Source organism: Papio anubis, chromosome 7 (assembly GCF_008728515.1).
Source record: "Papio anubis isolate 15944 chromosome 7, Panubis1.0, whole genome shotgun sequence".
Lineage (NCBI taxonomy): Eukaryota > Metazoa > Chordata > Mammalia > Primates > Cercopithecidae > Papio > Papio anubis.
The window spans coordinates 127,139,499-127,211,587 of record NC_044982.1 but is presented as its reverse complement, the minus strand read 5'-3'; the positions used below and the strand labels follow the sequence as shown (position 1 = coordinate 127,211,587).

Genomic DNA, 72,089 nt, shown 5'->3' with positions numbered 1-72,089 from the left:
CTTGACCAAGCAAAACAAAAAAGAAGAAGTAATCTCAAAGATAGGTAATTGGAAATTATACGACAGAAAAACAAAAAGAAATAATGAAAAGGGATAAAGGAAACCTAAGGGATTTATGTGACACCATCAAGTGGACCAATGTGTGCAATATGGGAGTCTCAGAGGGAGAAGAGAGAGAAAAAAGTGTAGAGAACTTCTTTAAAGAAATAATGGCCAAGAACTGTCTAAATCTGGGGAAAGAAATGGGCATCCAGTTTCAAGAACCCCAACAGATATTGACCTAGGATGAAACCAAAGACATTCACTCAAAACACATTAGTCAAACTGTCAAAAGTCAAAGATAAAGACTGAATTTTGAAAGCAGCAAGAAAAAAGTGAGTACTCATATACAAATATACCACGAAATTATCGGAAGTTTTCTCAGCAAAACTTTACAGAATGGTAGGGAGTGGAATGATATATTCAAAGTTCCAAAAGAATAAACTGCTAAACAAAAGTATTCTATCTGGCAAAGCTATCCTTCAAAAATAAGGGAGAAATAAAGATATTCCCAGTACATAAAATCTGAAGGCATCTGTCATCACTAGACCTGCCTTACAAGAAATGTTAGAGAGTCCTACAAATGAAAACATATAGATGCTAAACAGTAACACATAAGCCTACGAAAATATGTTTGCAGACCTAATAGGCATATACAGAACACTTAATAAACATTCTTAAGTGCACACGGAATATTCTCCAGGAGAGATCACATGTTAGGTCATAAAACAAGTCTTAATGAATTTAAGAAGACTGAAATTATACCAAGTATATTTTCTGATCACAATGGAATTAAACTAGAAATTAATGGCAGGAGGAAAACTAGAAAATTTGGAGATATGTGGAAATTAAATAACATATTCTTGAACAATTAGTAAGCCAAAGAAGAAATCAAAAGGGAAATTAGAAAATATTTTGAGACAAATGAAAATGAAAACAAAACATACCAAAACATATACAATACAGCAAAAGTAGTGTTAAGAGGAAAGTTTACAGCAATAAACACTTTCTTCATCTGTTTGGGCTGCTGCAATAAAATGCCATTAACTGGGTGGCTTATAAATAACAGAAACTTACTACCTACAGTTTTGAAGGTTGGACTGTCCAAGATCAAGTCATAGGCAGATTCTGGTGACAGTCGGCTGCCTCCCGGTTCATAGACAGCTGTCTTTTTGCTGCAACCCCACATAGTGGAAGGATCTCTGGGTCCTTCCAATCTCTAGGTCCTTTTCTATAAGGGCACTAATCCCATCCATATGAGTTCCACCTTCATAACCTAATTATCTCCCAAAGTTCCCACCTTCAAATACAATCACATTGGGGATTAGGCGTCAATGTGTGAATTTGAAGGAGCCATAAATATTGTCTACAATGAACACCTACATTTAAAAGGAAGGAAGGTCTTCAATAAACAAACTAACTGCACACCTCAAGGACACAGAAAAAAAGAACAAACTAATCCCTAAATTAAGATAAGGAAAGAAATAATTAAGATTATAGCAGAAATAAATAAAATATAGAATAGAAAAAGCAACAAAATGAAGACTTGTTTTTTAAGAGATCAACAAAATAAAAATCTTTAGCTATATTAACTAAGAAGAAAATAAATAACACTCCAAATCAGAAATGAAAGAGGAGACATTACAACTGACACCACAGAAATTAAAAGAATTATAAGAAATTACTATCAACAATTATACACGAAAAAAATGGGATAACCTGGAAGAAATGGATCAATTCCTAGAAACATACAACCCACCCAGACTGAATTGTGAAGAAATATAAAATCTGAGCAGACCAATAATGAGTAAGGAGATTGAATCAGTAATTGAAAACATCCAGTGAAAAGGCCAGGACCTGATAGCTTCACTGATGAATTCTATCAAACATTTAAAGTAGAGTTAATGCCAGTCCTTCTCAAACTCTTCCAAAAATGTGGAGAGAAAATAACATTTCCAAATTTATTTTATGAAGCCAGTATTAACTTCATATTAAAAGATAGAAAAAGACTCTATAAGAAAAGAAAATTGCAGGCTAATATCCCTGATAAATGTATTTGCAAAAATCCTCTACAAAATACTAGCAAACCAAATTTAACAACACATTAAAAGAATCATATAGCACAATGAAGTGGGATTTATTTCTGGGATGCCAAGATGGTTTAACATATATATAGAAATCAATTCATATTATACACCACATTAACAGAAGAAAGAATAAAAATTACATCATATCAACAGAGGAGAAAAAGCATTTGACAACTTTTCATGACACAAAAACAGTCACCAAACTAGGAATAGAAGGAAATTACCTCAATGTAATAAAGGTTGTATATGAAATGTTCACAGCTAACATCACATTCAGTGGTAAAAACCTGAAAGCCTCTGCTCTAAGATCAGGAAGAAGGTAAGGATGCCTACTTTTGCCACTTCAATTCAGCATAGTACTGGAGGTTCCTATCCAGAGCAATTAGGTAGGAAAAAAAAAAAAAAAAAAGGCACGCAAATCAGAAAGGAAGAAGTAAAATAATCTGCTTTAGAAGATGACATGATCTCATATATAGAAAACCCTAAAGATTCCACACACAAAAATCTGATAGGACTAATCAATAAATTCAATAAACATAGCCAAGTCAGGATACAAAACACACAAAAATCAGTTACATTTCTATACACTAACCAGGAGCAATCCACAACGGAGATTAAGAAAACAAGCCCATTTATAAAGGAACCAAAAAGAATAAAACACTTAGGAAATAAACTCAACCAATAAGATGAAATTGTTATACACTGAAAATTATAAAACTTTGCTAAAAGAAATATTAAAAGGCACAAATAAATGGAAAGACATCTTGTGCTCGTATATTAGAAAACTTAGTAGTGTTAAAATGGTCATACTACCCAAAGCAATCTACAGATTGAATGCAATTTCTATCAAAATCTAATAGCATTTTTAACTGAAACACAAAAATAAAAAATCTAAAATTTATATTGATGTCCACAAAGGACCTGGAATAGCCAAAACAATCTTCAAAAAGAACAGCAAAGCTGGAGGTCTCATAACTGCTGCTTTCAAAACATATTATGAAGCTAGAGTAATCAAAACAGTATGGTACTGGCATAAAGACAGACATATAGTCCAATGGAACAGAATAGAGAACCCAGAAGTAAAACCACATATATACAATCAACTGATCTTCACAACAGTGCCAAGAACATACAATGCAGAAAAAACAGTCTGTTCAACAAATGGTGTAGCTAAAACTGGATATCCATATACAAAAGAATAAAATTGGGCCCTTACTTTATACCATTCTCAAAAATCAGACCAAAATTGATGAAGAACTTGAACATAAGACCTGAAACAATGACTCTACTAGAAGAAAACATTTCTTGGATATGACACCAAAAGTACAGGCAACAAAAGCAAAAATAGACCAATGGTACTACAGCAAATTAAAAAGCTTCTTGCTGCACAACAAAGGGAACAATCAATAGAACAATGAGACAATCTATAGAATGGAAGAAAATATTTTAAAACCATATGTCTGATAAGGGGTTAATATTCAAAATATATAAGAAACTCCTGCAACCCAAAAGAAAAGCAAACAAAGACACAGAAAGCTTGATTGAACAATAGGCAAAGGACTTGAATGGACATTTCTCCAAAGAAGACATACAAATGGGCAACAGGTATGTGGAAAGCTGTTCAGTACCATTAATTATCAGGGAAATGCAAATGAAAAGCACAATGAGGTCTCACCTCACACCTGTTATGATGGCCACAATCAAAAAACAAAAAACAAAACAGAAAATAAGTGTTGGCAAGGATGTAGAGAAATTGGAATACTTACGTATTTTTGGTGGGAATATAAAATGGTGCAGCTGCTATGGAAAACAGCTGAAGTGTCCTAAAAAAAATAAAAATAGAACTACCATATGCAATCAGGATCTCAAAGAGATATTTGTACTCCCAAGTTCATTGCAGCATTATTCATAATAGCCAAGAGGTGGGAACAACCAAATGCCCACCAAAGAATGAACAGATAAAGAAAATGTGATTGATATATATATCTCACAGAATATTATTCAGCCATAAAAAAGGAGATTTTGTCATATGCTACAACGTGGATGAACCTTGAGGACATTATGCTAAGTGAAATAAACCAATCACAGAAGGACAAATACTGTCTGATTTCATTTACAGATATCAAACTCACAGCAACAGAAAGTAGAATGGTGGCTGCCTGGGGATGGGGGAGGAAGAAATGGGGAGTTGCTGTTCAATGGGTATAGAGTTTCAGTTAGGCATGAAGCAAAAGTTCCAGGTATCTGCTCTGCAACATTACAACATTGTCCTTATAGTTAACTATAATATACTCTATATTTAAAATTGTATGACAATAGATTTTGTGTTTTCTTATTACCACACAAACCCCCTACAAAACTGGGTTCAACTTGCTTACACTAATTGTCTAGTATAGGATGCTGTTTATTTTGCATTGCATACGGAGGGCAGGGACCACTGTATTTTCAGTGCTTGGGGCTTCCATGTGGTAAAGCATTGCCTCTGGCCTGCTTCCCCCAGTCTTCAGGCCCACTGGTCCCTCAGGGCCTTGTTTCAGAATGGTGAAGCTGATAAATAAATGATGCCAAAGCATTTGTGACTTCCAGGGCTTTCTGATGGGAGCCCTACCCAAAAAACACTCGTGAATCTTAACAGGTGACTTCAAAGGCATAGATAGGTAAAATCAAGGGAGAATTCCAGGCACCTTTATAGGTCAGAAAAGTAGATAATTGTAGGGGCAAGTCTTTCCACTTGCCCCAAATCTTATTGCATTAGTGGCTGTGGTTAATCCCGGAGTCTGTCCTTACAGACTATTTTCATTTAACTCTCCAATAATAAGTTTGCCACTAAAGCTGGTGGGTAAGGGTTGGGGAAACACATCATCCGAGTCCTTTACTTCCACTTGATCTTCAGTTATCCACAGAAAGTAACCCTAGGCACCTTTCCTACTGTGCTGTTAGTTTATTTTCTTTCTATAGTCAGTACCCAAATATATAATTTTTCCTCTTCTTAGTTTGTAAACGGCTCAGTCACTAGGAAAAAAAAAAGCACAGTGATTACTAATGGGAGATGCCACTAAGGTTCCAGCTGTGAACAGGAGAAATCCAAGATGACCCATCATCTAAATGTCAATGCAAACACCATGCCATTCAGAATGAAACAAGGAAGCCTGCGTGCAGACAGCCAGAATACATTACCAATTGCATATTTAGCTCCAGAACTCGTGAATCTTTGCAAAGAAATTTAGGGCCTTCTCGCTTGATTAAATAGCCGGTGATGGAGGATTCAGTTGTTCCCCACAATAGTTGCATGCAAATAATAGATTCCCATGGGCTGCAGCATACAGAGCCCTTAGGGGCTGTACATTTTTAAGTAATTCTGCCATTGTTTTTGCATAGTAATTGGAAATGTACATTCTATCGGAATGTGATTCTTATTAGACGAGAAGGTAGCTGCTCTCTGCTACAGGATTCTATTCATTTAGGGTCACCAGGACTTAAAAACAGATGAAGAGTCTGCATTTATGCGCTAAATGAGGATCTGCCTTAAACACCAGCAAGTTTCTAGCCTGTATGAAAAGCTAACTCGCACTCTCTACTTTCATCTGCCTCTTTTCCCAGTTTCCTATTATTTATTTAGCCTGATTCTGCTTTGTGAATAAGTGACTCCCTAATGACTGAGTAGTAACTAGAGTTAAATTAGTCATGTAAGAGTGGCAAATTAGTAAATGGCACCCCAGCTACCAGAGAGGAGCCATATCACTCTATGTGTTTAAAGGACTATTACCATTTAGGAGTCAGGAGCTGTCCTGTGCATACAATGAGTCCTCAGTGGTCCCACTCACAGTATGACATAGGATTTGGCCAGGATGGCAAGCTAGGGGACGGGGGAGGCAGTCATTTATCTATATCCTCCCACTCATTTCCCCTGTACTTCTCAGATGTTTAGGTGAAAGGTGGCCTAGGTCAGGGTCACCGAATAAAGCTGATGGTCTCATAGGAAAGATCAAGTCTGTGATGCCGTTAAACTCTGCTAACACAAATGAGGACACTCAGCCAGTCATTTAGAGGAGGAAGGGGAATAGAAGTTCTTCGCATTCTTGTTACGCAAAGGATGGGGCTTGGGCCAGCAGCACCTGCATCACCAAGGAGCTTATTTCTTAGACCTAAGAGCTATGGTCTTTAGCCCCTCCTCAGACTTCCTGAATTGGAATCTGCATTTTCACAGACCCCAGGTGGTTTTCACACACATTGATGTTTGGGAAGCACTGTCTTAAATCTCTAAATATCAGCACCCAAAACACAGAGACCCTGTGAGTTTCAGTCAATCCTATATTGGCAGTGTCTGAATCAGTGCCTGGTGCATAGTAGACACTCAAATATGTGTGGAGTGAATTGAATGGGAATGAAGAAAGAAAAGGAAAAAAAATCTTCATGGCAACATAAAATAACTTCTGTAGCAACAATAAAAAAAGGAGGGAGGAGAAATCAAGTTCTAAAGTAAAAATGAAAATCAAAGAAAGCAGCCAGAAATCATCCAGGGAGATGCACCTGGCTGGTGGAGATGGGCTGTGGCCCCACCTGCTGGCCAGAGTCGCTGGAGTGCCATCCTTGTCCACGACCTTCATTCATGAGTCTCCGCCTCTCCCACACTTTGCCTTAGGAGGCTGGCCCCTATCTTGCACACTCAGGCCTATTAGCCATGGTTCTCTCTCCCATACAGCCCAATCAGGTTACTTCAGAGCCAAAGCGTAAATGGACCAATGTAAACTCTTTGCAATGTGTTCAAAGTTCTGAGCTCCTGGTTTAAATGGAAAGAAGGTCAATGATGATTTATAAACACCAGTCTCCTGGGGGCTTCATGTGCCCAGAGCTTGAGCTTTCCACTTAGGACCCAACATGTTTAGAGAGAGAAAATAAGTCACTGTATTTGGATAGGCAAAAAACAAAACAAACAAACCAACAAAAAACAACCACAACCCCTGCTTTGCTGCTCAATTCCTTTTCATCTGGTCTTAAGAGAGTATAGCCACCTCTTAAAAAGGCAGCAAATTTAGTGTATATGAGACTGGGGGATATGGGGGAGAAGGGTATGTCTGTTCAGAAAAGTATGGATTTTCCTTCACATAAGAAAATGAAATAGAATAATTCAGCACCCAAATCCTGTTAGTCCAAAGATCGATTGTTTTCTAGATTTCTTAATGAGATTGGACTGAGAATTACAAGCTGAGTAGATGTACTGTAGTGAGGTGCTTTTGATATGATAATTGATAATATTTATTAGAATCACATGGGCACTCTGCTGAACTCTTTATATGCAGTATCTCCTGCAGTCCTCACAACAACCCAATAAGATAAGAATTATTACTATCACCTTTTCACATGTGAGAGCTGCAGCACAGAGAGGTTAAGCAACTTACCAAGAGTAAATACGTAGGTAGTAGAAAATATAGGACTCAAACCCAGGTCTGTGTGGTTGCAAGCCAGTGCATTTAACTGTTCCGCTATCCTGCATCTCTCTTATATTTCCTTAATAAAGTGAAATTGAATGAAATGTGGAAATCAAAGCCAGAGAGAGAGCACAAGATGGCAAATTACCCCATATGGGTAGGACTTATACACTGTATAAAGAGAAAAGGCTTTTGAGGAGGATGATGATTTTAGATAACTATTCGCAAGGTTGAATTCACCTCTTCTGACTACTCAGAGACAATGTTTTAGACTTCAAGAGTTATTTAGCAAATGGATCTTAGTGACCCAGGGAAAGAAAAAGCTGTTCTTAAGAAGGAAAAAATGTATTATTTTCCAGTGGTGGATTAGGAGCTACCATTGATTTGAGAAGAGGAATGGTCCCTAAAACCCAGCAAGACAAGACAATAAGAGACAGTCACAACTCTGTCTATACCTGGTTTTACTAGGCTCATTGAGCCAGGGCCAGTCGTTAGTATAACTCCATGTAAACTGTAATCACCACTTCTCTGATGTGATCAAGCTCACGGTGGAAGGGATCCTGCTGTCTAATGTGACTAGCCTCTCCGACTTCATTTTCATAGCTGAACTGAGGTAGATCTCTTCCTGCAATGCAGTTTAATAATTGTTTTCACCAATCCTAGAAACTAAAAGTAGCATATGAAAATTTGCAATGCATATAATTATATTATGATTGGAGACTCCAAAATAAGTCATGGCATTTATTTATTCATGCACCACATACTCTGTGGTCCCCTGGGAAAAGAAATGTTTAAATTAAGATGTATTATAAGACAGATTCCAGTGTCTTATGCACTGAATTACAACTCACTAGCGTGTAGCTTTTACACTATAATTGCTCTCTCACTCTGACCTTGACTCTGAACATTTTTACAAAATATTTGTCCCCTAAGCCTCACCCCAATTTCAAGAAGCCCATATCATCATCATCACCATCATCATCATCATCATCACATATAATTTAATTTCACTTTTAATTCATCTCTGGCCAAGAAGATCTAGTAACTTGACAGGGGAGAAACATCAAAAGGAAACTCACAATACATGCAAATATAAATTAAAATCCACCTTGCTTTGTTATAATTTTCATTCTAAAAACATGTACATAATTCATGATGGAGGATGGGGGGACTAGTAGATGCAGGGCTGGAGACAACTTTTTAATAGTGAACAGTGCCATGAAAACAGTTTTTTTTTCTAATGAGCCAAGAGAATGAGGGAGAAACTCAAAGAGGCCACGTCAGTTTGATCTTTCACTTCTACATCTTTGGAAAAAAAAAGAAAATAAAAGAGAAGTTTCCTCTTTGAACTTTCTGAAATGACCCTACATTTAATGAACTATAGTGTCAAACATTTGAAACGTTTAAGAAATCTTGCTCTTTTGTTTAACACACAAGGTGGTGTTAGAAAAAAAATACTCAGCAGATAGTCACATTCCTAACCTTACCTTTCTATGAGGAAAAAGAAAAAGGCATTGAACTCTATGGGGGCGCCCGGACTGCTGTTTAACTGCACTTCCACCTTGCCCAAGGACGAGATTCGCCTTCAGGAGGTGAGCCCTTGATCCAGCCAAAGGGGAATGGCCACTGCGAGAGTGGGTCCCTTCTTTTACCTGGACACAAGTGCAAACTTAATGAATCCTCTCCCCTACCACACGCCCCAGACGGTGAGGGGAAAGCGGAGTGCACCTGCTGCATCTCCCTTCATATCACGTTGCTGATATGAAAAATAGTTTGCTATTTTGGAACCCCCTGGCAGCCAGAGTGAATCGCCGAGGGCCCCAAGCTCGTTTATCTTGTGTCAGAAGCAAAGCCAAATGAACGCCACCTCGCCCAGCACCTGAAGAATGGGAAGAAGCTCAGAGAGAGTAAAAATAACCAAGGGCTCAGGAAACAGTGCCGAGACAAGCGGCCTGTACAGGTTAAGTAGGGCTTCTCACAACCCACTCTGACTTTTAGAACTCTACACTTTGGGACAGGAAGGGGAGTGCTTTTTCAACTAAGCAGACTTTGTGGGTCTAAGGTCTAGGATGCAGGGGGCCGTTCCTGCCCAGTTTCCTGCAGTTTTGGTGAGCTGTGGCTGTGATGGGGAATAACTGAAACCCCCGGTGGCATCTGGTGTCAGCTGGACTGCGACTGGAGATGGGAAATAGATAGGTGCCATTCCTCAAGAACTGGGCAAATCAATCATCCATCCAATATCACACTCCCTCCCCTTCCACAAACCAGAGAATGGCTGAGGCTGAGATCATGTGATTGAGAATGATCCAAAAGGTTTATTTCTTTTTAAAGTGGAGAGACAGAGAGAGATCAGAGATGCTGGGGAAGGCTTATGGCAGAGGCAGAGTTGGTACCAGATTTTCAAGAATGGATAGAATTGAGATGGGTGAAGAGGAATGATGAAGGTGTATCAGTGGGGGGAAAGTAAAGACAAATAGATAGTGGTGAGAATGAGCTTGCTCCTTGCAGAGTTGAGCAATTCTAAGGAAGGTTCGAGGGGGCATGTTCAATGTGCAAATTCTTGGGCCTTGTGCTAGACCTACTGAATCAGAATCTCTGTAGCCCAGGGGTCTATGTTTTACAAATTCTCCAGATATTTCTTTGCACATGATAAATTTGAGATGAGGGCTGAGGACAGAATGTCAAGACCTGCCCAAATGGAGGAGAAGGTGGCCTGGGGAGACCCATGTTCTGCAGATATGAGGCGCAAGCTTGTTGAGTGACACAGATTGGCGTGAGTCCTTACCTTCCTTCCTGCTTGGTTCTGTCGTGTCCTGATTGTCATCCTGAGGAATAACTTAGGCTTTATGAAGTGATGAGGAAAGTCACTTCACAAACATTAAAAGCACAACTCAACAAAGAGGCAGGTCTTTTTGGTTTTCTTCAGTCCCAAATCCTGGGGCATTGCTAGGTGTGTGGCAGGCATGAGAAAATATTTGAGATTTTGTATAAAGACTACTGGCCTAAGATTTTCATCGGTCAGCAAATTCACTTAGAAGTTGAAAAAATATGTAATTTTCTAAAATGTATCTCTTTTCAAAACAAAAGCAAATCCTAAAAAATAAAACCTCATGAGATTATGATCATACAATTCCTTTCCAATAATTGAGTCATAGAGATTCCAAAAATATGATAAGTCCTGGCACATAAAGAATGTGCAGGTCCACAGAACAGTGTAGAAGCTGAAATTGACCTTACCTAAGCCTCTAGTCAGCCTGGTTGGGTTCATGAGGAACCTTCTACCCCTACCCCATATCATCTCAAACATTGAAAGCTCTCATGTTGAGAGGCTTGGAAGCCGCCAAACTTTTTTTTAGAAGAATCCTATGGCTCCACAGGAAGAAATTCTCCCTCAGAGAAAATACTACAGTAATGTGTCTAGAATAATAATAATAGACAAATCACTCGATTGCTGCTTTAGTTCCTGACATGTTGAAATTGAAAAAATAATAGTAACTCCTTTTACGATCGTCAGGTTACTTAAGTGACTTAATAAACGTAAAGTGGTGGCTGGGCGCAGTGGCTCACGCCTGTAATCCCAGCACTTTGGGAGGCCAAGACAGGTGGATCACGAGGTCAGGAGTTTAAGACAAGCCTAGCCAAGAGGGTGAAACCCCATCTCTACTAAAAATACAAAAATTAGCCAGGCATGGTGGTGGGTGTCTGTAGTCCTAGCTACTCAGGAGGCTGAGGCAGAGAATTGCTTGAACCTGGGAGGCAGAGGTTGCAGTGAGCTGAGATTGCACTACTGCACTCCAGTCTGGATGACAGAGTGAGAGACCATCACACACACACAAAAAAGCAAACTGGTTAAAACAGTGACTGGCATATTTAAGTGGTTTATTTTACTTGATTCTCACATAAGCCCTAGAAAATCTGCATGACTGTCATTCCAGTTTTACAGATGGGGAAAATGAGGGTTGGCAGGATTAAGTAACTTGCTAGTGGTCATAGAGCCATTGTTCATATGCAGGGATCATGCTTTTAACCACTTGGCTATATTGCCCAATCAACACCAACATGACTATGCCCTGAAAATAGAAACCCAGACACATGTAAGTGGGAAATAATCCACACAATTATATAATAATATATACTATGAACAACTGTAGACAGCACTTTTCCCAGGGCGATCTAGGCACCTTTCTACAAAAGTAAGAAGGAGAGCTTAATGCTGATGATGGTTGTCATCTTCCATAACTCCCTAAAAAAAATCAAAGTCCGCTTGGAGACCTCCCTCTGTTATTCAGCTACTCTACCAATTCCTTATGTAACCTAATCAGATCACTCGAATCCTGGCACCCCAGCCAGCTGACTCTCAGCTGAGCCAATATCAAAAAAAAATTGTGTTTTAATGATGCCACCCTCTCATGGGACTTGTCCTGGAATTTGAGCCTGGAGGGAAGTCTCTTCCTCTAGGCATTGAATTCAACTGTCTTTGGTGGCACAGCTACCATAGTGAAGGTGTGATATTCTGCACTGCAGTGGACACTTAATGCCTTCTCTCAAAGCATCCCCCATGTGAACTGCCATTGTCACTCATGGGTCTTTCTATTAAAATTCTACCTATCTTTCAAGGACTGAGACAATGCCTACTTCTCCTCTTCTTTCTAGAATGGTATGTGGTATGTATATGTATACCACATACTGCCATTTTTCTGAATATAAACCACTTTAGAGTAGGGTCAGCACTGATAGGAGAGGTGAAATGGATTTGCTGTTGTTGATTTGGGGCTGAAAATCTTATTTTACAATTATTTACTTATGTATTTATTTCTTTTTGAAACAGAGTCTCATTCTGTCACCCAGGCTGGAGTGTGCTGGTGCCATCTCAGCTCACTGCAAACTCTGCCTCCCAGGCTCAAGAGCTCCTCCGACCTCAGCCTCCTGAGTAGCTGAGACCACAGATGCGTGCCATCATGCTTGGTTAATTTTTGTATTTTTGGTATAGATGGGGCTTCACCATGCTTCACCTATCACCTGGGCTGGTCTCAAACTCCTAAGCTCAAGCAATCCTCCCACTTTGGCCTCCCAGAGTGCTGGGATTATAGGTGTGAGCCACCGCACCTGGCCTACTTATTTATTATCAACTTATTTATATATTACCAACTTCTTTGTACTCCCCATAGCACAGCACAGAACACAGGAGCTGCTATTAATAATTAGTTCAAAGCAATTTAATTCATGAGCCATGTCCTCAGGGAGCTTCTATTCTATTCAGGAGGCCAGTCATAGATTCTGGAAAAGTTAAAGATTGAACTTAAACATGAATACAAGAACTGGCACAGAGCATTACAGCATTGCCCCTACAATAGTCAATCAGGTGTGCAGAATAAGAGAAAGGAGTCCTTTCGACAATTTAGAAGGGTACAGGGGAGAAGTGGACCTAACCTTCACCCCTAGCAGTGAGTCAATTTGCACAGAGAGGATGTAACAGCTTACCTGGAATTGATGGTAAGAAGATCAGACCAGATAAATTGCTAAGATCTTTCCCATCTGAGAGCCTATCATTCTGTGGACCAGACCTAAACTAAAGGATTCAGTACCAAATTGTGTCTCTGAGGTGGATTTTTTCACAAAGTTTGAAATTTGACATTTGGGACACGTATCTAGCAGATGCAGATTTTTACCAGCTTGTGCTGTTGATTCCAAAAAATTCATCAGTAGATGTTAAAATCTTGAGCTAAATAACTTATCTGAGAGGAATGTTGTAGTAAGACTTCTCAATAACTTAGTTCTTAGGGTACAGGAATTTGCCTGATCCTTTTCTGAGAACAGGTTGGCACTGAGGAAGGACAGTAATATCTGGTCATTATTAAGTGCCTGCTGGGAAGTAGCACTTTTAAAAATTTAATTGACACTATTTTATTTAATCCTCACAACTCTATCAAGTAGCCACTATTATTATTCCCATTTTTCAGATAATGAAATTAAATGAGAAATTAAATGATTAGTAAGCAGTGGAGATGGAATTCATGTACAAATCTCTATCTCCAGAGCCTAAACACTTGTCTCTAAGTTACATTGAATGAAAAGCATTTAAAACAAAAAATGTGAGTGTTATAGACGAACAACCACCACCACCACTGAGCATTTGTTATGTCTCAGGCTCTGTGCCAGGCATTTTATGTATATTATATGTGGTTCTTACAACCCTATAAAGTAGAAATTATGTTCACTTGTAATAAATAGGAAACCCAGGTAAGTAATTTGCTAGCAAATGTTCCTTTTAGGATGCACGACCAGATGCTTTGGTGCCAAAGCCTTAATATTCAAATTCTAAATTTGCAATTTACTTTCTGTGGCCTTAAGCATGTTCCTCCTTTAATAAACTTCAGTTTTTCTTATCTTTTGAAAAAGAAGGGACAAATATTCCTACCATATACAGTCACTGTATATGTATATTAACTTAACTTGGAAAGGTGAATGTGTCTAACAAAATGCCTAGTGCAGAATGACTGTTTAGTAAATGCTGTTGAATCATGGAGGTAGAGGTTTCAGAAGGGGCAGTACCTCTGAAAGGAAAAGATATCACAAGGAAAAAGATAACATAGAAATCATAGAGGAAGTCAGGAACTACCTCAGGTCTGCCAGGAACCAGAAAAACTGAAGCCACAAATATATTGACCTAAGAGACCTTTAGTGACCTCAATAAGCAAAACATGGTTCTAGAATTACTCAGAAGAACAAAAAATATCTTACAGGCTCCCAAAACCTTGAAACAGTAAATATGCTGGGTTCATTAACACTAGAATTTAATACTTTTCTACAATTTCAGGTTGACGTTTCAGCATTCCTGGTGTCAATCATGTACTGTAATTAAATAGTGTGATAACAGTGAGATTACATAGGCTAGAAATAAATGTGGGTCTTCGGTGAATGATCCAAATCTGATATAGTTGAAAGGTACGAGAAGGCATTGAGATCTTAGGGCATGGAGCCCCTCTTCAGCTTTAAGGAAAATCTGCCCAAGTCAGCAGAAACAGAAAGTTTACCATCTGCTTGTTGGCTTCTGACATGGTTATTTCAGTTCAATTCCAAAAGGAACGTTGTTTTCAATAAAATTATTTATAGAGTATCTCAAAATTATTTTTATTTGTGAATAAATAAAACAAGATGTTATTTAGCAAAATTTAGCCCATTGGTTTCAAATACTGTGTCCTATCTTTCTGCAAGCAATACAATCTGGGGACAATAACAATCCTTGGATTTGGGGACCAAGGACATGCAACAGGGCACTTCAACTTTTTCAAATGTCCCAAACTGCCATTCCTGTGGAAATAGGATGCATAAGGCGTACAGCAAATGTAGCCAGAGAACTGGAATAAGTCTGGAACAAGTGGCTTGAGGCAGATCTTCAATCCTATTGAGTTCCATGGTGTGGATGAGTCACACGTGCTTCACAAATTGGAAGTATTGCTGCAATGGAAGAGGATGGCTTTTTGTAACCAAAGTCAGGTAACGCAAATCCAGATGCAACGTGTATGCTTCGGGTATTCAGATTACAGGTAGACATTCACAGGAGGACCACGTGAAACAAGCTTCAAGCTCAGAAATCCCTCACAGTTCTGTAGACAGTGCCTTCAATGTATCACCTTCTCCCCACCACAGGTTGCAGATCTCCTTTCTTGACAGGGTTATACAGAATGACTAACTTGATTTTCCAGAACAGGCTAATATCCACTTCTGGAAATAGTTAACCTGAGGGAAACTTTGTGTAAGGTGACTGTGACTGTTTGCAGAAGGTATAGCCTGGGTATAGCTTGTGTTGGTATGGATTGTCTGTGAATTCTTTGCAGGTGTTTTGTTCCTGGATCCTTACAAAAGCTACGTGCAGGCAACAGTTCATGGATACTGGCCTATGGCTATTCTTCCACTATCATACACAGAACTTCATCTTACACAACCAGTGGTTTGCCTAAGGAAGATTAATTCATAATAAATTTGTTTCTGATACTGAAACACCTGAACTACTTGAACACCATTATTTTATCCTTGACTATACCTTATTCTTATAATTCAGACTTGCTTCAAAGGTTCGTTTGCACTCAAGCCTTTTGTTCTCAGAATAAATACAGTCATGCATGACTTAACGACAGACATATATTGTGAGAAATGTGTTGTGCAGTTATTTCTTCCTTGTGAGAAAAGCATCAAGTGTACTTAAACAAACCTAGATGGTATAGCCTATATCTAGGCTATATGCTATAGCCCATTGCTCCCAGGCTACAAGCCTGTACAGCATGTTACTATAGTGAATACTCCAGGCAATTGTAACACAATGTTAAGTATTTGTGTCTAAACATTCCTAAGGAAACAAATATGGTATTATAATCTTATAGGGCCACCATTGTATATGCAGTCTGTCATTGGACTGAAATGTCAATGTGTTCCATGATGGTGCTCCTATTACAGAAGAATGTTAAAATATAATTCTGAATGCTGCTGTTAGACATCAGTCTTTATGTCCATGTTTCTTCAACCATTTGGTAAATTCCTGATGAAAAACAAATGAGAACACCACTCTCTGAGTTTTTGTATGTATATAGTACTTTGCCACAACCTTTATACTTGAACATCAGTGTGGTTGGGCATCAATTCCATTGCTTATTATTTACGTCCTTGAGTATTCTAAATACGTTTCTTCATTGTCTTCAGGTTAAAGCGCTGTTTTTGAAAAGACTGATGACAAACTGATTTTTTTTAAATACGTTTCTTCATTGTCTTCAGGTTAAAGTGCTGTTTTTGAAAAGACTGACGACAAACTGATTTTTTTCCCCCTCTCTTGTGAATGCCAGTATCTACATCTGGGTGCTCATAAAGAAATCTTTTCTTAAATTTTTAAGCCAGTTTGGCCACTGTGAATTGATTTTCTCAGTAATAGCATGCCCTTTTCCAGTGTATATTTTCTATTTACTTTTATTTCAGGAAAGCTTGATTGAATTATAGTTTTTAATATTAATTAATATTAATATTAATTATTTTCCATACTTCAGTTTCTTCTTTGAAACTTCTTTGAAAACTCCTATTATACACGCATTGGATCTTCCCTGTCTAGTTTCTGTGTCACTGTCTACTATAGTAGTTTGGTTAGTATGGCTCAATGCTTGGCATTTGTAGGGATATCTTTTCACTTGGTTTTGTTGTAGATATACCGTACATGGTGTTTTGGCTTTGTTATCTTACTCTGACTTTTTATAATGGGTGGTTCCAGAGATTTAAAAACTGTTGCCTTGACACTGCCATTTCCCAGAGTCCTCTTAATACCATTTTAAATAATATAATTCTGGAAATATAACTACTAACTTTAAAAAAAAACTACTGACACATGCAACATGGATTAATCTCTAAAAGAGTATATTCAGTAAAATGAAACAGACATGCAAAAAAAGCATATGCTGTATGATTTCTTTTATAAAAAGTTGATGAACAGAAAACTAATATATGCTGGTATAAACTGGAATATGGTTATTTACGTAGGAGAGGTAATTAACAGAAAAGGCCATGGAGGAACTTTCTGGGGTGATGAAAATATTGTATAACTTGATCTGGTAGTAGTTATATGGGGACATAAATGTAAAAACTTTAGCTGTACATTTTATATTTACATACTTCATTCTACGTAAATTATACCGCTGTTGAGATATAATAATTAAAATGCATTTAAAAACGTAATTCAGTGCCCCCAAAGGAATTTCAAACTACATTCTAGTTTCCTTCAAATTAGCCCAACACCTAGAACCTAATAGGGGTTCAATCAATATTTGTTAAGTGAATGAAATAAGGAACCACCCACTGAAGTTACAAATGACCTCATCTTTCACTACTATGTGTCAGCATCTTTTCCAAAATTGAATCTCTCCATCCAAAATTGATCTCACCATTAGACAATATGCTGATAACCACAAAAGGCCACAGTCATTCATTCTAATTTAGAGAATTTGGATCATGTATCTACCATATTTTAGGTAGTATTTTAGGCACCACTAGGTATAAAATTATGAAGTCAACTATTCCTTGCCCTCAAGGTTTGATATGGTTTGGCTCTGTGTCCCCACCCAAATCTCACCTTGAATTGTAATAATCCCCACATGTCAAGGGTGAGACCAGGTGCAGGTAATTGGATCATGGAGGCGGTTTCCCCCATACTGTTCTCGTGATAATGAGTGAGTCTCACAAGATCTGATGGCTTTCTTTATAAGCATCTGGTATTTCCCCTGCTTGCACTCACTCCATCCTGCTGCCCTGTGAAGAAGGTGTCTGCTTCTCCTTTGCCTTCCACCATGATTATAAATTTCCTGAGGCTTCCCTAGCAATGTGGAACTGTGAGTCAATTAAACCTCTTTCTGTTATAAATTACCCAGTCTTGGATATTTCTTCACAGCAGTGTGAGAGCTGACTAATACAAGGTTCTTATAATATAGTCCAATCTTTTAAATAGTACTTAATCTATAAATCTTAAATAGGAAGATCTTCTCCTAATAGATAAGAAAAAGATGGCAAATTACAGACTTTGTAATCATTATTACCAAAAAATATTTGTCAATGCACAGCTACAAAAAAATCAGCCAAATACTAGACAACACTAGGAAGGAAATACTGAGTAAGAATGAGAATTTGAATATTAGTAGTGCTAGTTGGATGCTGGTGACAAAATACAATATTGGGAGGGGAACATTTGCTTCAATTCTCAGTGCCCCAAAGACTAGCAATTTTGGAAACAATGGAAAACAATACCCTGGACATGGTGTTCTCATGATGACTACCTTCAGCACTGGCTGGACCATCAGCCAGGTGCCTTTGAGTATTCCCATTCTTGCCTAATTAAACCAGTGACATCAGGATAAATAACAGTACATGGAGTTTTCATAAGTGTAGATTCAGAGCAAATAAATAAAAGGCAATGTTTCTTCACACAGCTAGGAATCAAAACAGGGAACTTATTGATTCAAAATGACATATTAGCTGAGATGATACCCTGTAAATTAATAGCTGGATAATATAGACTTAGACTAAAGATGTAGGAGAGGTTGTTTGATTTCTGTTCCTACCCTCTTGATGTTAGCATTGACAATCTTCAATATGCTGTTGAAGCAAAATATACTGTTAGAGCATATTTTGAGCTGAATGGAACATGTGTCCCACCCTGAATCCCGTGTCTTGTGCTCAGTTAACACTCCAAGGGTGACATGAGACAAGAACTCTTATGAGAATAGGAAAGAGTAAGTTAATATTATTCCTCCTCCCATCAGCTCCTAGAGCCTCTTCTGAAAGGCCAAATAAGCATCTTTTACATTCGACCATTCTCCCTGAACATTAAAATATTCAATATGGGGATAACAAATAAGAAACACCCGTCAAAGGCAAAGGTATCTTTGGTAACTTCTCTTTTTCTGGCTAAGGGGCAAAGTAACTTGGAAAAATGAGCCAATAGATTAACAAGGTTCTAAATCATTCTTAAGTCAGTACTGCAATTAATTTACTGTCACAAGCCACCAAAATATTTATAGCTATTTTTCAAACCTTAATGCAGATAGAAAGTAGCTTTTACAAATAGCAATTAAATACATCACTGATGTTAATTATAATAATTTGCATTAATAGAGAGGAAGTAATTTTAGATTTCCTAGCCAAAGATCACAGACTGCTGACTATGCTGCCTACTCTAGGTGAAAAGTATCACTTCAGTCATGTACCATGAGAGTCAAGTGGCTGATATGGCTTTTAGAATTTATGACTGATTAACTCAGCTAGTTACTACACTTCTAAGGAAATTAATTTTAATGATGTGACATTCACTTGAGTCAGTTAGAACTAGTCTATCTATCCAAGGAGAGAACAGACCTATGCTCTCATCTTGATTCTTCCACTTTCTAACTGTGATGAGCCTGGATACTTGACTTCAGGGAGCCTTCATCCATCAAATGGGAACAATAAGATCGTTTTAGCTTCCCCTGCATTCCTTTGATATAACTTCCAACTCTATATAACCCTCTGATTCCAACATATTCTCGCTCAAAAAACAGGGTCAGCCACCTTGAAATTCTGGCCACAAGAGATGCTGGGTGAGCTTAATGCAACAAATCCTTACCTTCATTGTGAAAGCATTTCAAAGCCATCTTTCTGTTCAGAGACAGTGTTCTGGGCTGGAAGGAATCGTTCTTTCCTAATTGAAACAATGGAGTTAATTAGTGGGAAAAAGATGCAATTCCCCAAATTAGGTTCTGGCAAGGACATTTTGATTCAGGATTGCCAAGAAATCCTTAGTGGCCACAGAAAGGCCATTTCTACACTAGCAAAGCAAAATGTACCTTGGCGAAAGCTCCACAGAGTAGTAACAATGTAGGTATTTTCTCAAAACATCAAGCCACACACTGGAGTGTTAAGAATATAACTGCCAAAAAATATTTTGCATATATAATTCACTTAATCACAGAAATAATCTTTGCTAAAACACAAAATCACCCCCAAATAATTGTTTATTTATTCAGGATGACATAGACCATCATTACACCATGTTAGGGTTATTGGCACACTCTCATTAATAGTTCTTCTTGAAAAACAAAAGTATAACCTCACTGGCCTTGATTTACAAAGGTATCTCATCTTTACAAAATGAAGAGATAAGAATATATGATTCTCAGCAGCTGTTTGGTGGTAACAATAACACTCAAGTGTGAGTTAGTGGACAGACTATGGTGACTTTTATAGTTAATATTTAATGATCTTACACTGACATCCAGAATATACAAGTAACTCTAACAAATAAACAAATCAGCGAGAAAAAAAAATCCCATCAAAAGTGGACAAATGACATGGATAGACATTTCTTAAAAGAAGATTTACAAATGGCCAACAAATATATGACAAAATGTTCAACATCGCTAATCATCAGGGAAATGTAAATTAAAACCACAATGAGATATGACCTTATTCCTGCAAAAATGGATATTATTAAAAAGTCAAAAAACAATAGATGTCAAGGTGGATGTGGTGAAGAGGCAGAACTTGTGCACTGCATAAGAACTGAAAGTAGATCTACCATTCAATCCAGCAATCCCACTACTGGGTATCTACCCAAAGGAAAAGAAGCCATTATATCAAAAAGACACCTGCGCACATGTGTTTATTGCAGCATAATTTACAATTGCAAAGATATGGAACCAACCCAGTGCCCATCAACCAATGAGTGAATAAAGAAAATGTGTTAAATATACACCATGGAATACTACTCAGCTGTAAAACAGAATGAAATAATGTATTTTGCAGCAACTTGGATGGAGCTGGAGGCCATTATTCTAAGTGAAGTAACTCAGGAATGGAAAACCAAATACCATATATTGTCACTTATAAGTGGGAGCTAAGCTATGAGTATGCAACGGCATACAAGTGATATAATGGGCTGTGGGGACTCAGAAGGGAGGCGGCAAGGGATCAAAAAAACTATACATTGGATACCATGTATACTACTTGGGTGATGGTACACTAAAATCTCAGACTTCACCACTATACAATTCATCCATGTAACCAAAAACCACTTGTACCCCAAAAGCTATTGAAATAAAAAAATATATAAAAAGAAAAAAATACTTAATGATCCTACGGTATGTGCAGGCATGGTGTTAAACTTGAGAGAGAGAGAAGAAAGAAGTATTTACCTTCTATGGAATCAACCATATATTTAGAAAGACAATGTCAATAAGGAATATCATACAACAATGTATAATATACATTAGTTCATGTTATACAGACTATGAGTCAAAAATTCTCCAGCTCTTTCCCAAGTAGGAGCCCCTTTTCATTTTCTTCAAGTCTTACAATTAGCTATAGGAAAAGGAAGAAGAAAGAGCCATGGCAATGTTTCTTTCAATCAAATATACAAGGCTTTGAGCACAACCAGATTTTGGAAAATCCTGCCATGGGAACTTATGCAACAGTAAAATGGAGAATGGAAAAATTGTGAAAAGTGAGAGAGATTGGAGGAAGACTCATTGAAGTCTGGCTGTAACCAAAAGTTCCCAAAACATGAGGTTCAGCCACCTAGTGTCTTGCCAAGTCCTATTTAAGGGGCCAGAAGGACCAGGAAAGACGTGATGCTTTCAAAGGCCAAGCCAGGCCAGAAGAGGTTGCCCAGCAGGCTTGAGAGCTTGCTGAGAGAGATCTAGAAAATAGATCTGTTTAGAGGGAGAGATCAAGGAAAGCAACCAAGAAATGCACAGAGAAATGAGACCAAGTGAAGCTCAGCTTCAAAGGACTGGGTCACAAGGTAAGAAGTTGGTAAGACCAGAACAGGAAGTATTAAAGGCAAAGTAAGTTAGGCAATTAATTCAAAACCGAGATCCAAACAATGGTAGGGTTTGAGAGTCCTGTTCCAATCTAGTGCCCACTTTGCCGCTTCCATATGCATGTAACATTTCAAAGAATAGAGAAACATTGAAAAACCAGAAGTAGAAAGTCTGCAGAATAAAACATTTTAAAAATAAAATCAACAGCAAATGCAACCAGATTTATCTAATAGGACATTTTGCAATAAAAATCTTTTCACTATCCCAGCCAATTCTTTTCTAGTCACTTTTTTAGACTTCTTCATTGTTTTGGGCTGTTTTATGTCATTTTTATCAAAACTTATTTTCCTAACCTGCCTTCTATGAGAACTTGAATATATAGAAAACCATATGAATTATATTCCAACAATATTATCTAGGTAAAAGGACATCCAAATATAATGCAAAAAAATGGGCCAGATGGAGTCAGGAGGGACCTAGCACCGCTTTTGTCTCATGACATGGACCCTAGCATTTGACCTCACGATTGCCTCATTGTTCTACCATTTTCATGTGCAATGACTTCATTTGATTTGTGTATTTTCTGTATATTCTCTGCAAATCATTCAACTAGCGACCAATTTCTGACTTCCACGTTATAACCATCAGAGTATTTGACGTAACTTAGGTCATGTGGTTAACCCAATCCTACCTTCATTTTATACCTGCAAACCAGAGTCTTATGTAAGGTTCTGTGTAATGCTCAAGGATAGAACCTACAGAACAGATTAGGAGGGTTCCAGTTCATCACACCCAACTTGAAGCTATACGTCTTTTAAAATGCATTTTATAGTATTTCTAGCACCTGCAGAAAAATCATCAAATACGTCAAAAATGATTGAATTTGACAGATTTAGTGCCACTAATTAAGCTTAATATTGACTATAACTTCATCATAAAGTAAAATCACCTTTGTTTCATTTGCTTAATGTCAAGGCTCTTCAATTAAACATATATTGAACATCTACAATGTTTCAGGCCTTGCTAGGTACTGGGAGCATTAACTATGAATAAGATATTGTTGCCATCCTCAAATCATTCCCAGTCTAGCAAAGGGAGATGGATCCATAAACCCATGACTAAACTACAATGTAAGGCTATTGTTGCAGAAAGAAAAAGAGAAATATATATATACACATATAATTCTTTAAAAACAAAAATAAGGAAGCAACTTTTAAATTCTACTGGTATCTGGATGGGAGAAGGAAAGGAAAACTACAGGGAAGGGAAGAATATCTGTCTTTTATTATTAAATTATTTTGTCATCTGACCTATCAGACTTACTCATTTCTATTTATTCCATGGACCTAAAATTCTTTATATATTACGCTATACAAGGCACTTTTTAATAAATTATCCTATTCCAAGATCACAAAAGCCTTCTGAGTAAAACAGTTGAGAGATTGTACCCATTTTGTAGATCAAACCATGAAGAAGAGAGAGAGATGAACTCAAGTTTGGGAATCAAAGCAACCAAGTCTAAAATATACCTAATTCTGCCCCTTTTTGAGTTTCCCTTGGAAAGAATGGTAAGGAGAAAAACAAAACCCCACGAGTCTAGATTCTGTGAGCTGTGAAAACAGATTCTCCTCCTCTGCCATGATCAACCATCAAACCCATCCTCACCCAGCCAGACTTCTGTTAAATGCTCGCTGCCACCCCGGGTTGTAAATTATTTAAATAATTAACAAGCGCTCTAGATGTAATGCTGTGAATGGCCTTGTGATCTGGGAAGACAGTTACACCTTTGGAGATCTTTAGCAAATAAACTGAAAACTCGGCTCTGTGAATTTTCTTTCTGCCATAATTAGCAGCAGATGGACGACTTTTATGGAGCCACCTGTCAGCAGGAAGACTCTCCTTACAGTTTCTGGTTTCTAGAAGGAGCAGGATTAAAATAGACCAGCGCCGTTTGCTTGAAGTACTCTTAAGGGCCCCAGATGTAATCGGATCTGCCGGAGACTGACAGGATTCAAGAGGCAGCCACTCCTCATGGCACTGGCTCACCTGTGAGGCACGAGGCAAGAATAAGACAGAACATTATTTCTCAGCAAGTCTGGGCAGCCGATCATTTCCGAAAACTTGGAGAGCAAGCCGGGAGTCAGCCTGTGCTGTAACGTTCCATTTTACTAACCTTTTTATCCAATTTGAAAATACAAATAGAGCTCTCAGGGTGTAATTAGCGGCAATGACTCTTAATACCTGCTTTCCAAATTTGACCTTAATGGACATTCATTAAAATGGGCTCTGACTTCATAGCCACGTTAGCAGAAAATGGAAAAGTCCATCTATCACTGTCAGTTCCCATTTTCTGCATAATCATTCCTGGAAGAAAGAGGCCTGCAAGTGTACATGGGGGTGGTGGAATTAGCTAAAGAGGAATTTCAGAAAACCATGGCAAGAGCTGGTGTTTGAGTTTCCCTGAGGAGCTCTGGTGCCTAGAGAGCGGTGTAGTGCAGAGTCCCGGCCTGCCATCAGAGATGTGGGTGCTCCATCTTGGCCTTGCTGTGTGAGCTGAGGGGAATCCGTGTTTTTATCACGTCTATAAAACAAAGATAATCATACCACACCTACTGCACAAGGTTTTCTGGGGATCAACTGGAATAATGTATACAAAAGTGCCTTGAAAAGCAAACATCGCTATGTCATTGCAGAAGTTTTTTTGTTTTTTTTTTTTAAGAATGACAGTATCGATGACAATGAGAAGAAGGCAATAAAACAATCATAGGTTTTGATAAGTTCACTCAGGGGAAATGAGGATGCGCTGATCCTGTGCTTGCAGAATACATTTCAGATGGGTTCCTTGTATCAGTTGTAAGTGAATGAGGCGTGTGTCCAATACAGGGAGGGCTGAGGAGGGTGGGGTGGGGGGTAAGACTGAGTGAGCACCTGAACGCGGAGCAGAGACTGCGTGAGGAAGGAGAGCACTGGACAAGGAGTCCCAGGACACCAGACCCTGCCGGGCCCTGACCATCACTTATTATCATTTTAATCCTATGATTCTGTGACTTTCTGGTATCAATTAAAATAAACAATCATTGTTTTATGGAAGGGGCAAAAGGCAGGAGGGTAATCAAGGGAGTTGAGAACAAGTTGGTTTCTGTTTTAAATAGGCACTAGAAGAAGCTATTTGAGGCAGATACTAATTATGAAGCTTCAAAGTAGATTCCCTTCCCTGGCCCATAGACTTCCTAATTCCTTTGTCAATGAAGAGTTTAGGCCCACAAGAACAAAAGAGTTCCCCTTGGAGTTTGAAAGAGGCAAATGTTGAGGAAATTAAAGGAAAAACAATTCTACACAGTGGGTGGGCAAGGGAAGGAGCTAAAGCACTGAAAAGGAGACACAGGATTTAAATTCACCTAAAAATCTCCAGGGTGAATTTTTCATCCAATTTAATTTGGATAATTGAAGAGCCATCTGCTCTAAGTCACGCTGCCTGAACCTTATCTGATGTGAGATTTGTTTGAAGCTTCTGACCCTCGCTGCAGCCTCTCCAAATTCAGTTTCAGCCTCCGTTCACCAAGCACTTGTTATGTATCAGGCCCTGTACTAGGTGTTTCCAAGAACCTTACTGACTTTAATCTTCTTAATGAAAATACCATAAGGAAAGTATTTATAGTTCCAGTTTTACACAGGAGGAAACTGGGGCTCAAACAAAGTACTTATCCAGAACCAAAAGTTAGGATTTAAACCTAACTACCCCGAGTTGCAATCCAATTCTTTTTCCATTGCTGTATAGGTGATGGCAGCAAAACCTAGTTCTCCCTTCTAAATGACCATTGTTGAAAGCCATTTCCTGATTTGCTGACATGCAATTGTTTTCGATTGTTGCTTGGTTATTTTACCTATTTCAATGTCACTTTCTATCATTTAAGTGCAATATTACTTTGTACACATTTTGGTTATTCGGTGCTCTATGGTAATCGTTGTGTCCCCTGGGCTTAGGATTAAAGCAGATATTTGTAAATGTCTGATGAAAGAATGAATGATTAGAAGAAACTTAGTCTACAACGTTGCTCAGATGTGAGGATCCCAGATATGAGACTGAGAAGAACCAGGACTCAGGTGCATTCTGGCAACTGGCCACCTGCAAGGCCCGCAGACGGTATGCCACCATTTTGTTTTGGGCTTCTGGCCCATCTGAGCCACGACAGAGAACAGAAACCATCACATTCACAGGGCACAGCTGAACTTACGAAAAGCCCCTGGTTTGCCTCATGTCAGTGTTCAGAAATGTGCCTTCCCAGCTCCTTGTGATGGGGGCTATGTCCTTAAGTGACATGCGTTTTTCTCCCTGTTGTAAAAATAGCTGAACTTGACATACTGTGTTCATTTCAGTTTAATGACAACTTCAGTTTACAAAAAAGTAGTGCCAACTGCAGGCTCAAACATCTTTGTTTGTGTAATGGCAGCATGTAAATGATGCCAAACACAGTCCAGAATCCTGTTCCTAAATTGATTACATTCATTCTTGTGGAAGGAAAGAATGAAGTAGCATTTACTGAGCACCTATCATGCGTCAGGAATTTCACATGCATTTTGTCATTTAATTTGATGAGGAAGATGTTATTACCTCCATTTTAAAGATGAGAATACTGAGACCCGGAAAGGTTATCTCATTTGACCAAGGTCACTTGATAGTGAGTGGCAGATGTGGGATTCAAACCCAGATCTGCCATCACAGTGGAAGCTCCTTCCAAACCCCAAAAATCCCCCTGCGGCTCAGATGCCAAAACAGAGCCCAGACGTATTGAGGAGCGATTAGGAAAGGCTGGACGGAGGAGGAAGGAGAGGAAATCGTTTCCCATAAGGTCATAGAGATCCTATGTTCAGAACCAGGAGCTATGCCAAATGGTTTAGATTCTGTGCTAACAGCTGTGTCACTTTGGAAAAATGGCTTCACTACCCCTGGCCTTAATTAAGCTCCCCACGTGGGATGGAACAGTGTTGGTGGTGCTGAGACTTTCTCTAACTCCCTCCTTCTGCCTCCTCCTGGGAGAATATCCCTCTTTTTCAAGTAGGTGAGCTTTGGTGTCCATTGTACTTACTGCTAAATGACATTTCCATAGAAAAATGTAAAGCTTTTTTCATATCTAGCTGGCCCCTATACCATTTGCCACTAATGGACCTGAAAGTGATGGCCCTGACCAAAGGTCCAGCTTCAGCTCCACCCTTGGAAAAAGAACAGAGTAACAACAGAAGGCAGAAGGGCTGAAGAAAGGGAGGCTCCTGGCCTAGGCTGTCCTGATGAATGGAGGGACATGAGGGTGGCAAAGGCTGAATGAAGCTGGGCAGATCTCTTCCATTTCCCTACCCACGGCACGGGGCTCCCAGGATGGTGCCAGCCTCCTGCAGGGGCTAGGGCAAGATGATAGTCGTCGTAGGATAAGAAACCTGTACTCTACACGCTGTCATATCATACTACGTCATTCTCTCTTTCCTTTTCTTCTAGTAAAAATCCAACTTACTGTCCCAAAGTAAGGGGAGGGGAAATTTGTCCATACAAAGAAGGTGTCACCTCTGAGTATTCTTCCTCCCTGCATCTTAGAAGATTGTGGGTGCAACTCTTTCATGATCTTCTCCAGACTTTGAAATGACATTGCATTGTATCTGCCACCATGGTTTTGGCCAACTCATATCTCTGCATTGGAAAACTTCCGCTATGCTTCCAAAAGGCAGAACAGAAAAGGTCTTGAAAAACTGGTCGGCTTCTTTCCTCCAAATCACATCTGAAGGGAATGGAGATGAGGCGTTACCTTTTCACTGGCCTTCTGCCAAGAGAAGCTGACTAAGGGAGCCATCAGATGTCTCTCTACAAAGGCTGCGCTCCAGTGGGCATACTCTCTTGCTCCCTGACGCCAAGGACTTCTCATTCAGGAATAGCCTCCTCAGAGGAGATGCTTCCCCTGCACTTCTGGAGCTTCAGGGGATCGCTCTGCCCCATGACTGGATCTCCCTTCCAGCGCACAAAGGGTGCCCGCCGCTGAGCTGCAAGAGCTGATTATTTCTTCATAAAACAGGAGATCTGTGGAGAGGCTGGTGGAGAGGCAGAGCAGGGGGAGAAAGGGAACATTTGTGAAGGGGAACATAAATAGTTAATTTGATGATGATTTAGAATGACTGTGGTTGCTGTTTGAGATAAAAAAGCTGCAGTGAGTTCAGAAAATACTAAAATAGGGCCTCATACAGGCATTTCATCTAGATTTAATAAGACTGATTATTAAGAGCATATTTCATGATGATTAAGAATTCTGACAGTCTCCCATCCACCAACTTTAATGTGCACCACAAAAATTAAAATACTTATTTATACAACTAACCTGCTAATAAGTTCATTTTGAGAAATTCTCTGAACTTGTACATGCTTTAACTTTTTACACAGGGAAGACAAAGACTCTGAGATGGTAGGATGTGGAAGCCAGAGGCAAACATATGAGAAATTGCAGTCAGAGTCCCCTGCCCGTAGCTGGGTTATCAAAAAAAAAAAAAAAAAAAGTCAAGTCCCCCATCTCCCTCCATCTCTTGATGGACACACACATGCACATAGACTTGGGTCTGTCAGCTGCCACCTCACTTCCTCTCTACTCTCTCAGGGCTGGGGGCACTGAGGCCCATCCCCCTGGCCCATTCCCTTGCCTCCAATCTGCTCCTAAGCTGATCTTAATTGGAAACAGGAAGAACCAAAATAGCCCATACCCTGCTTCAGGAAGTTCCTAGTAGAGAGACAGTCTCCTCACTCCCAATCATTGAGCTGCTTCCTTTGCAAGAATGCCTGCCTTACTTTCACCACTATTCCATGAACAAGGAGCAAGCTCTGGGGCATGAAAGCCCCTACACACAGCTGCTGCCATCTCCAGGGCTAGCCCATAGCTGAGTCTGCAGGACCAGCCTCCTACCTCAGTCCACGCCAACTGGTCTGGCTGGCTTCCTTGACTAGTCCCCAGCTTGAGGCTCCATTGTGAACTCCAGCGTGCTTGATGGAGGCCCTAGTTTTTTATGTCTCCCCTCCCAGAGACTTACTTAGCATCCCCTTGTACTCCTAGGCACTGGCTGGCCCCTGCCAGATATGGGCAGATCTCCACCCATTTGCTCAGTCAAGGACTAAAGAAAGAAACACTCAAGTCATCCAGATTTTGAATACTAGCCCTGCCCCACAATGGCTGTGGGATTTAGGTAAGTTCTTTAATGTTTCCAAGTCTCATATTTTCCCTAAAAAATAGCGCCTACCTCATAGGCTGTTGTGAGCATTAAATAAATTGATCTCAGTAAAAATGTTTAGCACAGAACCTCCTGATACACAGTAAATACCTGATCAATGGTACCTTTTAATATGACTAATGATATCATTTATCAATGATTAATCTAATACTTGGCCTCCCTTGCTTAGTGTTTACGGCTCTATCCTTTGCTGAGCTGTATTTTGGATTGGAAATCATTTCTTCAGCCACCATCTCACTGCAACATGGCTTCCTGCCAGCCTTCACCATTGTAATGTTACCAAGGTCCCAGCATGGTTTGCATCCTGGGACCAACTGAATTACTATCACAAAAGGGTTCTTTCTTCTTTGCTATTCCTGTCACCAATCTGCAAACCATGGGCCTCAGCATTGGCTGAAATGTCTTGACTTCTCCCATAGGACCTCACAGAGTAGAAACTTAATGCACTTTGACTGTTGAAATGTATTTGGGCTTTCATGCCACAGCACTGGGCCCTGGTGTGCCAACTGCTGCAGCTCTCCCCAGTAAACGTTCCTTTCCTTCCCCAAGTTCATCTCCTGCTCCTTCTCGGCATACTGTGATTCTTTCCCATGTTTCTTTTGGCCTCGTCTATGCCTGTGCACATCCAATGATCTCCCTAGCCCTGGCTGAGCCCAGCTGGTGGCATCCAGAACTGTATTGGGTTAAATGGTGGTCCCCAAAAGATATGTCCATAACCTATTTGCCAGAACCTACAAATATGACCTTCTCTGGAAAAAGAGTCTTTGCTGGACTCTTTGTTTAGGATCTTGAGATGAGATCCTCTGAAGCCCTAAATCCAATGACAGGTATCCTTATAAAAGAAAGGCAGAGGGAGATTTGCCACTCAGACATGCAGGGAGAAGGCTACATGAAAACAGAGGCAGATGCTGGAGACATGCATCCCCAAGCCAAGCAACCCCTGGAGCTACCAGAAGCTGGAAGAGGCAAAGAAGGATTCTCCCCTAGAGCCTTTAGAGGAAGCCCTGCAGATGTCTTGGTGTTGGACTTCGGGACTCCACAATTATGAGAGAATAAATTCCTATTGTTTTAAGCCACCCAGTAGATGATCATTTGTTATGGCAGCCACAGGAAACTAATATAAGAGCTAAAGACATGTGGGTCGTTAGTCAGTAGCTGTGGTTACATGAAGCTACGAAATGCCCAGTCTTCCAGTTCACCAAAGGCTGATGAAGGACAGCTGAGATAACTCATATGAGCTAGATCAGAGGGCAGGAAACGCTGCTACTAACCTGGATTCTGAGGAGTAGAGTATGACAATGGCCCATATGTATACCTTGTAAAGAAGGCCCCCATGGGGAAAACATGAAGGTTGACTTAGAAATATTTAGATAAATGGTGTCCATTTGCTCTCTTGCCCTAATCCCCACAGATGTTAGGACAGGCTGGCTGTGGAGACAGCAGCCAAGCTCAAGTGTGGAGTTCTGTACACCAGGGTTTTCCTCTCCAGTGGCGTTACAAGTTTGGGCGAGTGAGTTTACATCTCTGAAATTCAGTTTCTTCATTGTAAAATGGGACAATTGATCCTTTCCTTGTGAGTTAAAGGTTAGAAACAGCAGAGGACCTAGCTCTGTACGGATACCTATGTTTTTCACCAACACGCAGTATAAGGAATATTTTTTATATTATCAATATTTTCAGGTATAACAAGACCTCTCATTTCTTGTACTTCGTTTTTTTCTCGCTCCTTCCAAAGGAAAACTAGAGAGGCTAGTAATTGAAAAAGTGATAAAGTACTAATTCTACATTAAGCATTTAAGAAGGAGGCCTCTGTGGACTTCACCCATGGCCATTATCATAGAATCATGAAATGTTAGTGCCAGAGAGTCTTTAGTAACCACCTAATTCCAGTCCTTCATTGTGCAGATGGGGAAATGGAGGCACTGGGGGAAGGAAGTTGCCCCAGTCATTCAGCACTTCTGTTAGTTAACTAAGCTGGTGTCAGCGATTGTGCCTCCTGATCCCTGGCCCTAAACTCATTTTATTCCGTCAGACTGCGATGATGCAGCAAGCACTGTGCATGGTTCTGTCTCCCAAGGACTGAGGGAGACTCTGTCTGGCATGGTTAAGGCCAGGTTAACATAAAAATTCAGCTTTGTGAGCCAAGGTCCAAAAATCCATTTTAAGACTTCCCTCTTGAAAAGCAAAGATTAACATTTCTGTTGAAACATACCTACCCTACATTCATCAGAAGCAAAACAATTTGTTGTTCTCTTGTAATTTATATCAAAGACTATTGTGGGAGAATTAGTTGGGTTTCATCTTTTTAAATGTCAGCCCACATGACCCATATCTGTGTAGGCATGTGAATATAGGGTTATAACAACATTTGAAAGGATCTTAAAAAAGTGTTTTGCCACAGTTAAAGTGTGATCAAAACACATCAGTTCAGGAGTCACGATATTTATCATTTTAATATTAATAATGCCATTTTGCATAAAGCACCATACAAGAAATAATTCTATTAGGACTATAAAGATTTCCATGCTGGAAAAAAAGGGGTAAAATATTCAGAATGTGTCAGAGAGACAGAGAGAGAAAGAGAGAGAGAGAGACAGAGAGAACCAGCAGTGCCACTAACACAGAATCCAATTTCTTTTCTTTGCAGATATTTAAGGCAACCATGCATTCCCAAAGATAGGGACAGAAATCGACAAGGAAAAGGAGCAATTTATTTATGAGTCATCTATCCTGCAAGTCAGTAAATGAAACCTATCCAAAAAGAAACTGTGTCTTATGGCTTATGGCCCTGTAAATTAAGCTTACTCAAATTCTGACAGGATACTTAGAACGAAACCTTCTGAATTAGGAGCTGGTCAAGGGGAACACACGGATGGCATTTCCTACAGCCTGATATGACATACGTAAGCCGTATCTTTATATGCAGGACAAAATGGATATAAAAGGAAACTTAGTGAGAAACACAAGCATCGTCTCAGTGGGAGCAGGGAGAGCTCTTTCAAAGAGCTTCTCTGGGTGGGTTGTTGAGAGCCAGGCTGTGTGGCAATGGAGCTTTGGTCACAGGTTTTAGAGACAGAATGTACAAGTTTGAATCCCATATCTGGCCTGTGCTGGCTATGTGAGCATGGCTAAATTATTTCAGCTCCCTGCTTCAGTTTCCTCTTCTAGACAGTGGGAATTATACAAGCACCTACCTGACAGGGTGGTTATGACAGTTAAATGAGATAAAAATCTGTGCAGAGTTTAAGCACCACGCTCAGTAAACATTAGTTAGTATTATTATGATGATTTGGGTTTCACTCCATTATTCCCCAGAGGCAATACGGTGAATAGGTCAGACAACCTGGACCTGAGAGGTGGCACCATCATTTATTTAAGCAATGAAATTCTAGTTTCCGGTTCTTCATCTGTAAAATTGGAATAATGCAACAACATGGACATGGAGGCAGTCAACCCTAAATCCAAATTGTAGACCTGCCATTTATGAATTGCCTGCCTTCACCTCAGCCATAAAATGGGTACAGTAAATCTTGCTTTGCAGCTTTGTCCTAGGAGTAAGTAAAACACCACATGTGGGATATACCCTAAACAAATCAGACACTCAACAAAATCTACTTCCCATTTTCGTTTTCCCTTCCTTCAGGCACTTCAAGGAGAGAATATCTTCCTCAATTCTCAAACAACACACGTTTTTAAAAAGTACTGTTACATATACAGAAAATATCTCAAGAATTTCAAAACAATACTTATTTCCTCTTATATCTTCACCTTCAGAGTGTGTCCTAGGAAGAAACGCTCAGCACGTGTTTTTGCTTTATTTCCGTGGCTTGTGTAAGTATTCCAAGTCACAATGTATATTTAACAAACTGGTCTTCCAGCTCCCTTCACAGAATGGTTGCTTTCTTCTGCAGAGGTTCAACCATTTAGTACCATTCAAGCACATTCTCCACGCCATACAAATGCCATCCCAGGAAGATGTTTAAGATTTCTCCATGAAGTGGGAACTTGAAAGTTTAGAATTGTTCCAGTTACCAACTAGGTTTTAGAGACCAAGAAATCTCAAACTTGAGAATTCAATGCAGCTATCACTTTTCCAAAAGCATAATAAATTTAGCTTTCATTTGCTTGCTTCGGAGACTCCCCCAATAGTGCAGCCTCGTCCCTGATCAATGGCAGAACATGAGGAGAACGTCTAGATCCCATTGCTTTGTGGGATTAAGACTTTGCAATTCTTCTGTTTCATAGGAATCAATGAAACCAACCCCAACGTACAATGATGACCAAAGACACTCCCATGCCAAAAGGGGAACCAAGCAATAGTTTCTTCCTCAGTAATACAAGTCATCCGGCAATCCTTGTTTAAAATCCCTGTCTGTACAACTGGAGATGGATGCCAGAAGCTAGAAATGGCTGGACCACTTCTGGTGGAAATTTCAGGACTCAAGTTGCAGGTAAGATCATGCTATACCCTTTCCCAAAAATTCTGACTTCCCACTTGATAAAACCTAGACCCTCCAGTGTAGTATTTCAGCTCTTCATGGTTTGGCTTCCCTTAGCTTTCTCAGTCATTCCTTCAAAGACATGAAGCTTCCATCATACCCGCAGCTTACCACTCCCCAGGCACCATGCACGCCTTCATTCTTCCGTATTTTCCATCTTCACCGGTTCCCATGAAGGTCCTTCCTATTCTTTCACAATTGAGTTCCTATATATCTTGCAAAAGTCAGCTCCAAAGTCACTTATCTACCACATGAAAACTTCCCTGATCTCCCCTGTTGAAATGGTTTGCTCATATATCATGTCATGTTCCTGCTTAAAACATCCCAAAGGGGCTGTGCATAATGACTCACACCTGTAATCCCAGCACTTTGGGATGCTGAGGTGGAAGTATTGCTTGAGCCCAGGAGTCCAAGACCAGCCTGGGCAACATAGCAAGACCCTGTCTCTATAAAAAAATATAAAAATTAGCAGAGCATGATGGCACACGTCTCTAGTCCCAGCTACTTGGGAGGTTGAGGCCAGGGAGGAATTGCTCGGGCCCAGGAGTTCAAGGTTACAGTGAGCTATGATCTCGCCACTGCACTCCAGACTGGGCGATAGAGCAAGACCCCACCTTCAAAGAAATCCTGAAGGCTTGCCATTGAATAACAACCTATAGACCAAAACCCAAACTGACCCCTTCACAGTCTGGCTGCAGCCTCATTCTAGGCAGTGCTCCTCACTCTCTGGATTCCGGCCTCCGTGGCTTTTCTTTCATTTTCTAACAGGAACGAGGTTACCCCTCACCACTGGGCCTCTGTACATGCTGTGCCTTCTGCCTGGAGTTCCCTTATTGTCCTTGCCCTCTTCATCCAATTAACTCCCATTTTTCCTTCTTTAAGATCTCAGTTCGGGCATCATTTCCTTAGGGAAGCTTCCGAGATCCTGTGACAAGACCCAACATCCCCTGTCATAGTCTCTACATTTGCTATAGCACCATGTCTCCCCACCTTACGACCCACATCTCAGTCATAATTTTATATGGTTTGACTTAATTGATGTCTGTCTCCACCCTAGGCAGGAACTCTGTCTGTGTTTGCTCAGCCATGGATCCTGGGACCTAATGCAGTATCTGACATGGGATGGGCACACCATCAATATTTGTTAGATGAGTAAATGATGACACCGAGGAACACAGGGCAGGCTCACCCTTCTACAGTGTTAGTGTCACTGTACAGCTCTGACAAGATAGGGACCACAATTCCATATCATTGCCCTTTTACTACTTATAATGAGTTGCTCGTTTGTCTGAGTCCTCTGAAAGGCAAGAGCTGCTTGTCATCTTTTTTTTTTTTTTTTTTTTTTGAGATGGAGTTTCACTCTGTCGCCAGGCTGGAGTGCAGTGGTGTGATCTCGACTGACTGCAACCTCTGCCTCCCGGGTTCAAGCGATTCTCCTGCCTCAGCCTCCCAAGTAGCTGGAACTACAGGCATGCACCACCACGCCCAGCTAATTTTTGTGTTTTTAGTAGAGACGGGGTTTCACTATGTTGGCCAGGATGGTCTCTGTCTCTGGACCTCATGATCCACCCACCTCAGCCTCCCACAGTGCTGGGATTACAGGCCTGAGCCACCACAACCGGTCTTGTCATCGTTTTTTATCTTACCTTCCTACACCTAGGTTCTAGCACAGTGCCTGGCACCAATAGGTGTCAACTGACTTTGCTGAAATGCAAGTAGCCTGGGTTGCCTGGCATGCACATTGCTTGCTCCATTTGTGTAACTATGAAAGTCATGTCAGCCATCCATAGATAAGGCAGGATTTATAGCAGCAGCCACAGTGGGTTTCAAGGACTTTGCAGGCCAGAGAGGGAAGGAGGCATCACAGAGAAGCTACAGATCCCAAGAGCAAGGGGACCAAGCAAAATCAAAGTCTTGCTGATGAAGCAGCACAGCCACGTGCCTCAGACAGATCGCAGAACCCCAGGGGGTCCAAGGGAGCGCCAGAGCCTCCATTCAATGAGCAGTTGTAGAGTGAATTCTGCTGGCCAGGGAGTTTTCTCTGGGTGTGATTCATGCAGTTCACAAAGACCAAAAACCTACTTTGTGGTTTACAGCAACCTTCCCCTCCTTCAAAAAATGCACCTATGCATATGCACAAAAAATATGCTTTTAATTTCAGGCATTTCTGGACATATAAGGCATATGCATAACTTATTAAGTTATGCAGTCCAGGTTAAGAATGCCCTATTTAATGTATAAAGTGCAAAAAAAAAAAAATCCTCTGAATATATTAAAAGATATTTAGATTTTGCAGGGTTAACTTTTTTTTCTTCCTTTTTTTTTGGGGGGGGGGTGCGGGGTGGAATTTTGCTCTTTTTGCCCAGGCTGGAAGGCAATGGTGCGATTTCAGCTCACTACCACTTCTACCTCCCAGGTTCAAGCAATTCTCCTGTCAGTCTCCCAAGTAGCTGGGATTACAAGCATGTGCCACCACGCCTGGCTAATTTTTTGTATTTTTACTAGAGATGGGGTTTCACCATGTTGGTCAGCTGGTCTTGAACTTCAGACCTCAGGTGATCCACCCACCTCGGCCTCCCAAAGTGCTGGGATTGTAGGCGTGAGTCACCACCCCCGGCCTCTTTTCTTTCTCTTAACATTGGACAGAATTTACCCAGATGTTAGATTCAAAGCATTTTTAGTTACAGAAGAGAAAGGCAGTGACAGTCTGATGTTTTTCCTGCCTGTATTACAAAGAATAATGTAGTATTAATTTCATTGAGTCCAAATCAGAAAAATGGAAGAAAATTTTGAAAGTGTTAGTTTAGGAATTTGTATCCCAGAAAGAATTCAGGATTTAGTCCAAATTGCAGAAAATAATAAAAACTCAGAAACCACAGACTAGTATCTAACAGCAGTTGAGAGTCAGCGTCTCTGACAATACTTGCAGTTTTTTAGAATGTCTGTCCCTGCTATGTTCGCCTGTTAAAATGGGCCTAGGTGGCAAATAATATTGTTGCTGCACTTTATACAAATAACCAGGCCAGCATAATAAGACTAAAACTTATTTTGTAAATAAATGTGTCCTACCATGATGTGTCTTTAGTAAACACAGGGACTAGAGACAGAAATATTATGATTCAAGAAAATAAACAAAAAAGCTGTTCTCTCTTAGGCTCACCCAGGTTGCAAAAAATAATGGTTTAACGGAGACCTGTATGTCCTAAGCCAAAACTGGGACATATTGCCTGACTAGGGATTTATGCTTCTTTTTTGTTTTCTGGGTGCCATGAGCAATCCTGAAGGTGATGTTTCTGTGCCAAAATACCAGGATTTTTAGTACCTGATAGTTTTTGTGAGGACAAAGAGACAGAATAGTTGAAATTAGGGCTGCCCCAGAAAACCTGGGCCACATGATTATCTTCATTAAACTAAATCACTTCAAATCAGGTGGGTATACACCTGGATTGCTCAATGAACTAGTTGATTAAATCTCAAAGACTGTCAAATTGTGAATAGGGGCGTGGAGGCGGGGTGGAGGGACCACAGTCAGAGAGGAATTTCTGGACTGAGTCAGGGAGGGGTGAGCAAAGCTGTGCAGGGAGGAAGCCATACCCAGGGACCCAGGGTCATGTTTGAGGGCGGGTAGTCAAGGCAGAAGCAATGGCCAGAACCCGAGGGAGCAGGGAAGGATCAAGAAACACAGAGGACCTGAGACGGAGACATCCAGGCTTAGTAACACCCACTTGCTGGAAGTCAGGGTAGCGGGAGGTCTGCTGTCAGGCCAAGTGTCCACAGCTGTCAGGAAGTACAAGCTGCGAGGAGATCCTGGAGGCAAGGCCACACCCACCTCCAATGCCACTGCCTAGGAAGTGGTCAGCCTGGGCCCAAGCACAGCAACTGGGAGCCATCTGACAGGAGCTTAGGTAGGAAGGACATGGCCCGGCAGACAAGTCTACCTCCTACATGGAAAGAGGGGCATGCTTGAGGCTGGAAGGAAACTTCTGGAACACCTAGGAGACTTCCAACAATTTTTGCTTACAAAATGAAGCAGCATAAAATCACGGAATGAGGTTGGCTTTGAAGCCTGACTTTGTCACTTACTAGCTGTGTGATCCTGGAAAAGTCACTTACATCAGGGCAACCACAGAATGCCTCTTGCCAGTCCTGGTTTATGTCTGTTGAATTTTTAAGAAAGAATTTTATTCTTAAGAGTTTTTGAGTATAATTATTTTGTAAGTTCAAAAATATAAAACCAATTTTTTTTTCAGATAATAAATACTTTATAAGTCTTTTTAGCACTCTTTTTCACTGTCCAAAGTGTCCCAAGTTGGGTGACTTATCTCTAAGCTTTGGTTTACCTATCTGGAAATAAGAAAATCAATTCTTTTGAAGGTTTTTTATGGATCATACAGAACCCAGAAGAATATTTAGAATTCTCTTTTTCATGCTAATTTCCTCCTCTGGCTTTCTTAGAAACCTGTATTTGGGGGGGATGAGAAGATGGTGGTCTCAGCAGGAAAGAGGGGTGAGGGAGCTGGAGTGAAGCCCCTCTAGAGGCCTTGTGTTCCCCTGAGGCCCACTGGCAGTCCTCACAGCTGCAACTTCTACTTGAGTTTAAGGAGATGGAAAAGCTCCCAGGGACAGAGATGGAAAAGCAGCCAGCGCTTCCGACAAGTTCACCTAATCTTGAGGCTGGGTTCACTTAATCCAACACCAGGTCTCTGACATTTCTTTGGTTCCTGCTCTTCCACGTACCACACCCCACAGCAGCCTCATCTCAGCTGAGTTCTTGCACTTTGCCCCCGACCTGACTCCCGAGACAAGATGGTGCTACCCCTCATTGTGCAGACTGATGCCACCCACTTCTCAAAGCAACTGCAGGCATGGCACTTGCTAGTCCTGGAGTTACCAAGAGAGAAAGACCTGGGCCCTGTCTGCCAGCAGTGACCTACCTTCTCTGGGGACCTCTGTGGCTATCTTCAGCCCACAACCTAGCCTCTGCAGTGCACCCAGCACTGGCTGGTGTTAGAGCAGAGGGAAATCAACATGCAGATGTCACTTGTGTCCTGGGGACTCCTCAACATGTGCTACCCATCAGGTCAAGCACTTCAGGGTCAGGGAAGTGACAACATGGTGGCCCAGATTTGTGACAGGACCCCAGACTGTGGCTGAGGGCCCAAAGCACAGTCTGAGCAGGCAGGAGAGTTTTATTTAAATCATCTCTTCGCAATACTTCAGGAACAATTCAATTTAAAATCGTTCAGCATCCCAGATGACTAGGGGAAGAAAAAACCCATTAGCTGCTCTTTGAAATTAGCAGTAAATGTCCCACAATGTGTGTGTGTGTGTGTGTGTGTGTGTGTGTGTGTGTGTGAGAGATGTGTGTTTGGTAGATGAAAAAAAAAAAAACAATCTTTCTGCACACTGAGCAGATTATATTATCAGAAGATTTCTCATAAACTATTCTGAAAATACTGCTCTTGGAAGCCTCACAAAGTGATTATTTAGGCAATAGGACAGGGGTCTGGACTGGTCCCCTGTAGAGCTGGAATTTCCTTTCACAATCAGGCCTGTCCTATCCAGAGGGTTATTTTCCAGGCAGTGAGGAAATGCTTCTGAGAGGACGGCCTGTCCCAGCTTTCACTCAGATCAAGCAGACCTCTGGAAAGCAAGTTCCAGGCTCAGGTCGGCCTGGGCGGCAGGTTTCCCACATTCACACTGGGTTCTCAGCCTGTGGACTGGCCTGCTGACAGCTCATGGCTGAAGTCAGAGCAGGGGGAGTGCTCCAGGCTGAGGACATCTGTGAAGGTCACAAAAACAACAGTTTGGCATTTCCAAGGAGCGTGCAAGGACTCCTTCACTCGAACTTGAGCTACTCTTTGCTTTGAAATCTTCGCATCAGTCTCTGCTTTCTCTAGTCCCTGCCTCTCCGGGTGCAGTTCTGTTCCACTAAATGTGTGTGTTAGCCAGAGTGGTCCAGAGAGTATTTTAGATGTCTCCCCTCCACTGGCTGGTGGGATCTGAAATTATTCTGCTGCCTGGACTCCATTTTCTTATGTCAACTTCTCCTACTCTGGATTGGCCCAGTGTGTACAGCAGCTGGGCTATTCCTTCCTTGAACCCCAGCCCATTTTCCTAGGACCCTGGCATTAGGCCTTGTCTTGGCCAACCCTCTCCTGCAGAGGACTAAATCCCGAGTCCTGTTTCTGTAGCAACAACATAGGGTCCTGATCACCCAGAAAAGGCTACCCAGCACATGGCATCAAATGTCACTACCACCAGGGAATTCCTGTGGGCATACACTGCCCTCAGATCAGACCCTATGATACCCGTGCAACCTGAATCAAGCCCAAGTATGCCATGTACCTTTGGACGCCATGATTTGAACTCCAGCACCCCCTCAAAGCCAGCCTACACCTGGGGCAGTCCCCTTGGCTTTGATCCATACTTCCTGGCCTGGCCCATCAGGTCCCCACAACCTGGGGTATGATCATTTCTCCTGCTTCATTGCTTACTGCTCCCCACATCCTCCATACCCCAGAAACACAGAACGACTGCAGTTTTCCAAGCATGCCACGCTGTTTTATTCTTGTCTCTCTTCCCACCCTCCTCCTGCAAGTTGAAAATGGCACCAGGGTGAGGCCAGGGAGGTCTGTGCTCTGGAAATCTATCCTCTAAGGTACCAAAAGAAATACATGAAAGAAGAGCTGTCAATTCAAGACTCCTAAATTTTCATGAGTGCTCTTTTATTGCACAAAACACTGCATATGCCATGATAGAGATTGCCACAGACCTGGGTTGCATTACAGACCTGAGAAAACCAACACCCCAAAGTCAAAGAGCTATTGATTTTTATCAATGCTTCCAATCCTCTATGAAATTAGATTTCTTGACATTCCTGGGGTTCCTAAGAAGTAGGTTTTTTGTTTAAGTCTAAAGGTTTGGCGTAGTCCTCCCATGAGCCTTTCTGCTCAGTGGCTTGAACACAACACAGCCCCTGAGAGATCTCCAGCGATTCCTTCTGTAGAAACAATGTCACAGCTTCCTCCTTATCACCCTACCTATTGAACTGCCCCAGCTTGGCTTATTCACCAAATCCATTCACAGCCCCGAGAGCCCCAAGAATTTCTCCACAATAACACACTTTGCAGTCCCCAGCCTCTCCTCTGTTCATCCGCCCACTGCCGTGCCGAAGGCATCAGCGGGTAACTTCAGACTTTATGCTGAAGAGAAGAAAAGCACCAAGTTCAAGCGAGCATTATGATTGTTGCTGCTTCTACAGGAAAATGGTCCCCACGTGAGGGTCAGTTCATATTCAGCATCTCAGTGGTATGCCTTCCTTCTATCAAAAGGCTGCTCCTCTGATCCCACGAAGAAAAGAACTGGAGAAGATGGAGTTGGATGTAAATGGAGAGAAAATTAATGAAGTCATTTCTCTGAGGAGTACAAACCCTATTTCTTATTATTTCCCATCCACCACCCTATCCATTGACTTACACCCTGCATAAACTGCTGAGCCTTGTGTGAGCCACTTAAGCTTTCTCTTCCTGGGCTTCTTATCTATCAGATGAAGGTATGAATATTTGCTCCAACTACTTAATGAGGACAGATGTCACGAGACAATATCATCGGAACTGCTCTTGAAGACATTCATAAGCCCTGAGAAACAATGCTTCGCCAAGGCCGTCTTCACTATAAGCCTATGGATGCAATGTCATATTAATCATGTTCCTGTTCAAACGGAAATAATTCCATTTCAGTGTAGCACACATTTGTTGGACTGATCACTGGGGATGGAGACATGAGAAATTCACAGAGTCTCTGCCTTTCCTGTGTTCTCTGTCTACTTACAAATAATTGCCATAGAGAGCTATGAGTGGCAGGGGAGCAGGCAGGAGAGTATGGTTAATCCTGCCAGGGAATTCAGGGCAGAATTTACAGAGAAGGTGAGCTCTGAGCTGTCTGTTGAAGGTTGAAAAGATGAAAATTTTATTTAGGTTAAAATATTCACTGAGGAATTAAAGGCCACTGAAGGAATGTTTAAGATGGAAGGGATCTGTGGGGTCGTGGAAGAACTAGAAAATTGAGGTCAAGGTTTAAAACCACCAGTCTGTCATTACAACAATGATAGCAGAATGCCAAGAAAATGGATTCTCAAATTATCAGCTGAGGCAGCCAGCAGCCACCCTCTCCACCCACTGCAGGGAGCTGTACTCACCCCACCGTGACTGAGAGTAATACTGAATGTTTATACAGCACCAGGCACCCTTCAAAGGGCAGGCATTTGTATCATTTGCTCCTGTAGAGGCCATGCCCTCTATCAATATCAAAAGTATTTGCAAAGGACATATATTTATCCCAGAACCAATCATCCCATTTGTCAAACAAATCCAAGTTTATTAGGACTGATGTTGCAAATAATTTTCTAATTATGTAAAGGAATAAAATCTGTTTAATTAATCTCTAGGCTTTACTTGCATTATAAGAATAAAATCTGTTTTTATCTTATTATGGGCTTGCTATTTTCAACAACTACCAAGAAGGGGAACATTGAAAATTGTTAGATATGGCAGAACTAATTCATCTAACAAGGTCAATGTCCAATGGCAATTCTGGAAATTCCATGGAATGTAACAAAACTCCCAACTCATGATACAAGATAGACTTATACAGAGGGGGATTCCATTTCAATTCAACTAACTGTAGTCAGTATGCCCTGCTTTAGCATAAGTCTCCAGCCTGCCCTGCACAACACTCTAGTTCTTTATTTTATGTGTGTGCGTGTGTGTGTTTGCGTGTGTGGAGAGAACCAAATACTTCCCATGTTGTATATACACCTTGCTATTTAATATTCCTTTGCTCTTCATTCCTTCTTGTATCTCAGTCCTGTAATCATTTTTTTCTTTTAAGAGTACATTTTTAGCAATTCCCTGAATGAGGGTCTGCTGGTAGTAAAAATCTGTATTTTTTAGTTTTGCTTTGTTTGCCTAATTTTTAAATTATTATTATTTTGCCCTCATTCACTTAGTTTATAATTTTAGGTTGAGAGTTACTTTCTTTCAAAGGCATTGGTGATATCATCATACTCTACCAGCTTACAACATTACTGTTGAGAAGACTTCCTTGGGCTGACAGTCCTTCGTAGGCAATCTCTATTTTCACCTGGGCAGTTTCTAGGTTCCTTGGACTGTAGTTTTACTATGATGTATTTTGGTGTAGATTTCTTTTATTTATCCTGCGTAGAGTTTATTAGATATCCTGAATCAAAGGATCTGAGTCTTTCTTAGAAGTTGTTTATTCTCTATACCTTTTAGAGTTCTGCTTAGACCTCACTCTTGCCTCATTTGTCTTTTAACGTCTCTGTCATTTTCATGTATCTTCCTCTCTGTGCTGAATTTTGTGTATTTCTCTCAGTTTCAGTTCACTAATTTTCTCTTTGGCTGTGGCTAATCTAGTCTTGGGGGTCAAAGGAACTGGAAGATAGGGCCATTTAAGTTTTTATGCTTTTGTATTGAGATAAAATTCACATAGTGTACAAGCACAAATCTTTAAATGGACAGCCTGATGACACTTCAGGTGTACACACTCAGGTAGCCACCATCTATGTCAAGATGTAGAATACCTCCAGCACCCCAGAGGCCCTCCTGCTAGCCACTTCTCTATCAGTACCCTACTGCATGAGGTCACCTCTATTCTGACGACAATCAACATAGATTAGCTTTGCTTGTTTTTGAACTTTCTATACATGGACTTATATATTACATATGCTCTGTATCTGGCCTGTTTGGCTTCATATTTTGACTATGATGTTTATCCATGGTGTTGCATTAGCAATATTTTTCTCTTTGCATTGTATTGTAACATTCCATTATATGAATATATCACAATTTACTCACTCCTTCTGCTATTGATGAATTTTTGCATTTTTTTTAGTTTAGGGCCATTATTTCACTGAATTTTTTATTTCAATGACCATTTCTTTTTATTTCTAGACATTCTATTTAGTCCTTCTTCAGGTATGACAGGTCATCTTTGATAGCCTTTCACTCCTTATTCATAGTTTTGCTTTTCTATTTTATTTCTTTAAATGTATTAAACATGTTAAACATTCAAGGTCATTATTTGCTGTTACTGGCTGTCTCTGATGACTCTCACTCATGATGCTTTATTTTCTTGTATGTTTTGTCATTTCTGAGTTCATGCTCGCTGGAACTCAGCCTACGAAAATTCTTTATGAATGAATTGAATCTGAGTTCCTTTAGAAATTTGTGTTCACTCCTGCTGAGTCTGCTTTAAATTTGAATTCTTAGCTTGTGGTTATTCAGACCATGCAAACACTGTGAATTCAGGCCTTGAACCTATGTTAAAGCTGGTATATCACCACATTCTCCACCCTTCAAGAATCAGTTTAAATCAGTCAGGGTTCTTTGCCATCTGCCTCTATGGCATAGATATTTTTTTCTAATTCACTCTTTCCCTGAGAATGTTGTCCTTTGTCAGTCCCAGCTTTACCACAGGAGTACACCACTGGCTTCTCTCCCGACTGAGATCTTTTTATTTGCCTCCCTTAGACATAGGAACAGCTACCGAAGCCAGAGCTCCTGGTTAACCCGAAATTTCTTGGTAGTCAGCAACTTTGACCATCACTTACCTCTCTGGACTCCTGCTCCCCTTCCATTCTCAACCACGGGGAGTTTCCCTTGCTTTCTGGTATGCTCAACTTTTATTTTAAAATTATCATATATCAACATTTTGTTAAGTATATTTAGATAGTCTAGCTGTTTTGTCAAGCATATTTAGGTAGTTAGGTAACTAGTTCACTGCCTCTCCAACCATAGTAGTCTGCTCAAGCTCTCTAATCTTCAGTTTTCACCAAGTCAGACAGAATGTCCTTTAATGTTTATCTTTCAAAATACCCCTTAAACATCTCCTCTCTGTTCTCCTGCCTCCCCACTCTACAGTGTGTTCCTCTCTTCTATGTACTTCTTGGTATCTTTATCAAAGATATTATTTCATCCCACAGGCCTGCCTCTGTCACTGAATTCTACCAGATTTGAAGCTTCCACGGGTCAGGGCTATGTGTATGCCTGGCTCAGAACCTGCTACAGAACCTGGTGCAGAAGGAACTATACTAATGCTTATTGGAATGAACTGAGCTGATGGTCTAACAAAAACAACATGTCCCTAGGGCACTGAATTCTGAAATCCTCAAACCCCCATTAAAGGTATCTGTGGAAACTGTAAGGAAACTGCATATACAAAAGGGACCTCTCCACACAAGGTCTGTGGCATCAAAACTGCAATCAAAATCCAGAATCTGATGACACACAGCAGTAGCAGCAGTAAACACGGCTGATCCTGGATGGATGCCATCATCTCATTCCCATGGAATCTGATTATTACATTTTTGTTTTGAGCCCCAAGTTTCAGGGTATGAAAGTATTATCATACTATTTCTTAAGATATTTACAAAGAGCTAAGGAATTTTTCCTGTTTCCGTGGATTTTATTATAATGCTGACATTTATATTGAAATCACAGGAGGACAAGAAGTACTTTTGAAAAATTATTTTCACCAGACTCTTTATTGTATTTCCCAGAATGGCTAGCATTGAGTAATGGGTTGTATCGTAATGTGTGTGTGGCTGGATACCAGATACCAAGGTCCTCAAAAACCCTACAGCATTTTCTCTCTTCATGAAATAAAATGGGACATAACATACGGTTGAGCAAAACGTAAACTACAAAAACCATTAATATGGTAACTAAATTGAATGTAAGCCTGAAATTTATTACCTGAGTGAGTTTGTGGGGTGATACCACCACAATCTTGTTTCAAGGGTAAACAAGATCAACTTAGATGGTCCTTTAGAATGACAGCCATTGGATAGGGCTGCAGATGCCTTTATTGGGGTATCTTAAGTATTGCATAAATTCTAATGGATGTATCAGCTTTTTCTTCAGGCCGTGCCAGCCTGTGTACCCAAACAAATAAATAAATAAAGTAAAGATAAAAGTAAAACCAGTCATTCCATAGCTCAGCCCTCACCAGCTACTAGAATGCTATCTCTGGTGAGTCCTCCTTTAGATTGAAGGGCTGGACATGGAGGGTGGGAAGGCGACAACTTAAGAGTGTATGGTCCCTGATGTGTCATGTCACCTCTGGTACCATCTGATACCACAGTCACACCAAGAAGGTGTCTAACTGCTCCCAAGTAAAAGCTGAGTACCCAGTGCAACTTGACAAAAGATGCTTTCCTCCAGCATCCTTCCAAACCTGTGACTATACAGCAGCTATGCAGAGCCACCGTGGCTGACTTTTTAAAACCTAGGTGGTAGATTATTCCTGCATTGCATCCAAGTTTTTCATGTGCCTGCTTTACTCCCTCCAGCAGCCTCCTCCCACACTGACTCTGAGAGGGGTCATGTGACTTCCTTTGGCCATGGAAACAACAGCAGACATTCAAAATGTGGAAACGTTAAAAGTACTTGCACACTGGGGTTTGTTCTCTCTCTTCTAGTTCTTGGAACTCTTCTCCCACCACAAGAATAAACCCAGATTAGCACCCTAGAAAATGAAAGACCAAATGAATCATCCCCGCAGAACATCCCATCAGACCAACAAGCCCCAGCAGATCTGGCAGCTGACTTTATACATAACCCAGCCAGGATCAAAAGAAGAATCACAGAGCTGAGCCCAGCCTGGTCTGCCAATTTACAGAATCATGAGCTAAATAAATGGTTGAGGGTTTAAGTCACTGGATATCAGGGTAGACTGTTAAAGCTAACTTATATAGCCTTTTACAAAGATGTAAAAAAATAAAATACATTCATGGAATGGCTGGTAAAAGAGTTAAGAGTATGCAGAAAGCAAAACCCTAGACTTTATACAAGAGACTATGAACCCTTCAAGAGGCATAAGACCTAATACTTGGTTATCATCTCCTTGGTATAATTTCATGAGGTTGTTATAAAGCCCATTTGTTCCAAATATCTCTCTCTCCAGTGAACCTCCTGTCTACATGAAAACTTGCTGAAATTCCCAAGTAGTGTCCTGTAAAGGGGACAGGGCCATGTAATAGTTAAGAGCTCTGGAATCAGACACTAAAATCAACACTATATTCCTCTTCAGTTTCATCCTTTGCGAATCAGGGAGATAAGAGCACCTGCTTCATAGAGCTGTTGTTGTAAAGATTAAATAATGCCTATTCAGTGTTTGGTGCAATGCCCAACACATATCAGTGCTCAAAAAATTAGCTTGTCTTATTAGGTTGAGAGTCAATCCAAATAATTAGCAACCATCTATTACTTATCACAGGATAGGCATTACCCTTAATGCCTCTATGTACACTACCCCATTTAATCTTCTTAATATCATTGTGAAGTGGCTATTATGCTCCCATCTTAGAGATGAGGAAACCCAGGCACAGAGAGATTAAGTAGCTTGCCTGGTGTTGCACAACTGGGAGGTGGCAGCCACTGACCCCAATCCTCATGCTGTCTCCCAGCCCATCTTCGCTTCATAGTTAAGAGCTAAGTTCTAGTCTGTGTGCACTGGGAATTCAAGTCTCACTCTTTGAGACAGCAATTACAAAGCCTTTCCAAAATGTGGTTCCACACTGCGTTTTTATCATTTTAATAGGCCTTCAGTACTTTGTCTGTACTGGGCACTGCCTGGAATATTTTCCCCACAATCCTCTCCCACCTCTTATTTAAAATAATTCTTATCATTTTAGGTGTAGTTCCAAAACTACACACTGGTAAAATGTTCTTAGATTTTCCTAGTGGATAAAGGTGTGAGTCCTGGAGTCAGACTAGCTCTTCTGGAATCCCAGCTTCTACTACTGCCAGCTACTAATTGTGTGAACCTGGGCAAGACACAACTTCTCTACATCTTGGTTTCCTCATCTTCAAAATGTAAGAAATGATGCCATTTCACAGATATGGATGGATAAATAGATGGATAGATAGACAGGCAGCTAGCCAAGCACAGTGATTGCCTTAATCCAACCATGAGTTCTTACTCTAGGCATTTAAGCTCCCTGATGGAAATTCAGTTTGTTCAGTCATAGTTCAAACTTTAATGTGTTGGACCACATTGATAATTTTCAATGACTGTTGTTCAGTGTTTGACAATGACTCTCTTTTTTCAAATAAATTCATACGTGGATACTAAAACATGAAACAGATTACCTGCAGAGTGGCTGTGGTTGAAAAGGGCTGTGAAAGGCAGATCTTAGCCTCCTTCCCCCAAGACTTTTCGGGCACCTCTGAGAACACCTGGAGAACACTTTGAGCCCCCAGCTGGACATGCCCTCTTGTACTTCAGACTTCTCCTTAGAGAGGAGCCAGATTCCTGACTTCCCATCCCCCAGGTGAATCTTACTCCCAAAACTAACCTGTAAAACATGAAGAAAGATATTTCTGAAGGGCAAAATCAGTCCTCAAATCCCCAGAAAATTCTGCAGGGAAAAAGGATGAGTAATGTTCAATCGACAGCCCTAACATAGAATGATTCTGGTGGTGTAACTGTGGCTTTATGAATTCAGCCCTCTTGAATTGTTCTCTCAATTGTAAGACGTGGAGACATTTGGTTCCTGTTAGCTAACCATGAGCCTAAAATCTTGCAGCTGCCAACTAGTTTTAGGTATCAGTAAGAATTGACAAAGATTTGTAGTAATGAGGATATAGGAGCTACCTGAAAATTTCAAAAATCTCAAATGTCCATGTTCAGTCTGAGACACCAAAATCCTTCGCAACTGATAGGAATGACATCAGTGGAAGAACTTAAGCTCATCAGAACTCTAATTGGCAGATGTATAGGTCTTTGTTGAATAAACAAATTACTGCTTCATAAAATCAAGTTGTTTCGTACATCAAACCTCTTTAAACATAGCATCTGTTGAGAAATCACCATAGAAAATGTTTATCAAGCGCTCACTTTGTACCAGGTGATTTCTATTCCTACCTCATCAAGCCTGTGAAGCAAGCGTTAATGTCTTTGCAAATGAAGAAACCAAGTCAGGAAGGCTACATTGATTTTGTATGGTCCTACAGCAAGCAAATAATGGCACAAGACTTAAAACTGTTGCCTCTTTCATTCTTCACATTTCACACCTTACTCTGCACTGGAACGCTTCTCTGCTGATGAAAAGACTGCTGTCTAATTCCCCAGCCTCCAAGAGTGACCATTGAATGAATTCTTTAATAATATGACTTCTTTCAGGGTATTTCTTGCAATGCATAGAAATCACCCGGACAGGTGTTAAAATGCAGATAGAGCCATGAGATTCTGATTCAGTGGGGCCCGGAGTGAGGCCTGGGAATGCCCATTGGAACTAGCACAAGAGATGATTCTGGTGCAAGTGGACTTCAGTCCCTACTTTGAAAACATTGCCTCTAGGATGTAATCAATGTTCCCAATAAAGAATGTCTTCATAGAGTATTGGGCTCGACTTTTATTTTTCTGTCTGAAAAGTTTCCAAAGAGTTAGAAGCTTCTACATCAAGAGTTGCTCCTTAGAGTTAATAGGGATGGAACGTGGCTGATATAGAGGGCAATCCTAAATTTGTTCCGGTCTCCCATCACCCCAGCCAGGAAGATGTCACTAATTCTCAAGGCTAGCTGTCCCAAGACAGTGCATGAATAGGAAGAGAAAGAAAGGGCACTCCTGTCTTTCCTCTTTGAAACATAAAAGGTAAAGACTGCAAGGAGAATGCTGATGGTGACAGATGTAAGAAGTTTATTATATACTGCAGAGATCCAGATTAGGAAAAGCTTTCTAAATCCAATTTTTCTACTTAAAGCAGAAAGCAAATAAGTCCATCCCGGTGTGCCACCCGTTTCACAGAACTCATTGACAGTAAGTCTGTAGGCTGTTTGGGAACCTGGCCACAGTGCCAAGTAGATGGAGTTTTGAGGATGTAATCATGGAACTAATCTTTTGCACTTAAAAAGAATCTGATTAGGGTGAAGCCTGGTGGGAAGATGCTTTGCTGAGTTTTAGGGCAAAGTGACCAGAGACTGCGGAATCTGAATGGGATGGGGAGGGTCCCAGCAGGCAGGATAGAAGTGACCTTGTCTTCGAAGTGCTAACAGATGACACCTGCACCATTCCTTTTCTATTTTCTCTCCAAATTTCACATTAAATTGAGTGTCAGATGGCAAGGTGCTGTCAAGATTAACTGGAGCACTCAAACAAATGCCTTTTACAAGCTCTCACTTCCTAGATGATCAAACTAATCATTTTATCTGCCTGGTTGATAACTTCTGTTTCTCCAAATTTGAAAATAAAGTCAGAAGAATTCTGGGAAGATGGCTAAGTAGTGAAAGTACAAAGAAATCTTTTTCCCAGAGATTCCTTAAAGTACCTGTTACACCTTATAAGAGAAGACTTTTGTGTAGCCACAATGAGAAGCAAGAAACAACCATATGCAGATGCTGGTGGGAATTTATGAAGTGGTGGGTTAACGATTAAAAATCAGTGACTGTCAAGCTAACTTCTTGCAGTCCCATGTATCTTTCTCCAACTCCAGTCAGCATTTGGGTCACTATCCTGAAGCATGTGTACTTTCTATACAGGAGGTTCAAATATCGTTTGAATCTACATTTTCTTAAACCAAAAGACCTCTCAGTCTCACTGGAAGATTCCTTCTGCTTCTGTGGATCCAGGATCTTAGAAGGCCATCAGCTTCTGGCTGACATTTCCCTTCCAACTAAAATAAGAATTACTCCTGCAATGGGGACTTTCTCCTCAATCTGAATGCTGTGAGTTGCCTAGAGCTCTGTTCTCCAATCTGACAGCTACTAGCTACATGTGGCTATTCAAATTCAAATTCAAATTAATTACAATTAAATCTAAAATTCAGATCCTCAGTCACACTAGCCACATTTCAAGTGCTTAATAGCCACATGTGGCTACTCTATTGGACAGAGCAAATATAATAGTGTGATGATACAGTATCATTTCAGTAACTTTGTTTGACAGTGCTGACATGGAGGTTTGGAAGTACTTGGAGCTGAGCATCCAATTCTTTCTATAAGACAGGAATTGCTTTGTTTGACCTGAGAAAAGGAATGCACAGTGCTTGGGCAGAACATGAAGTGGCTGATGGCGAACCTCATTTCTTGACTCCTTGCCTTTACGGGGTCAACATTTCTCCTTGCTTGAGAATGAACCAATAGGAAAAGAATAAAATGAAGTCTATGGTAACAGTCAGGTTGGGCATGATGGCTCACATCTGTAATCTCAGCACTTCAGGAAGCCAAGGCAAGAGTATCACTTGAGCCCAGAAATTTGAGACTACCCTGGGCAACATATAGAGACCCCATCTCAACAAAAATATTTAAAAATTAGCTGGGCATGGTGGCATGTGCTGGTAGTCCCAGCTACTTAGGAGGCTGAGGTGGGAGAATCGCTTGCATCTGGGAGGTTGAAGCTGCAGTGGGAGCTGTGCTTTTGCCACTGCACTCCAATCTGGGTGGCAGAGTAAGACTCTGAGGAAAGGACAGGAAAGGAAAAGGGAAAGGGAAAGGACCCAGTGAAAGACAGTAAGAACGAATTCTTGCAGCGTCAGAATAGAATTCTTTCTTTGAAATTGATTTGCTCCAAAACAATATCAATATTAGGAAAGCAACTGCTTCCTGTTCTCAACAGGATAACATTGGATATGACTCTAGTTGAATCAAAAAAGGCTGCTCAAAAAAAAAAAAAAAAAAAAAAAAGACTGCTCCAAAATAAAATTGCAGTAGCCAAATAGCAACTGTCTTTTGATTAATGAAGCAGAGAATAAGCTTAAGAAACACTCCTACAATTCGGAGGAAGAGAAGGAAGAGACGAAATAGGGTTGTCCACGAGGAAAAACAGAACGACAGTTCATTTCACACACAGGGACACACACACACACACACACACACACACAGCTTATACACTGTAATTCTTGATGAAATCTGCAGCAGCTTTCAGTCCTGATTGATCTACAAATAATGAGACTTTCAGCTATGAAAATTCCCACCTATAAAATAAGATAACAAAAAAATTATGGGATAAGTGAAGAGACCAACAATTTGAAAGACGTGAACCAAGCTGAAAATTTTGAGGGAAATAGTTCCAATTGAAACAGACTGAATTCAGGAAATTATATATCATGCTTCTTGAATATATATATTTGCATATTCAATAAAACAAGAGCAAATGTAGCATCTGGAAAATACAGAAAAGTTATTGCATAATACAGAAGAGTTATTGGAAAATGTTTTAAATCATTCTATCTTTTAAAAAGAATTGAATAAAAGTAGTGAGCAGCAAAAAAGATACTAAAAAAAAGGCAAAGAGGAAATAATATAAAAGACAGGCTGGTGAAATTCTTTTATAGCTAAAAGCACAAATGTAAATTTCAAGAGAACACATAAGAAGCAAAGAAAATGGATTCAGTAAATCTAATTCTTTTATACCAGCATTTGACAGGGAAAGAAAACCCAAACTAGCAATAATCAGATTTTTTTTTTATTAAGGAAGTTTGAATACGCATTTAGCAATACAAGAACCCCATTAAAATGACAGTAAAGGATGAAATATAAAGTTGAGGAAATCTCACAAAAAGTAAACAAGAACACAAAGAGATAGAAAATAAAGGGAAAATGTAAGAAAATCAGAAGACTAGTTCGGGTATTATAATATTTGAGTAATAGTGGTTTCGTAAGGTATTGAAAAAAAAGAAAGTCATAGCAATAGAGATTGCAATAATAGAATTCTAAACACAAATACCACAAGTTAGAATACAGTGAGGCAATGCCTTTCCAACCTATAATTGTATGCCCAGCCAAATTTTCAGGTAAATATATAAGGACAATAAAGACATTTTCACACAGCAAAGGTCTCAAACATTTTACTTCCACGGATTCTTTCTCAGGTAGTTTCTAGAATACATGCTTGATTAAAATAAAGGAAAAAATCAACTAAGAGAAGAAATGGAATTGAGGAAACGGATTCCGTACAAACCAGGAGCTAAGGAACCCCTCTTAGCTGCGGACTCCAAGACAACAGCTTTGTAGCCGGCCTTTGGGCAGCCAGTGCAGTTTGAAACTGACCAGAAGATTCCAGGAAAGGAGACAAAATGGACAGAATAGTTAATTTGCTGAACACAGCTGCGATAGCCCATAGCATCATGCATGCATCAGATATTTCAGTTTTCCTTCCTCTGGGCTCACAGTAATAGTGCACGTTTCTCTTGAAATTAGAGATGGCAATGTGACTGACTCTGGCTAATGGTGCAACAGGAATCCTGTAAGAGCTAGTGCCTGACCACGTTCCCCTTCCGCGGGCGTCAGCAATTACCTGCGCTCCCGAAGATAGAGGCTCATCTGCCTAGGACCTAGAGTAAAGGGGTAAGGAGCAGAGACCCTGCCAACTCGCAGCGCACTCGTAAAGCGAAAAGGAAATAAGCCTCTGATATTAGAGTCCTCTGATTCTCTAGTGTTGTTCATTATAATATAGCTTAGCTTAGCCTACCCTGATTAATACCAAAATGAAAGGAGCCGTAGAAAACCAGTGTAAAGTTTGGAATTGACTTGGAATTATATCCAGAGAAAGGTAAGCAAATGAATAAATAAGATAAACATTGGCTCCAGAGAAAACAAAATGCAGCTCAAGAAAGGAAAAGTAATCATATTAGATGGTTGGTTGTGAAGAGTTTTCTAATCATAAACTGGCTTATATTCAGTACCTACAAATTGGTATATTAAAATATTACTGATTGGTGAAAATCTGCTGCCGGAGCCCGTTTCATCCTAAATTCTTCCCAAGGCACCCTAGGTCCTTCTCATAAATGAGGAACTAGAGGATGAATGACTGGCATAGTAAGAGTCTTGGAGGATCCTGTGTGGTTGGTGCCTATAAATATTTTGTTCAATATTTTGAATAATACCCCTTGTCATCATAAGATAAATAATAAAAATGACCTACTCAAAACATTAATATATTAAAGTAGGATAATGGGGAACAGAGCATGTGCGTGTGTATGGAAGGAATGAGGAGGAGGAGTGCTAAAACAACTTCGATAATGAGAAAGCGACAGAAAATGCCAAAAACCGAAGACTCAAGAAGTAATAAAATAAGCATGTTATTGAAAAATATGGACATGAAAGAACTAAATGATATGAAAGTAGAAAGCCTCAGAGAAGTAGAAAATTATAGGGGGGGATTGGCTGGTGGGAAGAGGGATGCTTTTCACAGCAAGCTTTGTAGAGTTATTAGACCCTTTAAATAATGTGCACATAAAACTTTGAAAAAAAAAAAGCTACATTTTAAACAGACGCTACAGGCTTTTAAAAGAATAGCAGAAAATTTTTCCTAGAAAGATGTGACTCTATTTTTAAAAGAACCAACTGAGTTGAAACACTATTATTGTTGAAGAATTTGACCTAAGTGTAACCAGGGGAAATACACATTTTGAGGATAAAAAGGAAATCTTTAGTTTTCCAGATTGAAGGAAAATGATTACAAAGGAAAGAGAAGATAGGCATCAGATTACTAATTTTATTTAATAATTCTACTGCTTATTTCCTAATCATTTGTGGGCATTCAGCTTTTGTGTTTGGACTTATAAATAAATAAAACCAGTTCCTGGATATTTTTTAAAATTACAAACAAAATCTATGGCATATGAAATCAGGGAGAAAACCAAAATACTTTTTTTAACTGAAAGGATCTATGGCATACAATATATACGTTAGAAGAATGAGAATATTGTTATATTTGAAAACATTAAAGAAATTAATAATATTCTGAAAAAAACTACCAAAATTAATTTAATATAAAACTTAAAAATTATAATAAATAGGCCAGGTGAGGTGGCTCACATCTGTAATCCCAGCACTTTGGGAGGCCAAGGTGGGCGAATCACGAGGTCAGGAGTTCAAGACCAGCCTGGCCAACATGGTGAAACCCTGTCTCTACTAACAATACAAAAAATTAGCTGGGTGTAGTGATGGGTGCCTGTAATCCCAGTTACTCGGGAGGCTGAGGCAGGAGAATCACTTGAACTCAGGAGGCAGAGGTTGTAGTGAACCAAGACTGTCCCACTGCACTCCAGCGTGGGTGACAGAGTGAGACTCCATCTCAAAAAAAAAAGTATATATATATAAAAAATAAGCAAAGATAAAGATGTTTAAACAGACAGCTGTGCCTCTCTCAAATCTCTGGCATAAGTTTCTCTTATTGGTGAGATTTTTAAAACTTTAAGAACAAACAAAAAAGACCATTACAAATGTCTATAAAATTTGATGAACATAAAATAATGAAAAGCTACACAGTTCCAAGCAAGTATAAAAATGACACAAAACCTGCAATATGCAGGATAAAAACTTATAAACCAATATCATTTATAAATATAGATATAAAAATCTCAACTATAATTGTAAATGAAATTTGAAAGCTAACTTAAAGACCTGACTATTATAATCAAATAGGGATTATTGCTGGGAGGCAAGGGCAGATTAGCACCAGAAATTACAATAATTTTAGCAATATGCCAAGTAAGAAAAATCATATAATCTTATCATAAAAAGATAAAAATATAGCAGATAAAATTCAATACCCACTATTTATAAAACATCTTCAAGTAGTGAAAATAGAAGCATGTCTCCCTCAACATATAAACATTTGATTTAAATCAAGAGGCAATATCATGCTTAAAGCTGATGCCATTAAAGACAGTACTAGTAAAATCAGGCACAAAACAAATATATTCATAGAGAGGTTCTGGCCAGTAAAAAGAGGGAGATGGAAAAAAAAGTTTTATATATATTTTAAGGGAAATAGGAAAATTACTACTATTTAAAACAATCCATTGAAAAAAGTATTTGAGCTAATTTTTAAAATCAATAAAATTGCCAGATAAAGATATAGAACATTTCACAGAGGATGAAAAAATCCATTCCCAATAGAACCAAAAATATAAACTACTAAGATAGAATCTTAATGGGAAATGTGTGACCTAGATTGGGAGAAGTGGGGGTAGAAGCCTCAAGTGTTTTACTGAGAGATATAAAATAAAATCTGACTAATGGAAAGACTCAGCATGTTCCTTTATGAAAAGTCTAAATATTTTAAGGATGCCAATTCTTTCCAATTAACATATTATGCTTTAAAGCAATTTCAATAAATATCCCAATAGGGGTTTTATTTGTTTGTTTGTTTGTTTGTTTGTTTAAACTGGATCCAATTATGGTAAAGTTAATTTGGAAAAATAATCAAGTGTAAGAAAATTTAATTATATTAAAAACATAAAATGCGATGAAAGAAGCCCTTCACAAAACTAGAACACAAAGTAAAATGTCAATAATTAAAACATTCTGGTACTGATGCAAAAATAAACAGCTTAACCAAATCATAGAATAAATAGAAACTGGAAGAAAATACAAGATTACCACTCAATGGAAAAGGAATGATTTCTCAACAGGCTGGCATCCAATCTGGTTGCATAAGGGCCCCAGAGCAGCAGAACACTTTGGACACACGGAAGGGGACATTTTCTTAGCATGACCTTACTAAGTGGGAACTTGCACACCATCAGCCAAGTGCTGCTACACATCCTTCCTTAACATGTTATCTAGCTTCGTTTTCACCAGAATAGCTTAATGAATCAGAAACCAAACTCAACAGAACACTCTGACCTGGCTTCCTTGATCCACCTCTCTCAACTCTGCTTCTTCCCAGCACTGGGCTTTATCTCCCAAATTCCTCTCTATCTTGTCAGCCCTTAACTCCAACTCACCCCTTTTGACTAACTTGCACTAATAAAACAGCGTTGTCATAACTGGGTAACTGTTTATATTATCATATACCACAGATAAATTCTGAATAAGATACATTCTAATGAGATAAATTCTGAACGAATTAGTTGACTAAAAAGAAAATTAGAAAAATTAAAAGTCTAAAAGTGAATATTTATGAGAATTCTTAAGATATGAGGTACTACGCTATAAAATGATGAATGTGTTACAAAGTAAAAGATCAACAAGTACAACTACCTGAAGACCTAAAGTGTTATATATCTAAAGCAGAGTGTAAAATAAAGCAAATAACAGGTTCACAAAACCTGATGAATAAAGCATAGGATGAATAGTATAATTATATAAAGAACTCATAAAATTATTTTAAAGCACTAATAATATCCCGATAAATATGTAGATAAAGGGCATGAACAGATAGTTCATGTAAGACAGTATACTACAGTATTAGTAAATATTTATAAAAAAATATTCAATTCACTTAAAGAAATAGAAATTGAAACCAATTATTCACCTGATTTTGATAAAAAACTGGTAATACCCATTATTGATACAGCCTCAGGAAAATTGATATTCTTAATATTGCTAGTGGCCATAAAATTATTACAATATATTTGTAAAGCAATTTGGCACTCTTAATCAAAAGCTCTCAAAATATTTTTAATTCAGTAATTACACTTCTGGGAATCTAGCCTAAGAAAATAATCTGATGCCTGGAAAAATATTGATACATGAAGATGTGCAACTCAGTATTATAACTGCAAAGACATGAAACTATATAAAAAGTAAAAATAGTAAATTATGATCAGCCCACTGGAATTACATTTGAAGCACCAATCAAAATCATGGTTACAAGAGTTATGTGGTAACATGGAAAATATGCATAATTTTAGCTGATTACAACTATGAAAAAAACACAAGGCAAAGTACTATAAGGATATACATACTAATATTAATACTACTATTAATAATAATACATTAAGCACCAACTCTGTGCCAGACACTTTCTACATTCTTTCTAATCTTCATACCAACTCTAGGAAATAGAGAAGCAGGTAACAAGGTAATAACTAGCAAGAGCTGCTGGCATCTTCCCTGGAAGGCACAAATGTACCCACATCACCCTTTACCCGGCTAGTTGCACACAGTGCCTTCTGCTATCCGTGCTCTCCAGAAATTGCTCTCAGCTGAAGAGCTCAAGATCACACCTCATTGCCAGGGCAAACTGTACCCAACTTCTGGTCATTGCAGAGGTATAAGGAACCAGATCCTTTGTCCCAGCTGGGGACAATGCCAAAAGGCCATCCCAGCCTCTGAGCTCTTTCTTGTGTGGTTGGCTGGGGCCTCTGTTAAAACTGCACTGCAGCCCAGATTCTCCTTCTACTGATCCCGCTGCCTACCCTACCCCGATGAGACTGATCCTCAGAGTTTTTTCTACTAAAATCCCTACACACTCATCTCTGTCTCAGAATGTGCTATTGGAGGATCTCAACCTACAACAGGTACTACCAGGAAAGGTCCAGGACAGTAGACACTAAAATAGAATTTGGGAGTCAGATCAAGGACACCATCAGGGCAGGTGGAGGAGCACAGACTGCACCTAGCACAAGTTTGCTGCACAACTGCTAAAATGTTCACAAGTGGTGAACTGGGGTGGTATACCGGTGGAAGTGCAATAGTCAGCTGTTGAGGAAATATAGGGGAAATAAGGATTTAAAGAACAATGGAATTGAATGGCTGTTGCTGGTGACAATTGAAACTGTAGAGAAAGATGGTGATGGTGATCATCAATTAAAAGCTGGATGAAAACCAGAAGGCTTCCTTGGCGGATGGAAAGAAAACTGACAATCAGGACTGAGATCCAGAGAAGGTTAAGTTCTCAACACAGGCAAAATTGGGGCCTTGATTGGGAAAGAGTGGGACCCTGACATGATGGGGTCAACTGGGTTGGTACACTAACATGTTTTGATCCCTAGATTCCCCTGAACCATTGGACCTGCAAAGGTGTCCAACTCTTCCCTATTTAAGGTGAGCACTTCCATTACTTGCAGATGATACAGAGGCTTCCCTCACCAGACAGTGTATTCACTCCAAACCCAAGAATGTGTCTCTAATTTTCCTCATGCCCAACAAACAGGGTCAAGTCAAAATATAACCTAGGATTTAAGGCTAGAAATTATAGTAAGAAACGAGAACTAATAGCCTATGCAAATGAAAGGGACAGAAGAAAAAGAACTTATAACAGTGGGAATTCTTTGATTCTCTTTGCATCTCTACATCTGAGGGTTTCTATTGCCCACTAACTTCCACTGCCCTCTCCTGCTTATCCTATGACTGGCCCCTGGTCCTTGCCTTCCCTATCCAACTTACTGATTATTTAGTTAAAAGGCACCCTTCCTGCCTGCCTGCCAGCCAAAATCAAGTATTTTGGTCCAAATCTTGTGCCCACACCAGGAGGGTACAGAGCCAGACCAAATAAAGGCGATGCATGGCACTGAAACTTAGCTCTTTGGCCCATGGCCCTCCAGCCAATGCTCTGCAGATCTGGTCAGGAATGATAAGTGTTATTGGCAAGTCACAATTATGGGACCTAATAGTCCATATCAAGTAGTGTTTACTTTTTGAAAATTCATTTTCCTATAAATCAACCTAAGGTTGCATTGAAACCACTTAAGATTGCATTTAAAATAATTTATCATCCATACGTTAACAGTAATGGCAATATTTGTCTTGATATTTTAACATCAATGTAGTCTGCTTAAACTATTTCAAAGGTTCTTTTATCCACTATTTTCCAGTGCTATGTGATCCAAACCGAGATAACCCTCTACTATCAGAGATTGCATGAAAATCAAAAACAAAGAAAAATCAATAAAATATCTTGGGGGTGGTTTCAGAAGTATGACATGCAATGATACTACTTTAATGTTAGCATAGCCTGCATTAGGCCGGGCACTGTGGCTCACACCTATAATCCCAGCACTTTGGGAGGCCAAGGCAGGTGGATCACCTGAGATCATGAGTTCAAGACCACCCTGACCAACATGGAGAAATCTCATCTCTACTAAAAATACAAAATTAGCCGGGCATGGTGGCACATGCCTGTAATCACAGCTACGTGAGAGACTGAGTCATGAGCATCGCTTGAACCTGGGAGGCGGAGGTTGCAGGGAGCCGAGATTGTGCCATTGTACTCCAGCTTGGGCAACAAGAGTGAAACTCCGTCTCAAAAAAAAAAAAAAAAAAAAGGAATAGCCTGCATTACAGGAGAAATAAATTTGAAATAACTGGTACTTCTTAATTTTCTAATCTGGCAACTCTCCTATATGAATTATTCTTTTACATTTTAATTTTTTTTTACATCTCTTTTACTCATGTACATGCTCAACCAAAATGACTTATTTCTAACTTTGGACAGTAACTGCTTTCAGAAAATGTAAAGTTGTTGCAAAAGAATAGGTAGCTAAGATTCAGAATTTTTCAATATGGGAACTTGTATATTATGTGTCCAATACTTCAATTTAACTTGGTTATGATACTAAAACCATTTCTCACTGCTCTAACCAGCTAAGGAGATCATCTGAGCAGCAGGGAGATGAATACTCAGGTGTCACATGGGAGAAGCATCATTGCTGTAGCAGCATCCATCTTGTTTAAGCCCTCCAGCACTAGAGATTTCACATACATGATATACTTTTTGCTCATAACTGAGGTGGCTAAAGAATTGGTGCTGAATATATAGCATCAGCAAAACAAAACATGATATATTTTATGCTTGCCAATAAAAGAATAATCTGTTCTTGGTCTCTAGAAAAATAGAAGTTGGGGAACACCTTGATTCAAAAATATTCTTCAACATCTTATAATTTCCATTTAAATTGTTAGAAGACAGCACAGTTAGTCTATCTTCCAATATAATCTTTAATATATCTTATCTGTGAATATGTGTTGGAAGTTGTCAATGGAAGAGTGATCATCTAATACCTCAGCTGATAATTGATTTATCTTCCCTTAACCAAGTTGCATAAGCTAATGAAAACAAAAGAATATATAATTGCCATATACATGTATGTACCTAAAACATAGCCTTGAAATGACAATATTATGGGGATAACATATGAAACAAGATCTATGGTTGAAAATATATTTCTCTCAGAAACTGATAACATAGAGAATAAATAAAATATAAAAAATTTTAATAACACAATTAATAGAAGTTTATACCAAATGTAGAACATAAATTTATTTTGAGAACAAATGGAACCTTCAGAAAAATTATCTAGGTACTGGACTTCAAAGAAAGCTTTTATAAATTTTAAAAAGTTAACATTTTATAGTCTATTTCTGTGACCCCAATGCAGATATCAATTACAAAATGATAGATTTATGAAAACTCCTATATGTCTATCTCATACCTTTGGGTTAAAGAGATGATCATATGGGGAATTATGAAATACAATCATTGCTCTTATACTATAGTTTATACATTTCTGCAAAACTACCATGTCATGGAATTTCACACAATAAAAATAACAGGACGCAAGGAGAAAAATAAGTAAGGATTTATAGCAGGCAAAACTTCTATGCATGGCTCCTAATATCTTATGCTCTAATTTCTGGTACCTCTGAATTTAATGATATATCATTCCCATAATTCTGACATGCTGCATGGCACAATGGACCTTAAAGTGGGAGATTACCCAGGTGGGCCTAATTTAATCATATGAGCTCTTAAAAGGAGAGAATTTTCTCTGCATAGTGGCAGCAGACAAACATAGAAGATGAAGTCAGACAGGTTGGAAGTGTGAGAAGAATGACATGAGCCACTGCTGACTTGAAGATGGAGGGGGCCCTGAGAGAAGGAATGTGGCAGCCCCAGGAGCAGAGAGCAGAGACCAACTGCAAGGATATGGGGATCTAATTTCTACAACAGAAGAAAACCAAATTCACTAACCAGTGAGCATGGAAAAGGACCCTTATCTCCAGAACTACAACCCCAAGGAGACCTTGATTTTAGCTTGGTGAGACATTAAGCAGAGAATCCAGCCATACCATGCTGGACTTCTGACCTATGGAAACGTTTGTGTTGTTTTAAATGACTATATTTGTGGTAATTTGTTACATAGCAACAGAAAACTAAGGAGTGAGACAATAAAAATATGTACAGTTTTGTAAGTAACATGCTAAAATAACTAACACATTCGAAATTGCTACCCAGTTTAAACTCCTTAAATACTTAATAAATATTATAATATAACATGTGTTTTCTTTCATTTTTGGCTATAGACTTCCATACATCTTTATTAGATTCTACCTGTTAATTTTGTTATTCAAACTATTGGCACCTTTGCTAATTTTTTTGCCTGTTGGACCTATCAGTAAACAAAAAAATGAATTGAAATCTCCCAATGTGGTAGGGGATTTATCGGTTATCCCTATGGCTTTATCAACTTTTGCTTTATATATTTTAAGGCTATTTTGTTAATTGCATACATGTTTAGAATTGTCACATCCTCTTCTTGATGGATCAAACTTTTTAAAACATTGTATGTTACCCTTTCTAACCCTAATGTTGCTTTCTTGTTTTAAAACCTACTTTTTCTTTTTCAATGGTTTTCTTTTGGTTAATATTTATCCAGTATATCTTTTCCCATGCTTTTATTTGAAATTTTTCTAGTTCATTCTGTTTTAGTCTCATAAAACACATAAAACTTTAGGTTTTTAAACCTAATCTAGTAATCTCTGTCTTCTAACTTGGGGATTTAGTTAGATGATTTATGTTTATAATGAGTATGCAAGGATTTGTTGCTATAACTTTAGTTTCTACTTTCAATTTACTAAATTGTTTAGTTTTTTATTAGTCTTCTTTCTTGCCTTTTAAAAAGAAAAATTGATACCTATAGCACTTCCCTAACAAAATAAGACCTTTATCCTGTTCTCATATCCCTTGGTCTCTACCCACCCACATTCTCATATTCCAAACTTCCCTCTCAGTGATACTACATAGAATTTTAGTAATGAATTATTAAGCATATACTTTCTCTTTTCCTTTTGCTTAGCTTTTCTTTAGAGTCAAAAAATACCCAAACTTTGCTGAAATACTTGATCATCCTTATTTTATATATCTCTTGCAATATCTGCAGGATTTGTTTCTCTACTGATTTGAATACTTCCTTCCAAAGTTTTTTCAATATGGATCGTTGTGGTTTAAGCCCCATTCACAGCCTTGTAGGCCTGAAAATACTTTTATGTTTTTGTATTTAAATAATAATATGTCTGGATACAAAACTTTTTGTTTAATATATTATGGGTCCTTATAAGAGAAAGACGGGAGGATTAGATACATGGAGATGCAGAGAGGAAGGTCATGTGAAGATGGAGACAGAGATTGGATTCATGCAACCCCATGCCAAGAAATGCCAGGGATTGCTGGAAACCACCAGAAGTGAGGAGAAAGGCAAGGAAAGGAGTCTCCTTCAGAGCTTCCAGAAGGAAGCGACCCTGCTGACATGTTGATTTTAGACTTCTGACCTCCAAAATTGTGAGAGAATAAATTTCTGTTGTTTTAAGGTACTTAGCTTATAGTTGTTTGTTAAGGCAGCCCTTGCAAACTATTATGTAGAGATTAGCATCTGTTAATTGTTTCTTCCCATGAGACCAGGCCATAGTTTCCTGGTTCTTAATATGTTGAGCAATTTTGGATTGTATCCTAGATGTTGTAAATATTAAGTTGTAAATACTCTGGATTATGTTATATTTATCCAAAGAGTATAGGCATTTTTGTTTTAGTACACTACTAATTTGATTCAACTTAGACTAGAAACTATCACACTTGAGGTGGGGAGAGAGCATTCAGACCTCAGTTCCGTTCTTTAAGCTTTAGCTGTATTATGCTTCCAATTTGTCCCATGCATTCATGAAACTCAGCCAGAAACTTGGACTGAGTTTGAACACAGAATTTGGAGCTTCTCTTTTTTGGTTCTTTTCTTTTCAGGGTTTCCCCCTCATACTCTGGCTGCCCTGGTTGATCTGAGCTCTTTCAAGTGGTTCCTCTGTCCAAAACTTCAGAGGGGTTTGTTTTAGAATTTTAGCTGCCACAGAGCCATGGAACTTACTCTATGGAAGTTGCTTGCTTTGAGATTCAGCACGTCTCTAAAATCTACTTATCTGACTTCAGTCTTGAAAGCCTTCAAGGAATTGTTTTAGAGAGTTTGTCTAGGATTTATAGATTTTGTTTATGGGAGAACTGGCTTGTTAGATGCCTGCTTCTCCAAACTTAGAGCAGAACTTAGCCTCAGTGCTTTTTTAAAACTCTTTAGGTGATTCTAATGTAAAAGGTAGAAAACTGCTGTTGTAAGGTTGAATCTAGGCTTGATTTAGGAGTGGAAGTCAATAGCCATGTTAACAAGCCATCTACACAAGAACTGGAAACCAAGATAGAACAGGGGCTCATGCTCGTTTGCCTCTGGTTCAAGAGCCCAAGCTCTTAGGGACTCTCTTATAATTGGTTGAAATCAAAAGAAGTAACTTTAGTTTCAAGACAAAGTAATTATGTAAATATTTTATCCTTTTTGAGATTAGGACTCAAGATTCTGTGTTTCCCTCCTTTAAAGCCAGTCTGGCTTGATATTCATTTTTTGAAGTAATGTAAACCATATATTTATTTACATTCATAGTCCCATCACACCATCCATTGAAAAACAAGAACAAAAACAGAAGCCAACTTAAGCCTTTTATAAGCAGATATTCCTCCATGAATATCAGCAATCTGTATTTACAACTATGCTGTTCAGAGCAGTGTGGGCAACACAGTGTTTGACAGAGTTAAATCAGTAAATGCTGCATTTAACAAATGGCTAGTAGTAATTAATAGCTTCCATGTGAAATCTCATATTCTTAATAGTAGAAAGAATCTTTCCCAAATCCCCTAAAGGCAACTTCATCAACCATTATTTCCTTTGTCACTTAAAAAGGAAAATAGCCTAGGCAAACTCCAATTTGAAGCTGTTCGTCTCAGCCCCTGCCTTGCATCAAAATTGAAAACATAATTTCCAGCCCATCTTCACAAATGGAATTGTTGTTATTATTCAGTTTTCCATATGTGAGGAGCTGTCACCTCTGTCAACTTCAGCACATCTCCATTTGTGACTCCAAACCAGACTTACAGGTCTGAACACACGCTGTGCATCTCAAGTGAAGAGGTAATTTCTCTCCTAATGCACCAAGAGCCCTACTGATAAGAGCCAAGTCCCTGGCTTGAATATTTGCTCCTATCATCTCCTAATAACATATTAATGCATCTAATGTCCTCCACATATGCCAGACATCTCTGCTTTTTGGATATTTCCTGACAGGAGATCCAAGTATTGTTATTACTTAGTGCCAGTGGGATGCCACTTAGGATAAGATTATATTTGATTTTCAGTCCTGCTTCATGGTAACCAGCCTCTGGCTGCTATAGTTTTGCTCAGACATCCTCTCTCACCCTAACTATGACCATGACTCATCCTTTCTTACGTAGAACAAAGTCTATTCCTCTGTAGTTTCTATCCATTCCAGGGGCTCACCAGCTGGGAATAGACAAACAAGATTTGGCATCAGAAACCACCTGAGACCCAGCAGATAACTTCAGGGGTGGGCGTGGAGGTTGTTACAGATAGCCCACGCAAAAGGCATCAACTAATAATCTTCCTAAGCATAGTAACAAAACCAAAACAAAACACAGTGAGTATTTCCAAATTCTAGGAGTGAAAAAACTTATCTCAGGAGTGAAGACAATTTTTGAAGTTATGGGTCTGCTGTGGGTTTTTTGCAAAGAAGGAAAGGGACTGAAACAAAGAACTAAACTGATCTGCATGACAAAGCAGGTCATTTGGAGGGAGAAGCTATTGCATCATAAACTGAGTGGAGGGTTCATTGGGATATCAGTAAGAGGAAGTGCCAAAGGAGGCAGATATGTGGGGAGGCAGAGTTGAAGTAAGAGAGAAGATGAAATGCAGGCGGGGGGTTCTGCTCTAAATGAATTAAGGCATTGGCCCTTCCCATCACATAGGATGGTGCATGTCACTGATGGTCTTCGGGAGCAGAGCATCTGAACATGTCTTCATTTCCCATCCCCCTAGTGCTCCCTGGTCCTCAAGTACTCAAGTGTGTTAGACACAAGAGTCCTGGGATGTGGTGGGGAAGCCTGTGCCCATACTTGGGCTAATGAGTGGTGGGGAGGACAGTGTTGCTTTTGCTCTTCATCTCCTGTGGTTAGCTTGAAGTGGCAGCAGAGAACCTTGAGAGGATGATGGTCTCAGAGCACCAGCCACAAAGTGAAAGGAGCAAGTGCTGGTGAGTTACAAAATGACAAGGAGCATAAAACAGACTACTCTTTCCTCTAAAACAGTCCACCCTGGACTCTTCTATGATGTGTCTAGGAAACAGGAAGGGAGTGATAACTAAGTTATACTGAGTACAGGTGGTAAGCAAGGATGTGTCACGGGAAGTCAAACATGGGATACAAAAATCTGAAATCAGACAAGGAGGGCTCAGATGCATTTTACCTAACTGCTCACCAGGTGCTACAAGGCTTTTATTGACTCAGCTGCTGGTAAGTTTTCTCTTGTCTTGAGTTCAGATACCATCTCTTCTTGATGTGTTTGCAAAACAGCCTCTTAACCAGAAAAGACATCTAACCAAGGCAAAAAAAAAAAAAAAAATTAATTAAAAAAAAAATCATCTTTCTATATAGCAAGATCCCTAGCCACTGAGTTCTTTGAGAGCAAACAATATTTAACCTCCCCTAGCAACTCTAAGATTATTGAAATTCAACCCTAAAGAAGCCCCTCAAAGCAATCAGTGCAGAGAAGCAACTCTTTAGTTTTCCTTCAAAGGCTCTCTGAAGCTAACAGGCGGACGTAGCAAGGACAGATGTTCTAAAAAACTGCAAGTATTGTCAGGGACTTTGACTCTAAACTGGTTAGAAATAAGAAGGGAGGCCGGGCGCGGTGGCTCAAGCCTGTAATCCCAGCACTTTGGGAGGCCGAGGCGGGTGGATCACGAGATCAGGAGATCGAGACTATCCTGGCTAACATGGTGAAACCCCGTCTCTACTAAAAATACAAAAAACTAGCCGGGCGTGGTGGCGGACGCCTGTAGTCTCAGCTACTTGGGAGGCTGAGGCGGGAGAATGGCGTGAACCCGGGAGGCGGAGCTTGCAGTGAGCCGAGATCACGCCATTGCACTCCAGCCTGGGAGACACAGCGAGACTCCGTCTCAAAAAAAAAAAAAAAAAAAAAAAAAGAGAAATAAGAAGGGAGTTAATGTTTGTTGAAGTCCTACTTTGGGCCAGACTATGTCAGGCATTTTCACACACACTTGATCACTCTGTCCTTACAACTCCTCTTTAAAGTAGGCATTATAAGGAAAAGGGGGCTTAAGTCAGGAAGGGAGCGCATTGGCCTTCAGGTCTAACACCAAAGCCTATGGTCTTTCTACATTGTCATCCTGTTTCAGAAGGTGCACACATCACAAAGGCACAGCTCAATGACTGTTCACAGGACATGGCGGTATCTCTGGATGACCATAGAATATTCCTGTGGTTCCAAGCTGAGGGTTGCGAACTTTTTGTGCATCATGACTTTAATTGAGTGGGTCTTGATCAACATTTTTTAAATAAAATCAAATAGCATAGAAAATATTACAGTACCTTGCGCAAAGTGTAGGTAAGAAATAATTTGTGAAAATGTGTATGTGAAAGAGTTTATTTCAAAACACTTCAAAGACAGTTAATATAAATTAAGATAGAAGCTATTGAATAGCAATCTTAGGACATTTTATGGGTCTCACAGTGTTCCTCATGCCATGGAAGTCAGCAAATATCTTGAACCAATCTGATTCAAAGAGAGAAGCTTAGAAAAGAATGCCTATAGCCAAAATTTCTGCAACATCCCAAGCCCCACATTACTAGTTCCAACCCCCATCCAACACCTTCCCATAACCCCTGTGTCCACGAAGAGGAAGGAGGAGTGGGCAGGTGGACCCCATCTATGTTGGAAAGCTATGTTGGGCAGGAACCCCTGGTCCTAGAAGGCTCTGACCTCACCTTCTCCACTGGCCATGAGGGTCCTTATAGGCCTCATCCTGCCATGTGCCTGACCCTTTGATGTTCCAGATAGGCCACAACCAGTCACCACAGGCCTAACCTCAAAAACTCTGACTTTCATATGCCAGGTAGGAAAAAAACAGATCACCTTCCCCTTTCTCACCAGTGACCTTTCTGGCAGCCACTGGGCAGAGTGTTTATCTAACAAAGGTATCCCAGCTTTATCTGGACTGGCTAGAAGCACTCTGCAGGTGTTTGTCCTGTCAACACTTTCCTGCCTTGAGACACTCTCTAGCAATGATGGGGGAGGGGGATACTTTGGAACACGTTCCATGCCACCCTCTCCAAGTTTATCATTAATTCTGTTTAATATGACACCTCTGTGTGCTATTATAACTACAGTAAGCATTTGCCTTCCATTCCTTCCACACTCCCCATTTTTCAAGCATCTCTGAGCAAGGCTCTTGGCAGTAGATATACAGTATTGGCAGAAAACAGAGGAAATGATCCTTGCTCATAACAGTAATTCCTCACATTTATATACAGCTTCATAATTGACAAAGCACATTCCGTGCTTTATCTCAATTTATCATCAGTACAGTAGGCACTAACCTAACACTCAGAATTCTTAGAACCTCAAAAATCCCAGAGGCTAAGCAATTTGCCCATGCTCACAGGGAAGTAGGCACTGGAATTGGAACTGAAGCCTGACCCTGCTAACTCTAACAGGGCTCACTGCAGACAAGCCCACCATTCTGGGGCCATAATAACAATAAAAATCACTGACACTACAGAGAATGGGATGGGCTCTGCTCTCTGTTGAGCATGGTCCACAGAGCATCTAATTTGTTCTTTGTAGCAGCTCCCTAAGGAGTATTATTTGGCCCATTTAGAAGGTGAGTTAAGAGAAGCTTCAAAATAGTACGTGCACTTGTCCAAGGAACCTAGGCTAGAAAGGGGCCCAGCTGGGACTTGGGCCCAGGCAGATCATGTTCTACACCTATCTTATACTTAGTCCTTCCCTAGTCCTATAACTCATTAGATTCTCTTTACATTCTTCAGGCTATTTACGGTAGGTGTTATTATTCCTTTTTACAGATGAGGAATTGAGGCCTAGAAGAAAATGTTGATAGACAGATTTTCAAGGGTTGGAAAGGATACCAAAGGTCAATTATTATTATTTCACTTCTTTTTTTTTTTTTTTTTTTTTTTGTAAGAGACGAGGAAATGAGCCTAGAGACAGGCAGTAAATCTCCTATGTCACACAGCTCATTAGTGATAGAGCCTGGATGCAAACTCAAGTCCCCTGAGTCAGTGTTTCTGTCTCAGAAGGCTTCTCCAGGTTCTCAGTGGGAGAATAGCATTTCTGTGCTATTGATTTAATTTCCCCGAGCCTCAGCGTATTCGTGTGTTCAGGTTGCCATAAATAAAATATCAAAAACTGGGTGACCTAAACAACAGACATTTATTTACTCACTGTTCTGGAGGCTGGAAGTCCAAGATCAAGGTGTTGGCAGGTCTGGTTTCTCCCAACACCTCTCTCCTTGGCTTGCAAATGGCTATCTTCTGGCTGTGTCCTCACAAGTCCTTTTCTCTCTTCACACCTGTGCTCCTGCACTCTCTCCCTCTTCTTGTAAGGACACCAGTTCTATAGAATTAGGGCCCCACCCATTATGATCTCATTTAACATTAATTACCTCTTTAAAGGCCTATTTTCATATACTGTCACACTGAGGGTTAGGGCTTCAACCTATGAATTTTGGGGGGAACATAATTCACTCCATAATATTCAGTTTCCTGATCTCTACCATGGGGACACTGTTATACCTCTCACTTACCACCCTTCCAAGACTATTGTGAGGATTAAGTAAATAAGAAAGTATCTGACACTATGCCCAGTCAGGGCAAAGGCCTGATTCATGGAAGTTTGCTTCTGCCCTGCACTCCAAGTTGGGTAGACAGTGGAGGATGGAGGATGGAAAAAGCGCAAATGCAACACTCAGAAGCCAGAGTCTTGCTGGTGTCAGGGGAATAACAAGTTATTGAGAGTAAGAAAGCAACTTACTGTTCGTTATGCTTCCAATTGCTACAGTTGGCATATTATATTAAAGACACTTAGAGTTGGAGAGAAGAAAGCTGCTTTGCAGGCATAAAGAACTTCACAGCAGCAGAGATTTTAGCATGCTTCATGCTGATTGACAGGATGTCTTCTCTTTAAGTGAGAGGCTGTCAGGCACCATATTGTTAAGAGCTTATCAAATTTGTACACAGGATATTCTTTATTGCATCATTCCCTCAGATCCTTGCAGTATTTATGTAAAATCAAATGGAGAGTCATGCTAAATACTGGACACTATGTGACAAGATCTCCATGTCTCATCTTTTTAGAGACCAATGACCATATAATTTGCACTACAGGAATGGTGCAAAACCAAACAGGGCCCTTTCTTGGGTTTTAATGCTTGTCTAGGTGTCCTTACTCTCTACTTAAAGGAGACAAATACAAAGGAAAGATGCACACCAGTGACAGTAGACACATTAAATATTTCTTCAGGGGAACTATGAAGAAATCATAAAAAAGGGAGGTATAGGTGCCCATGAACCAGGGTTCTCACACCAGCTCAGTCCCTGACTGCCGTGTACCTCAAGTAGTTACCTAAACTCTCAGTTCTCAGTTTGCTCACTGGCAAAATGAGGTGGCACGCTGAATGATCTCCAAGGCACCACCCAATCTGAACCATCCAAACAATGCCAAGAAGATCATTTCCCCACACCCGGGACTTTCTCCTTCTCTCTGTGTATCCATCTCAGTTCCTTCTCCACTCCCCATGGTGCTAGAGTCTCCTCTTGAGCCCTGAACTCACTCCTGGGTGTCAGTCCTGTGTCTCCAAGGGATCCATAGAAATCCCCACTATCACTGAACCGCAAGAGGCTTAAACATGGATTTCAATCTGTTTAAGTTGTTTACTCAAGATGAGACAAATCCATTGTCCTTACAGAGCTTAGAATCTCTCTAGCCTGACTGAAGTTTGCCATCCTTACAGCCTAGTGGCGGCAATCCTTAACTGCCCAGCTTCCGTATGCCAGGAATAGTGAGAGATTCAGAGAGGTCAGGCAGCCTCTGCCCAAAGAGGGCAGGCCAGGCAGAAGGTGGCAATGCCACATCCTCCAATTCTGCCTCCAGTTCTGTCAGTGGAAACCACCGTGGAATAGAGGGAAGACCACAGACCTTGGATTCAGATAGGGCTGAGTTTGAAACCTGCTCTCAGCACTTCATCACTTCTTTAATTCCCAAGGACTGATCGGGCATTACCTCTGTATCACGACATTTTGAAGATACACAGATGCATAAGACACTCCTGGCTTTCAAGAAGCTCTGCAGCCAGCTGTGTGACCCTGAAAAGAATCATCGACCTCTCTGAGGCAGAACTTCTCCTATTTTAATTAGGATACTATCCCCCTCTTAGGGCTGCTGTGAGCTAAACAGGATAAATGGAGCATGAGGTTTCTCTTCTGTACTTTCTCTCCCTTACCAGCCCACGCTGATTTCCCACTGTCTTCCCAGGGACTTCAGGCCTGATTACTCTCTGGCGTTGCCACCTTCTGTCTGGCCTGCCCTCTTTGGGCAGAGTCTGCCTGACCTCTCTGGATCTCTCACCATTCCTAGCACACAGAAGGTGTGCCGTTAAGGATTGCAGCCATTGCGCTGTAAGGATGGCAAACTTCAGGCTCGAGAGATTCTAAGCTCCCTGGACAACAAATTTGTCTTTTCCTTTTGTCCTCAGTGCTAAACACCTAGCCCAACCCATAGTGGGTACTGAATAAATAATAATTTTCATCCTAACTCAGAGAGGAGCCTGGATGCTCACGGTTCTTCATTTAAATACAGGAGCCCTCATCTCCCTCTTGCATGTGTCAAAGAAAATGAACAACGTGATTTAGATGAACAACAGGGAAGCCAACGCAATTCCCCCAACTTCCCATCACAATTACTAATAGACTCATTCCTTCATTTATCCCTCTCTTATATTTTCATTGTTCCATAAAGAATGAAATGTGCTGATGAAAACTCACAAAGGTGCTGAAGCCAACTGAAAAGGCAAAGAGGGGAAAAAAAAGATTTTTAGGAAAGAATGAAGCACAATAGCAGGAATAATAAACCAAGACACCAGGAAAATCTCTGCCAGGTGGCCACAAACGGTTTTCTATTTCTGTCCTTGTCAAATGCCTCGTTGGATGAGGCCACACACAAATACTTCCGCTCTGACAAGGGATACTTTGTGAGCCGAGTCCTTCATTAGTTCTGCTATATCAGGTGAAGTTCATGTTCCTCTGGGCAGTTTTATTAGCACTTGAAATCCCGGAAACCCTTAAACCAAGTCACCATCACACTGATCATTATTAGCATTGCTCAAAGTACACATTCTGAAAACTCATATTAAAAATGCCCTGATCATTTCCAACTAAAGAGTTTTTAGCCCAAGGAACTTGGCACATCTGCTTTAGAAGTCAGTCATCTATGAGAGGCTTTTCTCTCCTGTATAATCTGTAGGCAGAGAGCAATAGCCCAGCAGGCTTTCCTTTATCTTTGGA

General features: G+C 40.0%; 2 long non-coding RNA genes across 3 annotated transcripts; both read right to left on the bottom strand.

Annotated features, from left to right (window-relative positions):
• Positions 1 to 11,390: 11,390 nt before the first annotated feature.
• LOC116275808 lies at positions 11,391 to 24,232 on the bottom strand. 2 transcript variants are annotated; one of them, XR_004185145.1, is made up of 4 exons: positions 22,571 to 24,232; positions 19,906 to 19,988; positions 19,686 to 19,760; positions 11,391 to 11,625 (listed from the first exon to the last, which is right to left on the bottom strand). It is a non-coding gene; the product is annotated as an uncharacterized LOC116275808 (long non-coding RNA). The 2 variants fall into 2 exon arrangements; XR_004185144.1 differs by lacking the exon at positions 19,906 to 19,988 and having other exon boundaries at positions 22,571 to 24,225.
• Positions 24,233 to 40,169: 15,937 nt separating this feature from the next.
• LOC116275809 lies at positions 40,170 to 66,470 on the bottom strand. Its single transcript, XR_004185146.1, has 3 exons — positions 65,956 to 66,470; positions 47,810 to 48,015; positions 40,170 to 46,184 (listed from the first exon to the last, which is right to left on the bottom strand). It is a non-coding gene; the product is annotated as an uncharacterized LOC116275809 (long non-coding RNA).
• Positions 66,471 to 72,089: the final 5,619 nt, after the last annotated feature.